At 33.8% G+C, this 72,089-nt stretch overlaps 6 protein-coding genes, 1 long non-coding RNA gene and 3 pseudogenes across 11 annotated transcripts; 3 read left to right on the forward strand and 7 right to left on the reverse strand.

Annotated features, from left to right (window-relative positions):
- The first annotated feature begins 396 nt into the window (after positions 1-396).
- Positions 397-1,522, forward strand: LOC140829713 (uncharacterized). The gene is made up of 2 exons (XR_012117500.1): positions 397-793; positions 1,004-1,522. It is a non-coding gene; the product is annotated as an uncharacterized lncRNA (long non-coding RNA).
- An 11,944-nt stretch (positions 1,523-13,466) lies between these two features.
- Positions 13,467-18,039, reverse strand: LOC140829626 (uncharacterized; annotated as a pseudogene).
- A 741-nt stretch (positions 18,040-18,780) lies between these two features.
- LOC140829627 (uncharacterized) lies at positions 18,781-21,427 on the reverse strand (annotated as a pseudogene).
- Positions 21,428-21,887: 460 nt separating this feature from the next.
- Positions 21,888-26,939, reverse strand: LOC140829628 (uncharacterized; annotated as a pseudogene).
- A 728-nt stretch (positions 26,940-27,667) lies between these two features.
- On the forward strand, positions 27,668-30,539 carry LOC140830706 (3-dehydrosphinganine reductase TSC10A). The gene is made up of 3 exons (XM_073194135.1): positions 27,668-28,292; positions 29,079-29,226; positions 29,918-30,539. Exons 1-3 carry the CDS (start codon positions 27,756-27,758, stop codon positions 30,205-30,207), a joined length of 975 nt encoding a protein of 324 aa, XP_073050236.1. The 5' UTR covers positions 27,668-27,755; the 3' UTR covers positions 30,208-30,539.
- Positions 30,224-33,869, reverse strand: LOC140829629 (E3 ubiquitin-protein ligase RHF1A-like). The gene is made up of 9 exons (XM_073192939.1): positions 33,734-33,869; positions 33,468-33,550; positions 32,823-32,869; positions 32,643-32,705; positions 32,412-32,499; positions 31,968-32,317; positions 31,656-31,808; positions 30,597-31,578; positions 30,224-30,517 (listed from the first exon to the last, which is right to left on the reverse strand). The coding sequence occupies exons 1-8, from the start codon at positions 33,867-33,869 to the stop codon at positions 31,308-31,310; spliced, it is 1,191 nt and encodes a 396-aa protein (XP_073049040.1). The 3' UTR covers positions 30,224-30,517; positions 30,597-31,307.
- Positions 33,870-34,794: 925 nt separating this feature from the next.
- LOC140830708 (DEAD-box ATP-dependent RNA helicase 58, chloroplastic) lies at positions 34,795-38,663 on the forward strand. 5 transcript variants are annotated; one of them, XM_073194141.1, is made up of 11 exons: positions 34,939-35,076; positions 35,215-35,319; positions 35,774-35,859; positions 35,963-36,076; positions 36,179-36,301; positions 36,723-36,827; positions 36,927-37,085; positions 37,188-37,256; positions 37,467-37,556; positions 38,084-38,224; positions 38,329-38,652. In XM_073194141.1, the coding sequence occupies exons 4-11, from the start codon at positions 36,071-36,073 to the stop codon at positions 38,590-38,592; spliced, it is 957 nt and encodes a 318-aa protein (XP_073050242.1). In that variant the 5' UTR covers positions 34,939-35,076; positions 35,215-35,319; positions 35,774-35,859; positions 35,963-36,070; the 3' UTR covers positions 38,593-38,652. The 5 variants fall into 5 exon arrangements, with proteins under 5 accessions (XP_073050239.1, XP_073050238.1, XP_073050242.1 ...); XM_073194142.1 differs by having other exon boundaries at positions 35,791-35,859; XM_073194137.1 differs by lacking the exon at positions 35,774-35,859 and having other exon boundaries at positions 34,797-35,076; positions 35,226-35,319; positions 38,329-38,653.
- A 442-nt stretch (positions 38,664-39,105) lies between these two features.
- LOC140830707 (glucose-1-phosphate adenylyltransferase large subunit 3, chloroplastic/amyloplastic) lies at positions 39,106-43,811 on the reverse strand. Its single transcript, XM_073194136.1, has 15 exons — positions 43,455-43,811; positions 43,159-43,272; positions 42,834-43,007; positions 42,627-42,719; positions 42,265-42,348; positions 42,115-42,170; positions 41,728-41,821; positions 41,533-41,645; positions 41,287-41,359; positions 41,016-41,096; positions 40,833-40,919; positions 40,588-40,692; positions 40,287-40,393; positions 40,138-40,198; positions 39,106-39,421 (listed from the first exon to the last, which is right to left on the reverse strand). The coding sequence occupies exons 1-15, from the start codon at positions 43,680-43,682 to the stop codon at positions 39,320-39,322; spliced, it is 1,572 nt and encodes a 523-aa protein (XP_073050237.1). The 5' UTR covers positions 43,683-43,811; the 3' UTR covers positions 39,106-39,319.
- Positions 43,812-45,084: 1,273 nt separating this feature from the next.
- Positions 45,085-48,300, reverse strand: LOC140830709 (peroxisomal adenine nucleotide carrier 1-like). The gene is made up of 6 exons (XM_073194143.1): positions 48,060-48,300; positions 47,181-47,412; positions 46,948-47,094; positions 46,684-46,847; positions 46,304-46,606; positions 45,085-45,565 (listed from the first exon to the last, which is right to left on the reverse strand). Exons 1-5 carry the CDS (start codon positions 48,188-48,190, stop codon positions 46,315-46,317), a joined length of 966 nt encoding a protein of 321 aa, XP_073050244.1. The 5' UTR covers positions 48,191-48,300; the 3' UTR covers positions 45,085-45,565; positions 46,304-46,314.
- Positions 48,301-60,851: 12,551 nt separating this feature from the next.
- Positions 60,852-62,025, reverse strand: LOC140829714 (protein FANTASTIC FOUR 3-like). Its single transcript, XM_073193017.1, has one exon. It carries the CDS (start codon positions 61,947-61,949, stop codon positions 61,047-61,049), a length of 903 nt encoding a protein of 300 aa, XP_073049118.1. The 5' UTR covers positions 61,950-62,025; the 3' UTR covers positions 60,852-61,046.
- Positions 62,026-72,089: the final 10,064 nt, after the last annotated feature.

Consider the following 72,089-nt stretch of genomic DNA (forward strand, 5'->3'; position numbering starts at 1 on the left):
TGATTGAATTCATGCATACACTTGCATACACTATGTGGGGTCGTAGAAATGATGAGATATTTTTAATAAGAATTTATATTTGTATATTAGGGATTATGATCTTCGTGTATGTCGACTATAAACTCTTAACGTTGAACTAAAAATTTGAGATGAAATCGAGGGATTATGACCCTCGTGTATGTCGACTATAAACTCTTAACGTCGAACTAAAAATTTGAGACGAAATCGAGAAACAATATAAAACTTTAAAGATATAATTAGCACACGTAAAAACCGAGAAATAGTACAGATTATAAAGATACAAGTATGAATTATCCCATAAAAACATAATATACATAAATGTTATGGTCTCGATTTTAGATTTTTTTAGAGAAAATTGCGATTTTCGTCATATATGTTGTCAAAATTTACGAGCAAGAACTTTGGGACATGACGACCAACTGAATTTCATGACCCCATCAACCCACATGCCCCGCCCCATACACTCCCTACTCTATTTTATTCTCATCTCTTAGCTTTTTCTTGTCTATTTAAAACACTTGAGCATCACATTCAATACAGAAAAACAGAAAGGGTATGGTACAGAATTCAAGTAAGATTCCTCATATATTATCTGCTCTTTTTGCAACTTCTTCCACCTTTTTAATTTTCAGTACAAAAAAACACACACATGGAAGCATCTTTCGAAGTAGAGGACGATGTGTTCTTTGCAGATTTGAGCAAGCAAATCTCTCTACTTATCATGGATGACGATGAAGAATCACTGGTTCACTGTCCTTCAGTAAATCTACAGGTAAGCACGTTTTGTCTACGTTCAAAACGTAGCGTTTGAGCTTGCTGATGTCGAAATCTCCTTAGGTATATTTTCTATATATTGTCGATATTCCACTACATAGCTTCATATTTTTCATTTCATATCTTTGCATATAGTATAGTACATGACTAACTTCGTTTGCGGGCACAAAATTCACATTCCCTTTTCAATTTTCTTGAAAATTTCCAGGCTTTTACCCGAGTAATTAGTCCCTCTACAGAAGCAACACTTCTTGGCCGTGATCAGCAGTCACAAATTAGAAGAGAAATTAGCAAAGGGACCGGAGTTTTCATCCCTCGTTCGACTACGAATCCGAGGAGGAACAATTCCAAGCAAGGAAGATTCAATGCCAATCACAAGTACCAAAGGCCTAATCTAGATTACCACAACGCAAGAGGGATAGTCCCTCATTTGAAGTACAACAATAACAACGTTAATCCATCTTATGATTCAATTAACCCAAGGAGATTTGGAGTATGATGTTGCAAGAGAGAGATTATTATGTGTTGTCTTAATTATTTATCGATTATTTACGATGAATAATTCAGGATATGTATGTACATAGATTATGTGCAAGGAATTGATGATTAAGATTCCGTGTGATAATTGCTTTGGCTAGAGGGGAGGGGTGTTTCACTTAAGGTGCATGATCAGTGCCTCTCTAATTAATTTGTGATATATATCGGAAGTTATGTTGTTTCCTATTAATTTTAGGGTTCATGTTGGTAGTATTGGCTAGCTTGTAATTTTTATTTAATACAAAAGATAGTTATTATATTTGTAGGACCGAACGCTTCCCGCTTTAATAAAAGATATAGTTAGTAGTAATTGTGCAACTCAAATCTTTTCAACCGCACAGCAGTTCAAGCACCACGATTCGATCACTCTACCAAGCAGGGACAATTATTGCACCCAACAATCCCCTCCCAATAATTACACTCCTTGCAATCAACGAGAATTGAACTCATGACATTGGCTCTGATGCCAATTGTAGGGCCGAGCGTTTGCCGCTTTATCAAAAGTTATAGCTAGTAGTAATTGTGCAACTCAGATTCTTTTGACTTGTTATAACATGTAAAATTAACGGTCTATATTAAGTCAAACTATTTCAATAGCAATTGACATGGATTTATATAGGTTTTTGACATTTACGTTTTGTGTAGATGTGAACTTGACAAGTATATCTCTTGTACGTTATAGTTTTTGTTTTTTGTAAGACTGGGAAATGTCAAATACAATAAATTTAGGAGTCGTACGTGTATTATTGTAAAATACTCAAAATATGTGTTATTTGAAACTTATCGTAAGTTATAGTTTTTGTCCTTGATAAGACTGAGAAATGTCAAATACAATAAATTTTTAGGAGTGGTACATGTATTATTATAAACTAGGTGCACCGACACACTCGTTGTGTGTTTGTATAATATTTGTTATAATTCATTTGATTTATATTTAAATAAAAATCAAAATATAATTATAGAAATAGTGATGAACTAAACTGTAATTTTGATATATAAATTAAAAAATAAAAGAGTAAAAAAATGATCTCCGTAAAAATTGAACATATAACCTAAACCTCAAGAAATAATGACTCTATCCGCTGAACTACATATAACTTGCATTAAAGTTTTAACATTTTATTAATATATATAATTATTAAAACAGACCATGACACCAAAGTTAGTTATTCTAAATATCTCAAACTTAATAAAATAGTATAAATATACTCAAAATAGGTGTTATTTCAAATTTGTTGTTCAAATCATTTTATAAATTATATCTTTTTTTCTTCTCTAAACCAAATTCATTGTCGAAAGACAATCTCAAATCTGATTTGATATTAGTTAAATGTAAATTACCCTATCAAATATTTAAAAATCAACTGAAAAAAGTAGTGTCTGGTCTGGTCTGGTCTGGTCTGGTCGTTTTGGGGGGCCATTTGGAGTTGGAAAGATAGTTATGCATCGGAGACACTTGATTGAGATTCACTTGATTGATTTTAATTCTATATAAAGTTATATAATTTTGTGTTCTTTATTGTTTAAATAAATAAATTAGGCCGGTGGAGTGAGAAAGTATTTGGGGTCACAAAGAACATAAATTATACTTACTACTATACATTACACATATCAAAATATATTATCAAGTAGTTTGGCCTGCTTTTTTATAAGTCTGAGAAATTATCAAATCAATTTATGCAGTCTGTCATTTTGACAGGTTGGAAAATTGACAATTCAACCTACTTATTTTATATGGAGAACGACTAATTCGACAGATCTAACTCGTTTTAATATTTTTTGATGTAGGTAGTTGAACATAGAATGAATTAAATGTTAAAAATAAATACAACCTTTGGTGTAACCAAAAACAAAGGAATTTATAGGAATTTTTGAACATGTAAGTCAATTATCGAAGATATTCGTTAGAAAACACCAAGCATCGAAAAATCAATCCAAGAGAACCAACGCTATAACCGACAATACAAACAACCAAGCTCACTACAAGAAAACATGGCGATTAGCTACGCAATTAAATGTTGTCGCAAATTAGTGATGGATAATGTCACCTGTGTTTAGCCCCAAAGAGAAACAAATTATAAATTAAACTTGGACTAAAAGGATAAATTAATAAGAGAATACGTCTTTTGGAGACCCTTGTTTATTATTTTTTAAGTTTGAAGGGAAATATAATTTTCATATTAAATTTATTTCTCTAATATTATTTTTTTCTTGTTGATTTGATTGAGTATAATATTTATTGTGGTATTGTCTTTCTAGATAATTATGTTAAGATTTTATTGTGATATAATTTCTTCCTTAAATTTAATATTGATAAGATTATGTGAAATATTTTGTTTTACTTTTCTAGATATTATCTTTATGATAAATATCTTCTAGATATAATAATTATGATAATGATTTAATGAGATATGGTATATTGATTTTGTTTCTAATATAATTCTTGTTTACCATATCTTATAGATTTCTTTATGGAAGATAAATTCTAGGAGAGATGAAAGCTATAAATAAGAGGTGATCAACGTGAGGTGAGGAGAGAGAATTGAGATAGACGAAGAGAAATTCAGAGAGTTTCAGTGAAGGAGTTTTAGTGGTGGATTTTTTCGTGGAGAGAGTTTTTCGTGGAGGTGTTTTTCGTGGGAGATTTTCGTGGTGCTCTCCTCTCTCAATCATACATACTTACACGCACTTGTGGACGCCGTGAAAAAGTCAGAGAAATAATCCTTCGAGGGACGTGCTGTTTTGAAGAGTGCAGATACCGGGCGTTGCTGTGAATGTTGAGAACATCTGTGGACAACATCTGGGAAGATGTTGGCCGAAGATTGCTTCTCTTGGATCTACTGTTTGGCAACACGTTTTTGCTTTCTTGTTTTAGTTTTATTCTGGTTGTTTGTTTTTAGAAAGCATTTGTTTTCTCAACTTGTTGAGGAAATTGATTTTTGTCATAATCACTAGTGTTAGGTTTTAGGTTTTTGTGTAAAATTGTGGTTTTCTAGTGATTAATTTTTGCCATAAGGCACCGCACAAGTATTTATACTTGTGCATATTTAATCTTGTCCATCTATTTATTTCAAGTCAATTTGTGTTATAAAAGTTAATTTTCCGCTGCGTGTAAATGTTGTCCGAGATGTTGTAACATCTGGCACAACATTTAATTCTGATAAAACACGAATTTACTGTTTTACATCATATTCTGATATTTTCATTATTTTCAATATCTGTCGGACAAAATAATCCTTACAAAGTTTTTTTTAATATAATTTTTATGACGTGGGAACTCGTGACCGTTACCTTTCGATTCGCACTGGATAAACTTTCGGACTAACGTAATAACAATTGTGACAAGAACGCCAAGAAAGATGTCGGTAGGAATATTGAATTTCTGATTATTGATCAAACAGTTACTTATTCCACCAACTCGGACACTCTTGAGAACCGGAGAGACTTGTTTAAGTGTCCAGACCAAGTAACAATCTTTTTAAACTACACAAAAATATCATTTTTTTTCTTAGAAAATGAATCTATCTTGCTTCAATTATTTTTAAAATTGAAGGGGTAATATTTTAAAAGACCCTAATGCGATTGTGTTTTAAAATAGTCACCCAGTAGGTTTTTTTTTTAAAAAAAAAAAAATTGTGTCCCTTTAATTTTAAAAAAGAAATAGATTGAAGGTGACTATTTTTTTTAAAAAAAAAACACATAATCGGGATTTTTAATTTTATATAAAAGTTGTATTGATATTTGTAGTTCTTTACAGGTCATATGACTCGTATGATTCAAAGTTGCATGTGTCATGATTCCATATATGATTAATTTTCTTCCGTGTGTTTTAGGCGTTAAAAATATCGAAATTTTGGTATATCAAATTTATTATATCGAAAAATAAAAATTTATTAAAATTTTCGATATATCGAAGATTTCGATACGATATGATATTGATATCAAAATTTTGGATACGATAACGATATGAAATTTGAAAAATTTCGATATATACCGAAATATCAAAATAATATTAAAAAATATATATAAATCTATAAATAACAAGGTATATATATTTTTCGATATAAAACAATATATAACGTTACCGTAACGAAATATCAGCGTACCGTAAAATTTCAAAATAATTGATGTGCTAGTTATACGTAGTGAAAACCGTATGCCGAAATTTAACAGAAATTCAGGATCTTAGTGTTATTAATTTATAAATTATATTAGAAAAAACAGAATTCAACATGCCCTATTATTAATCCCCTCTTTTTTTCGTCACATTGTAATTCAACCGAGCGTACTTTATTCCACGAATTTATAATTAAAAATAATGGACGATAATATCAATAAGTGTGTATTTATATATATCACTCACCTATTGAATGCACAATTTTTCTATATTTCATCACATCCAATAGGTAAGTGACACCGTGTGTGTGTGTATATATATATATATATATATATCAGTTTTGATATCCTGCATGTCTACCGTGCACACCTTTATGAACACCGATAATGTATCACTCCTTCATTTTAAATATACAATTTTTCTATATTTCATCATATAAATTTATATCTAAACTACTAAATCGATTTAAAAATTTCAATTTAATTCCACATGAACTATTTGATGCATGTGACAACCACTTGTTCCTGTTTTTTCTGCCAAAAAAAGATATTGATTTTAATGGAATAATGGTAAATGACCCCATCAAATATTAATTCATAGCTGACAATGCAGTATGCACCACGTTATGTCTCATCACCGAAAGCAAAAAATAATTCAAAAGATTTTTTCGGTACCAACGTTTATGGTTTGATAAAAAAATTAAGACAGGTCTTATGTTTCGATTGTTCTATCTAATAAAAATAATTGTATTCAATCTCCTTCGTAATAATTGAACTCTTTAAAATCAATGAAAATTAGACTCGTGATCTTGGCTCTAATACCTATTACAAGATCGAATTAATGTTGTTTTACAAAATATTATAGCTGATGATAACGATGTAATTCTAACATTTTAAACAACCACATTTCTATTGTTTTAATTCACGATAAACAATTATTACACCCATCATTCTTGTTATTATTTAATTAACCAAGCATAAATTTGGATCTAACACTTAGTAAATTAACTACGTTAAATACGTCTACTTTCCCAAGGTTTATCATATTATCAACGACAATCAACTATGTTTAATTATTACATACACCCCCTAATTATATTTAGAGTGAGTCTTATGTGAGACCGTCTCACAGATCTTAATTTGTGAGACGGGTCAACCCTACCCATATTCACAATAAAAAGTAATACTTTTAGCATAAAAAATAATATTTTTTCATGAATGACCCAATAAGAGATCCGTCTCACAAATACTACCGGTGAGACCGTCTCATGCAAGTTTTTTGCTTTATATTTATATTTATTTCATTTCTCTCCACCTATTCTTTTACATTATTAATTTTATTTTATTTTTCATATTTCTAAATTTTATTTTCTACAATTTCTTCAAATTATCAAGCAGAATATTAAAGTTCATTCAACAATGCAAGGGAATTAAAGATGACAATTTCCGATTTTGGTTTAAAGCCTCTAATGAACTCTAATTACGAGAATGAAACTTTCATATGCTATCAAAATATAAATATTGTGATACATATCGTATAATTTGAATTGAAACCTAAACATATAGATATTTGACAAAACATATAAAGAGAAAAAAGTTTAAATTTAATTTAGATTGATCGTTCTCAAACTCAAATTATTATAGAACAGTCATTTTCGATGATTTCGGTTCTTGCTTAATTAAATATACAAACATTTAAGAATATTGATATGTAGATGTAGATTCAATTAAATTATCAATATAAGAATATAAGTTTTAATTAGTCTATATGAATAAGTTTGGGAAAATGAGTGTATTTTGAGAGAAAAATGATAAAATCCATCCAAATTTCCCCAAAAACTCGAAAAGAAAATCCATAACACTCTTCAACTCTCCAAAATGCTATAGTAATAGGAGGTGTTGTAAAATCAAAAGCCAAAATCGTTCGGAAAATTCAAAAGTTTGAAGAAAACTTGTTGAAAATTTTCAGAAAGTCGGTGTAGAAGTAACATGCTGAATCTCTTTCATTTCATATTTCCCGAACAAATATATACTTGATTTTAGAACAAAAGTTGTTCATTATGATGTCTAGTTTATATAAATGTCAGCCATTTGTTTTTAGGTGACGGAAAACGCTGTTACTCCGTTGACGAAAGTACAATATTTACATATTTTTTATTTTAAAATTTTTAGTTAATTATTTATTTTATTAAATACAGTATGAGACGGAACCAGTCCTAGATAATTTCAAATCCTGGCTCCGCTCCTGCCACCACGGGTTTACCCTAGAAATACCGACTGCACATGGTGATCGAAGTGCCCCCCACGTACTGACAAGATTGTGTGGTACCCTTCACGCATCAGATCGTTTTATTTATTTAACTATGGCCGAAGGTTTTTGCACTAATTTCAAGCTTTGTGTCCGAATTTCACATTTTTCTGAATTGTATACGATTTAATATGAATTTTTAATGAAAAATATAATGATTTTATCATATGAATTTTACGTGATTTGAGAGTTGTTTTGATTCTTACATTTTACTTTCATGCACATTGTTTTTTGGACATAAATATAAAAGAAAAGTTGTAAATCTTATTACCTAGTATATCAAAGCACTGGCCAAAGTCCCGAAAAATCGTTGGTAACCACTCTTTTCTGGCAAATTAATAATCTTGAAAACCATTTTAAAAATATGCATTTTGGGTATCGACTTGGAATTTAGGAAAAAAATTTATACAGAAGTTTTAGTGCTCAACGAGACACAGCCATAGGAAAAAACTGGGCTGCGCGTAGTGGTCGGAGGCCGGCGTGTGCATTACACGTGCAACCCCAGGTCGAAAAATTTCGATTTCTATAGGTTTCTGGGGACATTTCCGACCTAATTTTTAAGTTTAATGATTTTTGGAAAAGATTCTGATTTGTTAGGAAATTTTGTTCAAATTCAAAGTAAAACGGGACTTTTTTTCAAGAAATAGAATTTGATAAGTCAAGTGTCAAAGTGCGAGACTAACAGATATAACACCATAAAAATTATAATTTTACGGATTATAATCGGCGTAAGAAAGCAAGCTGTCTAGTAAGTTAGAAAGATGATGTCTTACCGCCAGAATTATTTCTATATAGCTTTTGGCATTTGGCCTTATTTACGGTAAATCTGATATAAATTCGTCCTTAGATATTGCATCATATTGAAATTTCACATTCTTTTGGTCATATTGTATTGCACGATTTGATATTGTGAGAATTTTATTGATTCTGATTATTCTTGAACTATTGCAAATTATTGATAATAATTTGGAGTCACCTACAACAGTCATCGTACCAGAAATTGAGTTAACTGAACAACACGATTTTGGCCCAGAAAGTGAGCCCAATGAACAATGAGTTATCAACACTACTATATGGTTCATATTAACAACGTGACTTCGGTCCGGAAATGTGTCATATATAGCTTGTCCTAATATCAATTTATAGCTGACATAAATGATCTCTGATAACAAGATTTGCTACCTACGAGGCTAGTAAATGATCGATCGTATGGAATCTTAATTGAATAAGTGAGGAAAAATATTATATCAAATATTAGTGAAAGCCCGTTGGAACATTTCATATTCGCAATCTTCATTTTGATGTTAAAAAAAAACTTGTTATTATGTTTCTAACAATTTACCTAAGTGCACATAAAGTTGAAACTGATCAGACTTGAAATTGATCAGTTTCTGAGCCAAAATTGAAGTTATCGAGACGCAAGCTGAAAGTGCCAACTGTTTGTCCAAACCGAATCAGTCTAACTGATATATCGAAGATCAGTTCCAATGATTGTACATCTGATAGGTGATTAAGCAAAAGACTATCAGAAGTCCGGCCAACTGATGAAGAGTCCGGATGATCAGTTCAACTGAATCAGTGAAATCAGTCCAGCTGACGAGCCAACTGATTTAACCATTCAGTCGAAGACCAGTTCAGAGCAATATCTTGGAGCAAACTAGTTCAGAGATCACAACAAGCTTTTCAAGTGGAATCCAGCTTTGCACAAAGGTACAAGAAATTGTACAATCAAATGTACAAAAATGAACGTTGCAGCAGAGCTTAAAAGTAGAAAGTTTCTAGAATGGCTTTCAAAAAGTACATACACCATTTCGAGAAACAAATTCAAACTACAACAGACATAATTGATGAGTCTTGATGTACGATCAACTACATCTCTATAAATACAAGATGAAGACCATCAAAGAACGGGTGTGTATGAGAAAAGAGATACGAGGATGAACAAGAGAGGGCACACTCAAGTCATATCAGCTTATATTAGAAGCACAAATCTCTCGGTGTGTGAGAACACTTTCGTGTTGTTTCCATAGATCAGTTCTTACACTTGCACACACAAATCACTTACAATATATAGAGAGTTGAGGCTTAAAGTTCAGCTGAGTGAGTCTTGACACAAAGATGTTAAACAATATGTTTGTAGTCTTCGCACATAGATGTTAAACTGATGCGGGCTGATAGTGTTGCATTCAGTCTAATTGAGTGCTAGGAGTTCAGCTAGGTAGTAGGGTAAGTCCTAAGTTGAGTTTGTTTATACAAAGTGTTGTATAAATCAAAATATTATAGTGTAGCATACCCGCGAGATAGAAGGGGTTACGTAAGAGCAGTTGAAGTCTCCGAACATCCATAAACAAATTCTGTCTTTTGCTTTTTTGCATTGCATCTATTTTAAATATGATTTGATCTGTTTAGTTCTCACCATAACTGAATTGTTATAAGCTCAAACTGATCTTTGCACTATTTCAGTTTTCTTCATGAACGATTATTTTGAATATCTTTCACTTGGTGTAAAAACCAAACTCGATTTAATTAATCGGTGTTAATATTCTTAGAACACGAGCTATTGTAGCTCATTGAGAATATTGTGTTTGAAACACTCATGTGAAAACCCTTATGCAACTTTAATTTTAGGATTCTTATTATTAAATTTTTGGTGTACATATTTTAAATGGGAAAAGGTTGAGATACTTTTGGAAATACAATATTAAGTTAATAATTTATGCATAAGCATGCATATTTTTGAAATTGGGGAGAAGATTTGTAAGATTAGAATATCATACAAGGTGCAAGGAAATAAGATAAATTAATTCATGGATATTCCTAAAATTGAAGGAGCAACTTATATAATTATGCATGATGGGATCAAGAATCAAGGAAGGAAATGATGGTAAGATCACATATATTAGTAGGCTTGTATGTTTTGATTTTTTCTACTAGATTTATATGCCTAAATATTGTGATGCATAAATACAAGGATACTTACAAGGTTAATTGGAATCAAATCATCAAAGTTTGCTCAAAATCATTGGATCTAGCCACCCCATATTTTCGAACCAATTAAAGACAAATGATTAAGGAATAAATCTCACAATTTGGTAGCTAAATAAATCAATCATGGGGTGGGATTTTGGGAAGTAAAAAATGTGGGATTTGATGCAAATTTGGACATGATTTAGGCACCAAAGTTAGCATCCTCCCCTCACATATAAATAATCCCTCATTCCTATCCTTCCCTACACCCAAATTTTCGAAACCTAGTGCTGCAATTTTGAATTTCCACCTGCATTACCTAGCCGAAATATTGCTTAAAATCGTCCAAAATTTAGGCAAGAAAGTGAGTCGAAGTGTCTCCTGAGCAAGAAGCAAAAAGTCATCCGAGTTTAGTGCGATTCGGACCTTCGCGTTTCCTTCAAGAAACACTGTAAGTAGGTTTGTTTTAAAAATTAACTTTTGTTATGCCTTTTTTTCCTTCGTTTTTTAAAATGCGGTTGAGTACAAATTTTTCTTCTACTCCGTTCTTGTGTTGGTTGTCATATGGTTTTGAGCACTGTGAGGATTCGACTATATATGAGTGAGAATCCCAATATGACATGTTTATGGCCCTTACACGGTGAGATTATAATGTTATATGGCCTCGCCCCATTAGAGGAGTAAAAATTAAGGACTGATATCAGTAAACCATAAAAATTAGAGAAATCTCAGTGCATGGTCAATGTTATGCATCAGATATGAAATATGTTACAAATGTTGTGATTTTCAAAATTTATGCATGTTGTTATGTTGTGCTCGAACGACTTCCACTTGCTGAGTGAAGATCATATCACTCATCCCTTACAATCTTTTCTCAGATAAACCTGAGAAACAACTTGAGGAAGACGAGTTGGAATAGTTTTGGGGCTGGTAAATTTCGAGATTTTAGTTTAAGTTTAAGCGTTTATTTCAGTTGTAACGTTTTCGCATTAAATTTTGTCGTTTTTTGGTTATTGGGTTGTAAAGACATTGTTATCTCTTTGAAATTATGATATAAATTGATTTTGGTTTATACTGTGCTACGAGATTGGTTGTTTTCAATTGTGTTATTGCTAAACAATACATGTGTTGACTAAACCCGGTCCCGGGACTTGAAAACCCCTGTTGGTGTTAAAACGGATCCTATTAGAGTCACCTCTTTAACTCACGATATTCACTCAAGAAACTAGTACAATTACTGCACTATTATTGATTTCACTTGAATTATAGAATTTACCGATATACACCATCCCCACTAAGTCCTAAAAGACCTGACATTTATTATCTTTTCTATTATTGTAAATGCCTGATATGGAAGTACGGGAGTGAACATAAAAAGTGGAAAGTATTATAGATGAATTTTGTGTGCTATCATATCTAGTTGAATTTGTATTTTATGATTTTTAAGTTATGGTTTATCATGTTAAATATGTTTGCTTTTAATTCAATAAATTGTACAAACGCTTGCGCTATTAATAATAATTATTTTTAATATCATAAGTCGGGTGGCAACATGTGCTATCATAGCCCTCCAGGATTTTATCATAATTAAGAGTAAAACATGTAATGCCATATAATTTTGCTTTTTCATTAATTTCAGATGACTGCACCATATTAAAATTTTGTGTTTGGTTTGTCCATTTGCAAAATGAGGCGACTAATTTACAAGGAGAGATAAAGGCGATGACTGGGAGACTTTGGGCTTGTGAGCATGAACTAAGCCTGACATAGAGTGTGAGAGAAAATTTGAGGTTTTGATTGATTGATCTGCATGAGTTCTATGATACCCAATTGAGAAGCATGCTGAGAGGATTGCCTGGCAGTGTGATACATGATACCATAGTTTCAGGGTAGAATATGGTTGATAGCGTGTTGTAGAGAATTTTCCAGAGAGGATTCGAGCTAGTCAGTATATATGTGGTATGTAAGCCGAGTGTTCCAGTCACTTATACTATAGCACATATATGCATATTCCCCCTGTGACCTCGATTGCAGAGTCACCTTTCTCGAGTCTGTTTGGAGATGGCTTACTTACATACCCATATTATCAGTTTACGGGGATCATTGCAGTGTCATGTTTGATGTGCTAGAGTTAGCAGCAGAGGTTGGAGATATATTTGATGTACTACAAGGATCCGAGATATATTTCCAAATGGATCTACGCCAAGGAAACTATCAACTGAATATTAGGAAAGATGACATGCCAAAATGACTTTCAACACTCATTACAGACACTACAAGTTTGTGGTATTATCATTTGGTTTGATTAATGTTCCAACAACCTTCATGGACATGATGTATCGAGTGTGCCAACAATTTTAGATAAATTTGTTGTAATTTTCATCGATGATATCCTGGTGTACTCAAAGAGTCAAGAAGAACACATGTAACATTTACGACTTATTCTATAAATTTTAAAAGAAATTTAGCTCTATACAAAGTTGAGCAAGTCATTTTGGATAGAAAAAGGTAACATTTTTTGGACATATTATTTACAAGAATGGCCTTGAAGTAGATCCAACTAAAATCGAAGCCATTGCTCATTTTGGGTGTTTATCTTCAATTGTGTATTAGTGACCCATTTTTCCTAACTAGTATCTAACCTGTGCGATGCATGGAATGAAATTAATTACTATGCTAAATTATGTAGATTTTTAAAACACAAAAAAAATGATTATAAATCATACAATTAAGAAACAAATTTTCACATATTCTGAAAAATTTCTTTAAATACAACATTTGTCGTTGAATTTTTTTTGCTACTATCACTATCACATATCAAAATTTTTAGACCTTTAGAATTTGTCACTCTGGATACAGCGACATACAACTGACCATGAATAAAAACTGGTTTTTTCAAAAGAATTTCTACATGAGATAAAGATTGCCCCTGACTTTTGTTAATTGTCATTGCATATGATACAATCAAAGGAAATTGTCTTCGTTGAAATTTGAAAGGAAGTCTTGTATCAGAAGGAGTCAAGGACAATCTGGGAATAATAACTTTATGACCTGCATTATTTCCGGTTAGAATTTTTCCTTCGAAAACATGATTTCCAAGTCTTGTCAAAATCAACGTAGTTCCATTGAATAGTCCAAGAGAATGATCTATGTTCCGCAACAACATAACCGGAGTTCCTACCTTCAAGTTTAACTCGTGATTTGGTATTCCAGAACACCTGATTGCGTTTAAGAACTCAGAGGTAAGCACATCATTTAATAAATCAATATTTTTATCTGAATGACATGCTGTATCAGAACTTAGATAGAATTTTCCATCTAAATGGTTCATAAAAATCATGTATTCATTTACTGATTGAACGACATCAAGAGTCGGGGCCAATATAGCTCTTTGCTGGAAATATGTTGCATCACTGACAGTATTTCCAAACAACGGATATGTGCTTTCAACAATTGTTGCAATAGGATCATTGTAATCTTTCAGCAAAAGTTCGTTAGGAATAATAATTGTTGCATAACCATCATTTTCTTCTCCAATTTTTCCATCCCCTAAATTAGCAATTCAATCCGAAAATTTTTTCATTTCAGCATATTCTTGATCAGAACCAAATTCCGCAATCTCATGTTTTTCGTCAACTTCAAAACTTTGCAATGTCTCCAAAGGTACGATGAATTAATAGTGGCAAGAACAATATCATGTCTACTACCTTTTGGAATAACAGACAATATTTGTCGAAAATCACCGCCGAAAACAACTGTTTTTCCTCCAAAAGGCATATGAAGACTTATATCTTTCATACTTTTATCCAGAGCTTCAAAACAAAACTTGTGTGTCATTGGAGCCTCATACCAAATGATAAGTTTCGATTTTACTATAAGTTCTGCAAGAGGACTTCCTTGCTTGATATTACATGTTGATTCCTCAGTAGGAGCAGTTCTTCCACCAGGGAGCAGAAGAGATGCTATACCACTGGATGCCACATTCAAAACAATTTCTCCATTTGATCTCAAGCATGCAGACAGAGTTTTCCAAATAAATGTTTTTCCAGTACCTCCATATCCATATACAAAGAAAATCCCTCCCGTCTTCGAATCAACAACAGTCATAATCGTATTATATACTTGACGTTGTTGATAGTTCAAATTATTTAGGAGATTATGATGTTCTCTGAACAGAGCTCTTCTATCAAACTGCATTTCATCATGTATTAGGCTATTTCGCGAAGACTGGAAGTATTGATCACTTGGAAATGGCATTGATTGAAATCCACGTTTACTCTTTCCATAGCTTCGCAATAGTTTCTCAATTTCCACCAACGCCTGACTTTTAATTTGATCCTCATTCAATTCCAATTCTACAAAGAAATTAAATTAAAATATATAAATGCACATAGGATGCCAAAATTGGCTAAATCATAAAAATACAATAATCTATTGGTGCATACCTTGATGTTGTAGTAAGTTACGTTGTTTGTATAAAATATTATCCGATAAATATGTCCAACATGAATCCCAAACTACTTCAGGTCGACTGATACTGTCCGATGACAATAGAGTAGCAAATAAGACTCTCAAGGATTGTGCTGAAGCCCAATGACTTGCCTCAATGATGCCATCAATATACTCCTTGTCATCATTCAACAGGCCTAATGCATAGCAAGCATCACGAAATGAACGGTATTGAACACCGTTGACAATAGATATTTCATCATAGCACGTGGCACCACGAACTACATTGAGTAGACATCTCAAATAGTACATATCACCACAACCCGGAGGAACATAAAAAATACGTCCAATTGAAAATTTTTGTTTTCTAGGAACAAATTCTTGTGCATCTCTTTTCCGAACAAACTTCATTGGAAATTCAGCATATGTTAATTATCTTGCCTCTGGATATTTTTCATTAGCTTCCATCCATGCAAGAAACATGCTTTGATTAACAGTAGGTCGTCCAAGAATAGTATCAATTTCATCCATATCAGAAAAAATAATATTTTGTTCATTCGGAAGATGAAAGCTCAAACGCTCAACATGTGGGTCTCTGTATTGAATCTCAAATCAAAAAATTTTCCACGTCGCCTCACACGGGGAAATGTATCTGCAGTCGTAGTACATATTGACTTCATCGACAGTTTTCCAACATTCTCATTATCTGAGCTTTGATAAAATGATGCAGTCACACGATCATGTCCTTTATTTATATATTTGAACAAATATTTGATCGCTCGAGATTGGTTACACCATTCGACATTAATATGAGCTCCGTACCGAATGAACAATTAACGATTATGAGGAACAACGAACATGTTATCTAGATTAACAGCATTCTTTAGAATTGTTCATGCATTATCTCTGCGTCTATAGACTGGGTATCCATCCTCATCAATTGATGTCACTTCAACAAACTTTTTTGGAAAATTCTTTGTGTAACGACCATCAGACATGCATGGGGATTTCTTTCTTGCCTCTCCACACGGACCGTGCATCATGAGATCACGTACTGCATTGTGATAAACTGGATCATCTTTTTTGTCAAGTATTTCAGCAGAAATGATACCATTGATTGCCTATAGTGTTAGATATTTGTCTTCTTTAGAGAGGAAAAGCAAAATGTGGGCGTGCGGTAATCCCGCTTTTGAAATTCCACAGTATATATAACTACAACAATTTAAGATGAATAATTAGTTATATTCAGTAAAATATTTAAAATTTCTAATATTCATGTTAATAAAATATTTTATATAGTTGCCAAAATTAAAAAAATTTACCTACTTTAAAATTTCCAAAAATTTATTCTTTCGGAGATCTTTAATCGAGGCATTTAACTTTATTTTAAAAATTCTACAAACAATATCTGGACGGTCTTCATGCTTCAACCCACGTTCCTCGACAAATCTCACAATTTCTAGCCATTTTGGGTTGTATGTAAATGTTATAAACAAATCTGGATAACCGGCCCATTTGCATATAGCCATCGCATCTTGATAGTTCTGAATTATATATCTGGCCCCTCCAGTAAACGTAGAAGGCAATATAATACGTTTTCCTTGAGTGGAGGGATTTGTTTCACCATGCAGAAGTGCATCATGAAGACCTTTGTACATCTCACATCTCAACTGTTTTTTATTCATCCAGATATATGTCAGCCATGAAGATTCAATCATTGTGTATGCATCGACAACAAATTGCTGAAAAAGCCTTCTTGAAGACAAAATAGTTGAAGATTCGCCATCCTTATCTTGAAGTCGATATGCAAAAAATTCTCTTATACTCACTTTTTGTAATGCCCGGAAATTTAATCCTAGTAATCTGTAATTATTAAATTATAATTTGATATGATTATGAAAGGATTAAACGGGACACAGTAGTAAGATTACATATAAAGGGTGCAAGTGTTGGACAGAACTAATGGCGCCCGAGCGGTAAGAAATGACCGCCCGAGCGCCAAAGTTCCATAAAAACATGTCTTGGACAGAAGATGTGGCGCCCGAGCGGTAGTTTGTGACCGCTCGAGCGCCAATGTGCAATCCGGAAAAGATTTGGACAGAGGATGCCGCGCTCGAGCGGTAGTTTATTACCGTCCGAGCGCCGGCCGAAATCCATAAAAGATGACACGTATCAAGTGCATTTAATTTAGGATATATATATACATATATACGTTTGTTTCTGAAGAAAGAAAAGAAAAGAATCGAGAAAAGGGTTCTGTGAAAGAGTGAAAAATCCCTACGCCTTTTCTGAGAAATCCGTCCGTCTGATTTTGAATCCGACTTCGGTACCGAGTTCCTATCGACGTAGGCTACAATTTGACGTAAGTTTTGCTACGTTTTGACATGTCTTGAAATTATGATATTGTCAGAATTGAATGGAATTCATATATGATGTTCTTGATATGTTAGACATCATAGAATCGAAGTCAGATTAAGAAAAGGATTGATTTTGGAATTGTTATGAATTTTTAGGGTATATTGATTTATACCAGACAGATTTGAATTGTGATTGAATTACATATTGTAATGGATATGAGTTATGATTTGTAATTGATGTCTGTTGATTTGGTATTGACGGGGATACTGAGATTATACCGTTATGCCGTTGATTTTGAATTAAATCCAGATTGATCAGATTGTTATTGATTTGAAAGGTATATTGATATGAGATTATTGATATTACCATTGTCAGATTGAGTGATTGACAGAGTTTGGATTCCAGACCGAAACTGCAACGAAATGTATAAGTCAATGTGTATTGGGACATCGACTCAAATAGGATGTACTTGAGTTTCCCTAAATCACATACTTCTTATTTGTTATCATTGTGTTTAATGATTTGATTTAAATGCTTGTTCTATGGAGTTATAGGAGCATGCATTAGACAAGTAATCTTGTGACAGAAGTACCTGATAGTGGCAGGTAACCACGGATACATTGCACGATGTCACAAGATATGGTGATAGACCATAGTCTATGACGGATGCGTCTGGACACTGGATGTTTGGTTATATCGACTTGGATAGAACTGGAGTCTTTTCTATTACTGTTTGTCGATATAGGAATGCCACATCTGGACACCGGGATCCCTAGACTAGGATTGAGTCTAGTCTGAATCGTGGAGTCACGAGTATTGTCGACAGATTGATATTGTTTACATTTCTGATTTGGATATGTATTACTGTTATCTGTTTCATGCTTTGAATTGAACGTATGACTGCATGTTCTTTGATTTATACTGGGATTTATTCTCACCGGAGTTATCCGGCTGTTGTCTTGTTTGTATGTGTACTTGACAACAGGTGGGACAGGTTCAGGGTCCAGGAGATGAGGAGAGATCGTGATAGAGTGGAGACTACGGACTTGGATTGTATATAGGATTTGAACACTTAATAGTAGTTGTTGAACCTTAGTTTGTACTGATTTATAGATGGTACAGGACTTGTACTTTATTATATACTGAGTTGTATATTAGATTGTTGTCACTACGTTCCGCATTTAAAAAAAAAATATTTAGACCCTGTTTTATAACTGATTAATTAGTCCCAATGACGATTATGATTATGATTAGCGTCCGGGTCCCCACACTTTTTTTCTCCCTACAGAACTTGATTTAGATTCTGAAAATGAGATATCTTCTCTATAACCAACCTCGCCATATGGAAAAATTAGTGGATATTGGAGAGCAAGATATGCAGGATTTAGGTCATTGCTACGTTTAAGTTTTCCCGTTTGTGTTTCGACTAAAATATCTCTATCACCTAGAGACTCGTCGAAATATCCCACAATCAATGCTGCAACTTCAGAAGCAGAAGGAAGATTATATCTTCTTCCATCACCACATCTTCTACCAATCAGCTTTAATTTAACATCGGATCGTCTTTCTTCCGTCATTCTTTCTTTGGTCATCCTAAAAGACTTGACGCAAACATTGTTTTCATCTAACATGACCTTCAAATCTGAAATTATCTGGAGATGAAGATTATTTGTCTCGCTATTTTTTCTGAAAAAATATATTGATGAGGCGTAATTTAATTTAGTTTGTATGAACTAATTCATAAACACTATAAAGTAATATAAATATATATTCTAGATATACCTGACAGCAGAAATGCGATTTGAAATTTCATTTTCTGTGTCGTAAATGTATAGCTGAGCAAACTTAGGGGATACACCTTGACATGGAAGTAAGCTTCCGATTAAATGCTAATTTTGACCATGAAGTTTAAAAATGGAGGAGAGCCGCCTTGATTTAGACTTGAATCTATCCTTCCTCCGATCGACGTGAAGCAAAACATGTTATTGTATGATCGGATGTTTTCACAAAAGTGTTTGCTCTTATCGCTCGTTCAATACAATAAATCATGCCATATTTGAGGTGGTTTTTTTCAAAAATGGAAGTTGTATTTTTCCTTGGATACAACGTAAAGAGTAATTAGGACTCCGAGATTTTTTATTTGGACACAACTTCTCTTCATACCAGAACATCGCACCACAAAACTCACATTTGTACGTTGTATCACCTATATCACAATAATCTACGAATGCAGTGTAGGAATCAAATATATATTTGTAAAAGAAAAAATTTATATTTGAAAAATAAAATGAAAAATATATTTTAAAAAATTCTTTATAAATAATCTTACCGATTGATGACAATGATATATTTTTTAATTTCTTATGGCAATATTCTTGTCGATTCTCCGATATGCTTGTTAAGTTTATAGGCACTGGAGCAGATATGTGAGCTGCAAAAACAGTATAATTATTGGTATAACAATATTAAAATGCATAAAATTTTGCTCTTGCAATGCACGAGATGAAATTAATTACTATGCTAAATTTTATAGATATTTAAAATACAGAAAAAATTAACTACTATAAAAAATTGTATAGATTTTATAATGTGTAACATGGTTCTCGATGGAATCAACGATATCATACCATTTGTGATATCACATAAAGGAGATCTGGATGTTGTAAAAATCGGCTTATGAACTGAATCATCTAAACTACATCCTTCAGATATTCTTGGTCTGAAATCCAAATTTTCTATTTACAATACAACAAAATAAAGTTGTTAGAATAATGAATAATTGTTGTGAAGTTTATTTTACAAAAAAATAACAACTAAAATAATATTATAAAATAATACATCCATTTTGTGTTTATAAATATAGACTTATATTCTTGTTTTTTTATTTAAAACATAATAAAAAATGATACGAAGTAAAATTAAAAAAAGTTCAAAAAATACCTTTTTCGAAATTCAGTAACCTCATCCAAATCTCCGTTGACTACCAAGTTTGTGATATGATATACATTTGATACTCTGATTTCACCCCGGAATCATTTTGCTAGACACATTTGAAGAATAACAATAAAAGGTTCATTACCAACATTTTTCACATAGGCTGTGATTATATCCACAAAATCTCCCCATAAAGTACATGGTAACCTATTATTCCTGAATAAAATTGACATACATATGAAATCGTTAGTGAAAAAGGTCTAAATTTGAAAATTATTTTATTAATATTTACTCGGTGTCTTCTAAAACAATGTCAATGAGCTTTCGTGGACGTCCTTCGATTTCTTTGTTTTGTGGGGAATCTAGTGCCACCAATCGTCCAATGACATCTTCCAAAAAAATTCAATGTGTAAGAATATAATTTTATTTGAAATGAAGAAGAAAATGAAACTATAAATTCTCCTACCAAAAAGGGTTGTGTCATCCACTACATCTGGTGCAGTGGATAGTGCAGGAAAAGACTTGACTCATACATCAAATTGAAATGTATCTTCGAAAATTTCGCAGACATGAGTGTTTGCAATAAAAATAATCTTATATTTGTTCTTTGTGGTCTTGAATGTCATTCCATTTTCTGTCATCACATGTTTTTTATGGCAAAAATATGCCTTCTCTGAGAATTGGTTTCAACCTTCGCATCACCCCATCCTTTTTTATGTTACCATGTATGCGATCACCCTGTAATATATAAGAAACTTTCGTAATAGCTAATATATAATAATTTAAATTGATGGCGACTATAAAAATAAATATTCTTACTTCTCGATCACGGAAAACACATTCTAAACTAAATGTGTTCTTTTGAAATACAGGAACTTGATAGCACCGAACCAATCTGACTTTAAGGGACCATTGTGTTTTCGAATGGTTCACCTCAGAGATAGAGCTGAACAATGGAGGCATTTTTGAATTTGAGATTTTGGAATCGTCTGATTGATTTTGACAGAATATGTAAACATGAATTATGTGTAATATTGGATCAAATACTTATACCACGTTATTCAATTATTCCAATCTTTTGGGCTGCCTTATTTGAATTCAAATAAGGTAGCCCAAAAGTCTAAAATTACACTGACTTATTGATTTTTTTTTAAAACAGATATTGTCATTATTTAGGATTTAATATCACCTAATCTATTTAAGAATTTGACAGACAATTCATTTATTCTGAATCAGAAAGGCTCAAGTTTCGGTATTTTGAACAGTAATTGATAAATTAAAATCTACAGCTTGTATTTCTATTTTTAATTAGTAATTTTGGCGGGATATTTATATTTGGCAGAAACTGTGCTTTTATATATACATAGACTGTTGCATAACCATCATTTTCTTCTCCAATTTTTCTATCCCCTAAATTAGCAATCTAATCCGAAAATTTTTTCATTTCAGCATATTCTTGATCAGAACCCAAATTCCGCAGTCTCATGTTTTTCGTCAATCTCAAAACTTTGCAATGTCTCCAAAGGTACGATGAATTAATAGTGGCAAGAACAATATCCTGTCTACTACCTTTTGGAATAACAGGCAATATTTGTCGAAAATACCGCCGAAAACAACTGTTTTTTCCTCCAAAAGGCATATGAAGACTTGAAGGATTGACGAATCTCATTATATCTTTCATACTTTTATCCAGAGCTTCGAAACAAAACTTGTGTGTCATTGGAGCCTCATCCCAAATGATAAGTTTCGATTTTACTATAAGTTCTGCAAGAGGACTTCCTTGCTTGATATTACATGTTGATTCCTCAGTAGGAGCAGTTCTTCCACCAGGGAGCAGAAGAGATGCTATACCACTGGATGCCACATTCAAAACAATTTCTCCATTTGATCTCAAGCATGCAGACAGAGTTTTCCAAATAAATGTTTTTCCAGTACCTCCATATCCATATACAAAGAAAATCCCTCCCGTCTTCGAATCAACAGTAGTCATAATCGTATTATATACTTGACGTTGTTGATAGTTCAAATTATTTAGGAGATTATGATGTTCTCTGAACAGAGCTCTTCTATCAAACCGCATTTCATCATGTATTAGGCTATTTCGCGAAGACTGGAAGTATTGATCACTTGGAAATGGCATTGATTGAAATCCACGTTTACTCTTTCCATAGCTTCGCAATAGTTTCTCAATTTCCACCAACGCCTGACTTTTAATTTGATCCTCATTCAATTCCAATTCTACAAAGAAATTAAATTAAAATATATAAATGCACATATGATGCAAAAATTGGCTAAATCATAAAAATACAATAATTTATTGGTGCATACCTTGATGTTGTAGTAAGTTACGTTGTTTGTATAAAATATCATCCGATAAATATGTCCAACATGACTCCCAAATTACTTCAGGTCGACTGATACTGTCCGATGACAAAGAGTAGCAAATAAGACTCTCAAGGATTGTGCTGAAGCCCAATGACTTGCCTCAATGATGCCATCAATATACTCCTTGTCATCATTCAACAGGCCTAATGCATAGCAAGCATCACGAAATGAACGGTATTGAACACCGTTGACAATAGATATTTCATCATAGCACGTGGCACCAAGAACTACATTGAGTAGACATCTCAAATAGTACATATCACCACAACCCGGAGGAACATAAAAAATACGTCCAATTGAAAATCTTTGTTTTCTAGGAATAAATTCTCGTGTATCTCTTTTCAGAACAAACTTCATTGGAAATTCAGCATATGTTAATTATCTTGCCTCTGGATATTTTTCATTAGCTTCCATCCATGCAAGAAACATGCTTTGATTAACAGTAGGCCGTCCAAGAATAGTATCAATTTCATCCATATCAGAAAAAATAATATTTTGTTCATTCGGAAGATGAAAGCTCAAACGCTCAACAGGTGGGTCTCTGTATTGAATCTCAAATCCAAAAATTCTCCACGCCGCCTCACACGGGGAAATGTATCTGCAGTCGTAGTACATATTGACTTCATCGACAGTTTTTCCAATATTCTCATTATCTGAGCTTTGATAAAATGATGCAGTCACACGATCATGTCCTTTATTTATATATATTTGAACAAATATTTCATCGCTCGAGATTGGTTACACCATTCGACATTAATATGAGCTCCGTACCGAATCAAAAAATAACGATTATGAGGAACAACTAACATGTTGTCTAGATTAACAGCATTCTTTAGAATTGTTCGTGCATTATATCTGCGTCTATAGACTGGGTATCCATCCTCATCAATTGATGTCACTTCAACAAACTTTTTTGGAAAATTCTTTCTGCAACAACCATCAGACATGCATGGGGATTTCTTTCTTGCCTCTCCACACGGACCGTGCATCATGAGATCACGTACTGCATTGTGATAAACTGGATCATCTTTTTCGCCAAGTATTTCAGCAGAAATGATACCATTGATTGCCTCTGGTGTTGGATATTTGTCTTCTTTACAGAGGAAAAGCAAAATGTGGGCGTGCGGTAATCCCCGCTTTTGAAATTCCACAGTATATATAACTACAACAATTTAAGATGAATAATTAGTTATATTTAGTAAAATATTTAAAATTTCTAATATTCATGTTAATAAAATATTTTATATAGTTGCCAAAATTAAAAAAGTTTACCTACTTTAACATTTCCAAAAATTTATTCTTTCGGAGATCTTTAATCAAGGCATCTATTTATTTTAAAAATTCTGCAAACAATATCTGGACGGTCTTCATGCTTCAACCCACGTTCCTCGACAAATCTCACAATTTCTGGCCATTTTGGGTTGTATGTAAATGTTATAAACAAATCTGGATAACCGGCCCATTTGCATATAGCCATCGCATCTTGATAGTTCTGAATCATATATCTGGTCCCTCCAGTAAACGTAGAAGGCAATATAATACGTTTTCCTTGAGTGGAGGGATTTGTTTCACCATGCAGAAGTGCATCATGAAGACCTTTTTACATCTCACATCTCAACTGTTTTTGATTCATCCGGATATATGTCAGCCATGAAGATTAAATCATTGTGTATACGTCGACAACAAATTGCTGAAAAAGCCTTCTTGAAGACAAAATAGTTGAAGATTCGCCATCCTTATCTTGAAGTCGATATGCAAAAAATTCTCTTATACTCACTTTTTTTCTCCCTACAGAACTTGATTTAGATTCTGAAAATGAGATATCTTCTCTATAACCAACCTCGCCATATGGAAAAATTAGTGGATATTGGAGAGCAAGATATGCAGGATTTAGGTCATTGCTACGTTTAAGTTTCCCGTTTGTGTTTCGACTAAAATATCTCTATCACCTAGAGACTCGTCGAAATATCCCACAATCAATGCTGCAACTTCAGAAGCAGAAGGAAGATTATATCTTCTTCCATCACCACATCTTCTACCAATCAGCTTTAATTTAACATCGGATCGTCTTTCTTCCGTCATTCTTTCTTTGGTCATCCTAAAAGACTTGACGCAAACATTGTTTTCATCTAACATGACCTTCAAATCTGAAATTATCTGGAGATGAAGATTATTTGTCTCGCTATTTTTTCTGAAAAAATATATTGATGAGGCGTAATTTAATTTAGTTTGTATGAACTAATTCATAAACACTATAAAGTAATATAAATATATATTCTAGATATACCTGACAGCAGAAATGCGATTTGAAATTTCATTTTCTGTGTCGTAAATGTATAGCTGAGCAAACTTAGGGGATACACCTTGACATGGAAGTAAGCTTCCGATTAAATGCTAATTTTGACCATGAAGTTTAAAAATGGAGGAGAGCCGCCTTGATTTAGACTTGAATCTATCCTTCCTCCGATCGACGTGAAGCAAAACATGTTATTGTATGATCGGATGTTTTCACAAAAGTGTTTGCTCTTGTCGCTCGTTCCATACAATAAATCATGCCATATTTGAGGTGGTTTTTTTCAAAAATGGAAGTTGTATTTTTCCTTGGATACAACGTAAAGAGTAATAGGACTCCGAGATTTTTTATTTGGACACAACTTCTCTTCATACCAGAACATCGCACCACAAAACTCACATTTGTACGTTGTATCACCTATATCACAATAATCTACGAATGCAGTGTAGGAATCAAATATATATTTGTAAAAGAAAAAATTTATATTTGAAAAATAAAATGAAAAATATATTTTAAAAAATTCTTTATAAATAATCTTACCGATTGATGACAATGATATATTTTTTAATTGCTTATGGCAATATTCTTGTCGATTCTCCGATATGCTTGTTAAGTTTATAGGCACTGGAGCAGATATGTGAGCTGCAAAAACAGTATAATTATTGGTATAACAATATTAAAATGCATAAAATTTTGCTCTTGCAATGCACGAGATGAAATTAATTACTATGCTAAAATTTATAGATATTTAAAATACAGAAAAAATTAACTACTATAAAAAATTGTATAGATTTTTATAATGTGTAACATGATTCTCGATGGAATCAACGATATCATACCATTTGTGATATCACATAAAGGAGATCTGGATGTTGTAAAAATCGGCTTATGAACTGAATCATCTAAACTACATCTTTCAGATATTCTTGGTCTGAAATCCAAATTTTCTATTTACAATACAACAAAATAAAGTTGTTAGAATAATGAATAATTGTTGTGAAGTTTATTTTACAAAAAAATAACAACTAAAATAATATTATAAAATAATACATCCATTTTGTGTTTATAAATATAGACTTATATTCTTGTTTTTTTATTTAAAACATAATAAAAAATGATACGAAGTAAAATTAAAAAAAGTTCAAAAAATACCTTTTTCGAAATTCAGTAACCTCATCCAAATCTCCGTTGACTACCAAGTTTGTGATATGATATACATTTGATACTCTGATTTCACCCCGGAATCATTTTGCTCGACACATTTGAAGAATAACAATAAAAGGTTCATTACCAACATTTTTCACATAGGCTGTGATTATATCCACAAATCTCCCCATAAAGTACATGGTAACCTATTATTCCTGAATAAAATTGACATACATATGAAATCGTTAGTGAAAAAGGTCTAAATTTGAAAATTATTTTATTAATATTTACTCGGTGTCTTCTAAAACAATGTCAATGAGCTTTCGTGGACGTCCTTCGATTTATTTGTTTTGTGGGGAATCTAGTGCCACCAATCGTCCAATGACATCTTCCAAAAAAAAATTCAATGTGTAAGAATATAATTTGATTTGAAATGAAGAAGAAAATGAAACTATAAATTCTCCTACCAAAAATGGTTGTGTCATGCACCACTATATCTGATGCAGTGGATAGTGCAGGAAAAGACTTGAACTCATACATCAAATTGGGAAATGTATCTTCGAAAATTTCGCAGACATGAGTGTTTGCAATAAAAATAATCTTGTATTTGTTCTTTGTGGTCTTGAATGTCATTCCATTTTCTGCCACCATCATGTTTTTTATGGCAAAAATATGCCCTTATCTGATAATTGGTTTCAACGTTCGCATCACCCCATCCTTTTTTATGCTACCATGAATGCGATCACCCTATAATATATAAGAAACTTTCATAATAGCTAATACATAATAATTTAAATTGATGGCGACTATGAAAATAAATATTCTTACTTCTCGATCACGGAAAACACATTCTAAACTAAATGTGTTCTTTTGAAATACAGGAACTTGATAGTACCGAACCAATCTGACTTTAAGGGACCATTGTGTTTTCGAAGGGTTCACCTCAGAGATAGAGCTGAACAATGGAGGCATTTTTGAATTTGAGATTTTGGAATCGTCTTATTGATTTTGACAGAATATGTAAACATGAATTTGGGTAATATTGGATCAAATACTTATACCACGTTATTCAATTATTCCAGTCTTTTGGGCTGCCTTATTTGAATTCAAATAAGGTAGTCCAAAAATCTAAAATTACACTGCCTTATTGATTTTTTTTTTTTTGAAAACAGATATTGTCATTATTTAGAATTTAATATCACATAATCTATTTAAGAATTTGACAGACAATTCATTTATTCTGAATCAGAAAGGCTCAAGTTTCGGTATTTTGAACAGTAATTGATAAATTAAAATCTACAGCTTGTATTTCTATTTTTATATATACATAGATATTTTGTCATTGTTAAGCATAACATGAGATGCTATTTAATTGGACTAAATCGGAAAGCCACCAATCACGGGACTAAGCATTAACTCCTAACCGTATCACATCTCCGTCGCAGCTAGCTAGAGAGCTCTTCGTCAATGGCGGAAGTCTATTTCTCCTTCTTCTCTCTCTTCCTCATCATCCCCATCTGTCTCCTCCTCATCCTCTACCTCATATGCCGCCCCGTGCCCGTCCGCATCCCAATCAAGAACCGCCACGTCTTCATCACCGGAGGCTCCAGTGGCATCGGCCTCTCTCTAGCCCACCAATGCGCACAGGAGGGCGCTGACGTCACACTACTCGCCCGCAGCGTCTCGAAGCTCGAGGAAGCCAAGCAATCCATCAAGCTCGCGACGGGTCGCGACGTCAGCGTCTTCAGCGCTGACGTAAGGGACTACGAAGCTGTGAAGCGGGCGGTGGAGCAGGTGGGTCCAATCGACGTGCTTGTGTGTAACCATGGGGTGTATGTGCCGCAAGAATTGGAGGAACAGGAACTGGAGGAGATTAGGTTCATGATCGACGTGAATTTGATCGGTACATTTCATTTGATTAAAGCGGCTTTGCCCGGTATGAAGAAGAATAGGGCGGAGAAGGGACCCGGTTCGATTGCTATAATGTCGTCGCAGGCCGGTCAGGTATAACTTGGGACCGATATTCTATGAAATTTGGAATTATGATATGCTCATACGACCTCAAATATTAAATCGATTGACTGGTTTCTGTTTTCAATTCAAGGAAATGTAAGAAATATCAGCTATATTTAATCCTAGTTTTGAAGTCTGTCCTTTTATTTTCCAGTTTGTTAAATGTTGTCCGTGTCTCTGTATTATAAGGTTTTTCACCAACTTAATGCTGTGCCCATCTTCTTGTGCCACTGATTTATGTTATCCTTCGAAGGTTCAATTAATCTGGGAGGTTTAGTGGCATTCAAGTTTTTATAATTGCTTTTGATCATCATTTATATATGGCTGTGTGTTAGCTTTGGAGTGTGAAGGAATGTATGGACCAGCTGGTGCTCTTCCAGTAGGACAAATGAATAATGATTATGTTCAACATAATTGGGATTCTTGTATGCGTATGTAGGTTTTCTTAAGCAAGAAGTTCGATTTTGTTTTCGTGAACATCCAAGACACTTGCATTTTCAATACAGTTACCACGATCCTTGAAACAATATTGGCTCTGGCCAAAAGCATTGTTTTCCGGAAACCTTGCTGTATGTCATCATAAACACCAAAATACTGAAAAAAAGGTGCTAGAATTGATGTGGGTTCATATCTTCCAATGGCTTTTTGATACTGGTTTAAGTTAATTTTCTAAGACAATAAGGTGGATTTTACGGATGTTATTGCAAGTTCTTCTTCATGTTTCCTTTTTTTTTTTTAATCACCCCTTGTCTTATATTTTTTTAATTTATTTGTCAGGTTGGTATATACGGTTACACAGCCTATTCAGCCAGTAAGTTTGGCCTCAAGGGTTTGGCAGAAGCATTGCAACAAGAGGTTATTACAGACAACATTCATGTCTCTGTGATCTTCCCTCCAGACACCGAAACACCTGGTTTTGCCGAAGGTCCATATCTTTTTTAATGTTATTGCATACGATTTGTCGCTAGTAACTTGTAACAGGGAATTTAAGCATGATGATGATATCATGTATGTACGAGGAATTGCAGCTTTCAAATATGATTTTTTCCCACCTCTATGCTAACATCTAGATTAGCCCCTGCCAGGAAATAATGATGCCTTTGAGAGTTCTTTTGTATTAAAGTGTCTTTTCTGAGTTCCATGCTACACTCCCTCATATAATCGAAAAAGATTGCATCTTTTTCTTTGCCCTTATAGTAGGCATTACTATGTCAGCGGTTTTATATTGAAATTTTTATCTGCTAGTTGCAGAGACCAAAAGAATGCTACAACTTACAGAGTACAGTAGCTGCTTCTTCTGTCGCATATTTCATATGATGTGTTCTCAGTAACATGTAACAGGGAATTTCATGATGATTATATCATGTGTGTACGAGGAAATGCAGCCTTCAACTATCATTTTTTCCCCAACTCTATATTGAGATCTAGAATTAATCCTAGTCAGGATACAATGATACCTCTGAGAGTTCTTTTTATTACCCTTAAGTTTCTTTTCTGAGTTCTATGGTACACTTCTTTATAGAAGTGAAAAAGGGCATCTTTTTCTTCGCTCTTATGGTATGCATTTCTATGTCCTGTGTTGCGAAGGGTATTGAAATTTTATTTGCTAATTACAGAGACCAAAAGGAGGCCACAAATTGCGAGTATAATAGCTGCTTCATCTGGTGCGATGAAAGCTGATGAAGTTGCTAAAAAGTCTTTGAACGGGATTAAGTCGGGTACCTTCATCGTTCCCTGCAACTTAGAGGGACTCTTGCTTTCTATAGCAACCGCTGGTCTATCGCCTCAGAGATCGTATCTGATGGCGTTTGTGGAGATAATGACCGCTGGTATAGTCCACCTCGTTGGCCTATTTTTTCAATGGAATTGGTTTGAGAGCATCAAAAAATGGCATGCCAAGAAATAATGTTTATATGAAGATCGGTATCTTGCTTTGAATGTTCTCTTGAAGCAGTTATATTTGACGTTGTGTTGTGACCATCACGTGAATTTGGAACTTTGAGCTTCTTCGAGTTCAAGCACCATTAACATGCCCTCGTGTTTTACTTCTGTATTAAGTGGATGGAGTTAAACGGATGTAGTATAGCTAAGAAAAAATAAAGGATATAGTCGCATCTTGCTTGCAAGGAAATTCTCTCTTTTGCAGTACTGTCCGTACACAATTTGTGTCCCCGGCTGAAGAGTCACTTTGTATATATTCTTAGCTTAAATGTAACCTTATTTTTTTTGCTCATTGAATATATTTGTTCCTATTGGTTTTGACCAGATTGGTATCAGAAAAAAGGGGGAAATAACATGTCCTCGAAGGTTTACATGCCAAATGTTTCGTTTTACTTTGTGTATACTGTATATCTCATCTCATGTACTAAATGTGTATTGATCACTGTGCCTTGTAACGGAATAGCATTTATATCGGAGGAGCGAAATAGATAAAAGAAAAAGTTAAAAATCAGCATTGCATAAGTTGTCTTTATGATAGCATTCCTTGCACAAGAAATGTGCAGAGCATAAAAACTATGGAAAATGGAGAAATCAGTGGACAATATCAGTTTCCTTCTTATCACTTACAATAGAAGGAAAATAAGCAAAGTTAGTGCACGGTGAGGAAATGCCTTGTATAACTTTGTAACATGATGCTATGTCAACAATCTGAACTCCTAAACAGCCACCTCGCATGTATGTATTGCAGGATGCGAATCAATCATCCAAGAAATAGAAAAACTTTTTGATGTCGTCACTAGAAAAAAAATGCTTCTTTGGTTGAGATCCGGTTATGGATTTCATCTCTCACTAAGTCCTAACCTGAGAACATTAACAAAAATGAACATACACCATGAGATTATGAAGTTTGAACGTCAATGGATTCAAAATTTCTAAAGATTAAATATACATAAAAACTTTCAACAGTAAATACACACAGATTTGAGAAGCTTCACTGGTTACAGAACATTAAGAGTGACCTTTTCAAACCTTTGCACCGCAAACTTCTACACCTCCTGAGATGCGTTATATGTTGATTGAGGATGAATCTATGATCTTGTCATGCACAGTTCCTTTAATATTTTGGTTAGCCGACTGAACCATACTGTTGTCTCCCTTTGCTTCGTGTGGAGATTTCGAGTTTCTTTTCGTGCTAAAATCAAGATGTTCAATCATTCTAGCAATACCTGCACTTGTCTCACGCTGAACTTCTCTACTTAGTTCTTTAACAAAGCCCTTCCGAGCAATTAACTTTTCCTTTAAAACACGTGAGCTAGTAGATATTGATTCCTTATACCTGTTATTTTGTGTGTGATTTGCCCAGGTCAAGTGCATGTTGGAGCCAAAATAAAATGCATTTTAAATCTATCTTACCTGGTTGAAGCATTGGAAATTTTCGACTTAAGAGACTCTGAGAAGGCCACAAACTCAGATGAGCTTGATCTCCTTGGTGTATTGGGTGGTGATTCTGAGAAGGCCACACACTCAGATGAGCTTGATCTCCTTGGTGTATTGGGTGGTGATTCACTGACAATAACTCAAGCAGTAAGCATATCAAGGACCAGATGAAAATCAAGAATGTGTTGTACATTGCAAGTTGTAGCTTGAAAAAACAATGTTAAGAACAACCTTTAGAAATGTATTCAACCATTTTAATGTAAAAAATAGAAGGCCAACGAGTGCTACCTGAATTTATCAGAATAATGTACGTTCTCTGAAGTACGGGATGGTGAATCGCCGAAAGATGGAATATTTAATGAAGAAGTTTGATGAGTAACAGTTGGTGCTCCAATAGAGATGGCTGAATCAAAGTTTGAGAAACAAGAAGCTAGATTCTGGTTCACCTCCAAAGAGCTGTTGACACGTGTCTTGTTAGACATGTTTGGGATAGAAACTGAAGGGAGAATCTGCGAATGGCCCATATCTGGAATTGTCTGCCTCCTTCTTCTGCTGATGTTACGAGCTCTGCTGGCAACAGCAGTAAAATGCCTCATTATTCGCTGCTCAAAAGCAAGATCATCCTCTTGAGGGGAATCCTAAGAAATTTTGCATAACCATGTCAGGCAAAAATGAAATAACAACAGATATAAACAAAAAGTTCAGGTTAAATTGAAATTTTGAACCATTGACCTCATTATTGACATCACCGTCCTGATCAACGCAGCAAAAGTTATGCCTCAAGTTCCTGCCACTTTGCACTCCACCTAACAGTTCTTGGCTGTAAATAATATTCAAAAGGGAGGTAAAAGAAACAGTTTTAACATCTCATACACTATAGCCCACCCTTTGTGTAAAGAGTCTCCATTTTTTCAGAAAGTCACATAGGAGAATTTGGTTGACTTTTGTTGAGATATTAAATACCTTGCAGGGTCCTTCAAGACAAGATGCTGAGAACATATTGGGCACTCATAGCTTCTCTGGGACCTAAAAAGAAAGTGACTTTGTTCTAAGAATGACAAAGAAACTCCCAAAATCACAATTGTGCTGGGAACTACAAGAAAATATCGTACAAAAAATTCATGTTTCATCAGAAAAACATACCACCCAAGAATACACTGAAAATGATACTCATGCTTACACTTGGTGACCTGGAAAAGAAAAACATGTCTTAGATAACTTGAATGACTTTACAAGTGATAGAACTTAAATGAACTGACCACGAAAAAAGCAATGACAATATGCGATATAAAATGATCTGAAAAATGTTAAAAAAAGCATTTAGTAGATAATAGATCTTTATAGTTCGATTTCTCTTACTCTCTGTCGAAGCTTGTGACTGATTGGATCCATATGCATTAAACCAATTTAAATGTCCATGGGACTACCTATTGAACAATCTGTCTTTTGGTTGAATTCCCTTATTCACACCCATAACGACATCGAGAAAAACTGATAGATCAAATTATTCTAGTGAAATTCAGGTATAAAAGAAGCACAAAAACACAACTCTCACACATAAATGTAAAATGATACCACTACCAGCCATAATACACTTTAATACGTACACGTAAAAAACCATTTGCAGCCCATGAAACATAGAAATATTCCGTGATAACAAAATCTCAAACTGCATTCACTTATGTACCAAAAAGTACTCGTGCTATACAGCATACACCCACAGACAATCATTCAAACGCCTCTACTGCGTCACACGTATACACACACACACACACACACACATCTTACCATCGGAGGATCAAGAGAATTAAAGGGTTCAAGACAAATTATACATCCATCTTCGACACTGTCATCGCAGATGCAATCATCCCCTGAAACAGAATAAGACGCTGATTGCATATCGGCAGCCATTTCCCCTCGACTCATTAAAAAATCACAGCTTTAGATGAAAAAATCATGGTAAATGATCAATGAAGGAGAAGACGAAAGAGCAGAATACGCAGTAAACTTTTCCGTTACTTATCCAAACGGTTGGTGGAATGGGTCCAACTTACGTGTTTCCTCAAGAACAAATACCGCGTATGTTCCATGTCCGGGAGTTCGGAGACAACTGAACTGAAATGGAGTGTCTAGTCTTATTTCACACGTTTGGATTAAAAGTTTAGGATATAAATATGATCGTTGATGCATGTGAAAATTAAATTGCATAATAATAATAATAATAATTTATAAAAATTCAACTTTAAATAATTATGTGTGTCTTTTTATCGTCAAGAAAAAAAATTCTAACATATATGAAAAACGCAGAAAAAAAAGAAAAAAAAAGATCATCTAAAAAAGGCCATTATCTTTTTAGATTTTAAATGATTGATAGTAACTTGCCAAATGCCTTAGAACTCAAGTCCATAATAAATTATATAGTTATTCTTGAATTTATTATATTTAATCAATCACGAAACTCCATTGAGACCGTTCACATGTCAATTTTGTAAGATATATATTTTATTTGGATCATTCATGAAAAACTATTACTTTTATTATGAATATGGAGTTAGCTGACTCGTCTCACAAATAAAGAAGTCTGAGTGGGTCTCATGTGAGACCGTCTCACGGATTTTAATGTGTGAGACGGGTCAACCCTACCGATATTCACAATAAAAAGTAATACTCTTAGCATAAAAAGTAATACTTTTTCATGGATGACCCAAATAAGAGATCCGTCTCACAAATACGATCCGTGAGACCGTCTCACACAAGTTTTTGCCAAGAAATCTAATAGAAGACCTCTCTATCTATTAATTTGTTCGATATAATTGAAATTATAATAAAAACAAAAAATCCACATTTTTTATATCAAGATTAAGAATAATTATGCTAGATGATTTTCAAAATATCATATCTATAACTACACAAGATTTTACAAGTTATAAATTAGCCATAACCATTCACCACGGGGTAATTAAGACCATTTTTATATGTAATGAATTTAGTAAGAAACAATAAATTTACGTATATATTAATTAATCAAGGTTATGACCAAATAGATTAATATTTTAATTTAATTTAAATGGATTTTTTATTATATGAAACATAATTTCCAAGAAAGTTTTTAAATAGGATAATCTTATGATTTAAACAACCGGAGTGAACTCGAGAGCTCCACTCCCATGGCGTGTTCCCCTTTGCCGCACCTGCGTTTCTTTCCCTGGACCTCCCCAAAGAAACCCCTTTATCCTGTTTTCACGAATTCATTGTTTCTTGAATCCAAGAAACTTTCTTTATATGTTTCTCGAATTCCCACTTGTGTATCAACAAGCGATGAGGAGGCCAAGAACAAGACTGCTTCGACTCTGCGAGAACTATGTCAGTCCTACGTGCCCGATCACGTGCTTCGGAGGCAAGTGTTGGACTTCTTTCTGTGTTTGATGTTGCTTTGTTAATCAAAGTGGGCGGATCTAATCTCGAATTTGAAAGGAGAAATTATTAAATTGTGAATGCAAATATACCATGCAGTGGTTTCTAACATATTGGATAGGATTAGTGCAGGGCCGAGGAGCTTGGATATGTTGTGCCGACAGAAGCGCAGAGGCAAGCTCTACCGGTGTTATTTTCCGGTTGTGACTGCGTGCTTCATGCTCAGGTTGGTGTGGTTGATTTTCATTTTCTGATTAAGATTGAGACTTGTTGTTTTTGGTTGATTGGCATCAACAAAGTTGATCTATGCTGTGGAGTTGGTCGAAAATTTTGGGATGAACCAATGTAGGTGTATGTTTTGCAAAGTAGTGCTCTTTGACTTGTAAAAATAAGATATTGTTGCATCGTGTGCTTTATTCCTAAGAACTGTTCCTTCTCATGATGAAAGACTCATTCTTGCCTTTGGCGTATTTCATGTAAGTACCTGATAGTGTTTACATTGTTGCTTTGTTTCTAAGAGATTGGCCCTTCTCATGATGGATAAGTGTCATGGTGCTGCTTTTTAGCTGCTCAATCATGAGATAATTACCTGTTTTGGAAACCGTAACTCGTATGATCTGTTGCATTTTCGAAGTAAATATTTAGTGTAATCTGTTTAGATCATTGGACTCTATGTTCAGAGGGTGGGTCTTGACAGCCAGGTTTTGTGAAAATTCGCCCTTCCTGTTGCTAGCTACTTATGATTTGTTGTCGAGAAGAATGATAAGTAAGTTTCCATTGGATAATTTGAGCATGGATTTCATTGTTTCTGCAGCTTTAGATGAACGCTGACGATCTTTCCATCTTTTCATTTCTCTTTGGTTCTCCAGACAGGTTCAGGAAAAACCCTGGCATATTTGCTCTTGATATTTTCTGTTGTCAATGCACAGAGATCGGCTGTTCAGGCCCTAATTGTCCTGCCCACACGGGAGTTGGGTATGCAGGTCGGACATTGTCCCACTTTTCTAATTGCCGTATATTTCTAACAATCATTTTGTAAATCATTTATGCTATACAACATTATCTCGTGCCTTTCCACTAAATAGGTTGCAAAAGTTGCACGCATGTTGGCTGCAAGATCTTCTGAACTAGAGTCAGGACAAAATTCATGTACAGTCATGGCTCTTTTGGATGGAGGAACATTGAGAAGACATAAGAGTTGGTTAAAGGTACGTAGCTGCTTTAAGTAATGGTTCTCTAGGATGCAGTAAGACACATCGAGTAGCATAAAGCTACAATTGTGTTTCCGTTAAATATTTTCATTTTCCCTAAACATAACCAGACATTATATTATATTCCGCCACAATACTTATAATATTGAATTTGTAATAACCACATAATATATAAGAAAACTAAATAATTTAAAACATTCTGATATGACACAACATCTTGATCGTCAGATTCAATGGACGAGCAAGTGTACTAGGTTGATTGGTAATATAATTAAAAATTTGAGTCCAAATTTCTACAAAGGCTGTTATTTCATTAATTCTTAATCTAAGTTAGACCTAATTAATATAATTTTTGACTTTTTACTCAATGTTTCTTCTGATCATCTAACTGAACCTTTGAAAACCATTACTTTGACAGGTGGAGCCCCCTGCAATAGTAATTGCAACCTTGGGGAGTCTCTGTCAAATGCTTGATAAGCAGATTCTTAGGTTGGATGCCATGCGTGTGTTGGTAATTGATGAGGTAATCATTGTGAGTTTGATGCTTGGAGTTCATGATTAATTAATATTAATGTCCTTTTTTAACCCTTGGAGCACATGGAATATTTCCCCGAATGTGTAGGTTGATTTTTTGTTCAACTCTTCTAAGGAAGTGAGTTATTTACGGAGGCTTTTGACTACCTACTCTTCAATCAATAACCGGCAAACCATATTTGCTAGTGCATCAATTCCACAGCATAGACGATTTCTCTATGACTGTATACAGCAGAAATGGACCAAGGTTTGTTCATTTATTAACTATTAAGTCCATTTATATATCTTTTAAAATATTTTTCTATTTTTTGCTAATTATAGTATCTTGCTGTTTCAATTACTGCAACAGGCAAATGTTTCTCATGTCCATATAAATCCTGTTGAACCTATGCCTTCATGCCTACATCACAGATTTTTGGTGAGAAGATGCTACTTTCTTATCTGGGTCCTTTTTTTGCTTTTGTTACTATGCAGCTATTCATTTTCTGAATGATTGATAATCTTTGCCATGTTCCAATTCACTATCATACCTTTTATGCTTTTTTGTTGCAACCTACCCCTCTTAACATAGCTCTCTCTCTCTCTCTCTCTCTCTCTCTCTCTCTCTCTCTCTCTGTGTGTGTATCAGATATGTGGTAGAATGGAGAGGTTTTCAACACTGCTACATTTATTGCAGTCAGACGTACCCCGATCTGCCATAGTCTTTGTTGGGGAGCAAGTTAGTAAATGTTTGACGATTATCTGTATTTATGAATTGCATAACCTATGAATAGGATTAGTTTCCTATTATTATCTGTGACTAGTTTTTTAACCATTGAAATACTTAAGAGACTTGCAATTGCCAAATGTGGATATACATTATGATTAAGGGTATTGCTTATGAAAATAAACTGCATCTACAAACCTTAAATAAGAATTGCAGTATTGCGCCATCCAAAATTAGTTCTATAACATTTGGGGCTCCAATATTGTTATTACCATGAGCTGTTAACCCATTATGTTGTCATGAGCAATGATGTAGTAGACATCAAGCAATGTCACAAGTGGGTTACTTTGAAAAGATCCATCTAGTTTGAATAAAATTAATCATCTTCCCATTCAATAGATTATATTTCTCAATTATGGAGAAGCTTTGGATAATCAAATTCAGAAAAATATTTGATGTATTTGATTAATTGATTTCTAGCAGAAAAATATAATATGGGACGTCCTTATGCTAACATTGTCTCTCACTTAACTCTGCAGTCCGAGAAGTCAAAAAAATCTGGAGATTCTCCTCCCACGACTCTTTTAGTTGAATTTCTGAGGACTTCACACAGGGAATGCCCAGAAATAGTTATGTTGGAGGCAGAAATGAACTTTAACCAACGAGCAGCGTCCATCATTGTTCGTACCTCTAGGCCCTGTGATCAATTTATCAACTGCTTATAGAGATATGTTTTGATGTATCAGCGCCAGTATACTTTCTAATAACTCTTTCTCCAATACAGGAAGTTAAACAAGCAGGTGGTTATCTTCTTGTTGCAACAGATATAGCTGCTAGAGGGGTTGACCTGCCTGAGACAACCCACATCTACAACTTTAATCTTCCAAAAGATGCTACAAGTTATCTCCATCGAGCTGGAAGAACCGGTAGAAAGCCATTCTCAGATAGTAAATGTTATGTTACCAGTATATTAACATCAGAAGAACGCTTTGTATTGCAGAGATTTGAGAACGAATTATTCTTTCAATGTGAAGAATTATTCATATAGTTACTATTGTGTTTTTTTTATTGGAAATATATCTAGTTGTTTAGTGTCCTCTGTTTCTAGTTTCTCATATATGTCCTCTTTATTACTGTGTTTTTATGAATTTACGTCTGTTTGATAACTGAAGCATTAACTCAAAGGATCAAACTGAATGAACTAATGTTTTGTTTAGCTGACTTTGGCCGAGGCGTAGAAAACTTTACCAAGTATCATTTTTTGAGGATTACCGGTTACTACGTGAACTTTCATTGTTAATTCCCATGGTAAATTGATTTTACTTGATATCTGCACTATTTTTTGTTTTCTGGCATTTCAGATTAATTTTCTGAAACAGGTCAACACTATAGACCTTGCCTGTGAGGTTTAGTATCTGATCAGCGACTAGCATGGTAGTAATTGAGCAACTTGGTTACCATAGGTTGGTCATAAACTATTTTAGCTTCTCGAAGTCATATAACTAAGGAGATATGCAACATTTCCATGCCAGTTAACACTTGAGAATAGAGGGAGAGAATCAACAGAAACGTCTGGAAATCTGGACTTTCATTACATGTTTTGGAAATAAGAGGTTACATATTGCGAAAATGTCAACTTCATGAAAATGCGTATGGATGTTGGAAAATTCCGAGCCATGAATATCATCCTACTTCTGCATACTTATGCAGAAGCTCACACTTCTCAGGATTTTGCATATTCACCAAACTCGATATCAGAGAGACAAAAGAAAATGCTATATCACAGTTCCATCTTTAATTGTTGAATTTTTCATGATTACTGTAACACCTGATCGGATGTGAAATCCTTCTGAAGTTCTATCAGCCTCTTGTATGCCCTGAAATAACAACATAAATAATTCTACCTCAGATCCTTATCATTTGTTGAAAGTTGCCTGGGGAATAAGCATCAGTAACCAATCACAAGCTTTTAGCTCGGATAAGCTACTTTTTGTAAGGGTGTCAATTCGAGTGGGTCGAGTTGGGTCGGTTTGAGCATTAATACTATTAAAAAATTACTCAACCCGAACCCGAATCAATCACATCAACCAACCCGATTTTGAATTTTTTAAATTTTTTTAAAGAAAATTAAAAAAAAATTAATTTAAACACATAATAACAAAATCTCACATATGTATGATTTAAATTTGAAAATCTAATTGTAGAAAAATAAAGTATATTTACTAAATCAAATAAACAATTGTTTAAAAAATAAAAAATGTTCAAAATAAATATTATATTATGAAAATTTATGGTATAAATATACAATAAATATTTTTTTAGACATATAATATATAAAAATGTAAGCAATATTTATTAATTATATTTTTTTTTAAAAAAATTATATTTTCGGGTCAATCCGAACCCAACCCAATCCGGTCATTTTTTTCGGGTCAGCGATCGGATCCAGCCCGATCTGACCCGAATCCGAACACCCCAAACCCAAACATTTTTTTCGGATTGAACCGTATCGAGTTGATGGGTCGTATCTGATTTTGACACTCCTGACTTTTTGTTAAATATTTTTCATTATATTTTAGTTGGAGAAACCTACCTCTGAATTTGCAATGATCACATTTTTACCAATTCTGGCATTCTTGTCGATAATGCATTCCCTGCATAAAATGAATGTAAAGATATTACATGTGAGTAAAGTAAAATGAGAGAACTGCATGTGAAGATTTACTAGGAAGATTCCTGTACTTGATTTTAGTATTTTCTCCAATTCCCATTGGAACTTTTCCCTTTCCAAGAATATAAGAAACTTCAGAATCCGTTTCGTAAGAGTCGGCCCCCAGCATCACTGTGTCCTGAAATGGTTAAAAAATGTGGGGGCAATGGACAGAAACCCCAAACCTAAAACATATGCTGTGTATTTGGCTAATTTCATGTGCATGTATTATAGGTAATTAATATGGTCCTTGGTGTCTTTGTTTGATGATCCAAGATAATATAGCACTAAAAATATTACCAAAATTTCTAGGTAATAGAATCAGAAACAAACCTTTAGGTGAGCATTGGAGTTTATGCGTGATCGTATTCCAATAACACTGTGCTCGATTAAGCAATTAGTCAAGAAACTACCATGTGATATAATTGAATCGACGATCTGTAAAAGAATAAGCTTCATTATGATGTGCATGGAAAAATTGAGGCTTGAATTTTGATGCGGTGAGTTTATAAGCGCTATGGTATGGTGAAGAATTTGCTACACCGTAAAGAAACTAGGTTGTGTAGATATTTAATAACCTTGCTGTCATCTATCTTTGATGGTGGTAAGTTTCTTCTAGATGTGTAGATAGGCTTTGCTGCATCATAGAAACTAAATCGTGGTGGCTGAATGACAAAATATGTACATAACAAATAAAAAAGAATAAGAATATGATGGTGAAATCATAATAGATGGTGAACTGTGTGATCTAGAATGCTTACATGTTCGGTAAGAGCAAGGTTTGCTTCAAAAAAGGACCGGATTGTACCAATGTCTTCCCAGTAATCATTGAATAGATAGGCCTGCAGAATATATATTTTTTTGTTAGAAATTCAACCTGCAGGTCTGCGGACCTAAATGTATCTGCGTTGTTAGATTGGTAAGACGACAGAGATTTTTATTAAACTATGCTGTTGCTAGGGACAAAAAAGATTAATGAATAAATTATCTATAACTTAATAGAAATGCAATAGGAAAATGTTTTCTAGATACCTTGATAATGAATTCTTTAGCTGAGGCTGGAATTATTTCTGACCCAAAGTCGTTCGCAGTCGGAAAACGCCATCTGAATCAACAGGAAAACAAACGATACTTAATTTTCTCTCATGTTCCATGAGTTGTGATTAGGCACTGGTATTGCCACAGAGTAACACAGATCCTAGTTTCACTTGTTCTCTGAAGGGCCCTGAAACTTCATGCTGCAATTTGCTATTTATAGTTTAGGTTGTACAGAATCACCTTAAAAGATTCAGAAGTATTTCCTTCTTAAAGACATAAACTCCCATTGAAGCAATATAGGGTTTCTTTTTCGCCTCTTCTTGTGAGAGTCCCAAAATGGTAGTGTCTACTGCCTGTAACATATAACAAATTAAATGTGCCCCCTTAAAACCTGAGGCAACACTAGATCAAATTTGTTGATTTGTTTGCAATTACCATCGCTTTCAATTCATTCCCTTTAGGCTTTTCACTGAACGAAATGACCCTTCCTTCATTGTCAATCTTCATCAAACCAAAATCTGATGCACGGCTGTCATGAAAATATGGATAAATGATTTTAAAACGTTGATGTGTTTGAATGCCAAGGGATCCACAATGTCTGCTGACATGTGTTCGATACTTGGTTATCAAGTTTTGTTTTCTTCACAGTTTCCAGAATGTATTCTAGTCTCAGCAAACGATCCAAGAAAGTTTTCATTCGTGCATGTTTACAATCGTATTCTGCAAACTTTGCCTTCCTTCTTACTTTTCTTGTAATTTTTCATACAACTTTGCTGAGATAAGCCTGTGAGTGGAATTAATTACAATGAAACAAAGGTCTACCTGTTATCTATGGGTAAAGATGAAATTGTAATATCTGCACCACTTTGCCTGTGACTCTGCAGATCATGGAGTGTTATTTGATGTAGTTTCATTAACCTACACACTTTAATTGCAAATATTTATATATTCTGCATGTAATTTCTAGATTACCTGTACAAAATCCATGTAGTCCATCCTATACAAGTGATCGCCTGATAAAATAAGAACATCTTCAATATCCTTACTTCTTGGATCCTATGGTGCATGGAGCAAACATCTTCATGTTAATGTCACACATTCATGAATCTCAAATTCTTTATGGTTTTTTTAACATACTAGTTTTAGATCGTTGTCATAATAACCGTGACCGGATGAACATTAGCTGGTCATTTAGCATGACAAATGTAGTTTAGAGCATCAGGATTTGGCATTATGGGAACTGAATCCCTGTGCTTTGTCTTAGAAGTTTCATATTTTGAGTAGTATTTGTGCATTATAGTTTTCCCATTCCTTACAAAAGCGTATCTTTATACCTCAAAAAGCCAGTGAAATTGCCGCACTGCATCTGCAGTACCCTGAAACCAACTTTTACCAGCATCGCCTGGAGTTTGAGTTGCAGCTAAAACCTGTGTATAACTACTCAGTTGCATCTACACGGACAAATTTACATCCATTTTCTATCTGGACAACTTTGTTTCTTGCATCATATGAGGCTGAAGAGTCAAAGTTGAACAGTTTACCTCGACATAGCCATCCCCAAATGTGACACCGCTTCCAAAGTTGTAAGCTCGTGAAAGATGCCTGTTGAGCGATGCCGAGTTGAACTGAGTCAAAATGTAGACTTTGTTGATGCCACTATTTATGCAGTTACTCATAGGCACGTCGATTAGCCTATATGATCCTCCAATGGGAACCTGAAATATAAATACACGGAAAGAATATTTGATGTAGTTCGAGTCTAGTAAACCAGATTAAGTTGGGATCTTTAGATCAAGATCAGCATTATATTAAGTTAGCTAGAATGGCTCTGAAATTCATATGTGGGAAGTAGGAATGCTGACTCACAGCAGGCTTGGCACGTCGTTTTGTTAGCGGGAACAGACGAGTGCCGGCTCCCCCACCGAGTATGATTGCCACAACGGTCCTCGGGTCCCTCTTCTCCATCTCCAGGTCCCTCAACTGCAGATGCAAAAATAATTCAGAAGCAGTTCTGTTTTCATCGACCTTAATCCATACTTATCATTTTGTAGGTCATATCCCACTTGAAAATTCCTGAATCTGTTGATCAATATTTCAAGTTTTGCAAATGCTTGAAGCCTTGAATTAATTTTCGTATTACTCGAATTTACCAAGAAACTCACCTTAGTCTCAACTGCAACTTCTGCAGTAAGAGACATGCGGACAGTAGTCCTAACACCATTGTCATTTTTCCTTTTTTGAATCGATGAATCAGTAAACTTCAGCTTCGTTCCCATCAACTGTCCGTTACAAAACTTAACATGCTTCCCATTTACGCCGGACAATCGAGCCATGCTGCGCTGCACTCCGGCATCCGATAGGGCGATGCGTCCATCGGCGGCGATGGCCATTTGTACAGGTCAGTTAAACGGAAAGTAAGACGAAAGTTTTTCAGGTATATAAACTTATGGTTTTCATTTGGATGAATTTTTGTGTGAACCAGTGTGTTCTTTCATGGAATGCATGGAATTTGAGATTTTAGCCACGTTATCCAAATTTAACTATGTCCACTAATTTCTTTTCATTTTCATATGAAATTTGGAAGTGGAAAATAGCTGCATTATGGTATTCTTACTAAAATGCCCTTAAAGACGACATTTTGTGCTAGAATATCCTATTGGTTTCAACCGCTTATGGGGATATTATTTTTCCATGAGAGGACAAATGAAAATGTCAAATATATCTCTGAATCAATTCGGATTTATTTATGTTTCTTTAATATCTTATTATTGTTTTGAACGATGAAGTCTCACTTGAGCTCATGAATCAGGTGAAATGGAGCCCAAATCCGAGTAGAAGAATAATTAATATAAATAAATATGCATATTGTAAAGTGTAAATGCTACATATATTTGTAAGAACTGCTGAAGTGGTCCATTCAAAGAAATCCTTGTGGACGAGACTATTTGTGTGATTTCAAATTCTTGAAACCGTAAGGCTACCAACTATGGACCCGTTTGTACCTATCGGACTGGAATGTGAAACAGGTAGTGGTGCATTTCGAAACCAGCACCCAAAACAGTGCAGAAAATGCAGAAAGAGCTTCCGGAGATGGTGGTGCTAGTTCTTTAATAGTCTGCTTAGTTGATCATTTCTTTACAAAAAGCGAGTTCATAGAAAAGCCAAGCTCACTTGTCAGGGCGTTAAGCTGGATCTGGTCTGTGGCAACACTAATTATAATTATAAAAAAAACAATGATAATCACATCTAAAATATGTTCCATAAAATTGAACACAAAACGCACAGCTATAGCATTGAAACAAGTGACGACAAACATGAACGAAAAACGACTAAAATTTGGCATTGGATTTTTAGAGATATGAAAGATGAAACAATATAAAATGATTTGAAAGCAGATATATCACCGAGAAATAAAACCATAAGGAGAACTTGGATACATAATGTAAAAATGAGTCAAATTTGGTACAAAATATTAAAAAAATGGACAGTAAGACAGCTAAACATTAATAAAACACGACCTACACCATAATCAAAAAAAATTGGCCATGTAGTCAAGCACACGGGCAGCTTGCTCCGCCCGTGATAACTATGAAGTGATTTGAAGAAGAGAAAGCCTAGACCACAGCCACAGGTCCTCGGAAGATTTTCACAGTGATTCCCAGAATCACTTGTTTGCATTCTTGATGATGCTGTATCAAGAGGCTGAATAATATAGTACCCAAGGGCCAAGTCAGGCCACTGCCATGGACTAATTAACTAGGCTGCATGATTCTGACTTACCAGAAGTCAATGTTAAGTAATACAACCACTTGCACATCACCGTTTGATCTATCACCCATACACACGACTGACAATGTGGTTTATTTTCAATATTATAACTCCTACATAAACGTGCTAACCGTGCATGCATCAAACATAAGAGAATGTAAACTATCTCGAACCGATGATTCAACAGCAATTATAAGACAATGGATATTTAACATGCAGCAAACAATCACCATGCAGCCCTAAACTGACCAGCAACCACAGTTGAAACTGATATATCAGGGGAAACACGACTTCCTGTGAGATGCAGCTGCAGCAGCAACAGCATTAATGACCAGATCCCCTGTAGTTCGTACAGATTTAGATCTGCTCTCTCAATTAGTGTCTCTCGAAGAAGCTATATCCATGGAAATATCTAAACTTTGAAATGAAAGATAAAAATTCTTCATCTCCATGCCGTGATACAATGAAAGTACTTGATGCCTGGATATCGATCCCCAGAGGACATCTGAAATGTCGTGTTAAAAATATGAGAAGTCAGTTTCCAACCTTCCATCAACTTACAAGCTGAAAGTTCAGATAGAGTGTATTTGAGTTCAAAATCTTTGTCCATTTTTCAGTAATTTTTTTATCATATTCTATTTCCCATTCTTCAACTCATTTCAAAATCTAGTTTTTTTCCCCTGAGATATATTAAATTACTTGATTGGAAGGTAATTGACAATCAGCAAGAATATCTATTGCTTTTTCTAAAGAGAACTAATTTCTGCTCTTATATATGTTTGGAAAAATGGTAATTCGGACTCAGATGTTATTATGTTACATTTGTTTACACGACTTTGATGACAGGGCATGTTATTTGACCTCATCAATCAATGCTTTTGAGATTCAAACAAGTGTGATGTTTGCAATATTTGTATAGGTTCTAATTAACAAAATATCGATACACTCAAAAATTTATGAGTAAAAAATTTAGTCCAGGAAAATGTCAGCCATAATTTCAAGACACAAGAATTTATGCCTATTGCAATTGACTATCCATTTCCCTCCCCCTGCTCTGCCTGCTATTGAAGAAAAAAAGGAGGGAAATTTTTATCCAGTTCTACTCCTTAGAACAACAGATCCCGCTGACACCCTGTCCTGCACCAGTTGAGGATCAAACTAGCACACCTACTAGTTTCATTCATCGTCTTAATTGCATTTTACTGTGTCCCATAAATACAATTCGGCACGTCCCTTTACTTACATGGGATATCTTCAGAGACTTTTTCGAGAACTCTTTAACCTGGTTGTTGTCAAGAACAGAAACCTCCTCAGTCCTATCATTAGTACCCATGTCGTTCTTGTGATCTTCTCTTTTACCATTAAAAGCAGCGCTGAGCTAAGAACGGTCTTCAAGATTTGGGCCTGCAACCCTTTGTAAAAACCAAGTAAACCTTCATTTTCCCAAATGGAAAGCATTGCCCCAGACACTGTTCTATGGGATTTTGATTGGGATATTTCTGTCTCGTGTTCATCTGAGTCAGCTGATTGAATCACCACCTTGCACCTGTTCAAAAGGTCAACATCAAGCTTCACAAAAAAATATAGATGGAACTTAATTAGTTAAAGACAAAAAACTTTTACCTTATGGCTGGATATGTTAAACAGGTAGCGATGCATTTTGAGATGGCACCTAATACAAAAGCAGAAAATGCCGAAAGAGCTTCCGGAGATGGTACACTGTTGTCGCCCTTTTTATTTGTTTTCTTCTTTAATAATCTTTGTTTTAACTGATCAAATGCTGTAAACTGCCAAAATTACATTAGAAGTCAGAAAACTTCCAAGTGACCTACTTGAGTGACAAAGTTTTGAAACTTAACAAGTATTTTCCTTGATATCCGTGACAACCTGAATGGAAGGATTTGAAGTAAGAAGAAGCGAGATGCCTAGGCCATCAAATGCCTCGCTCCACGAGCACTCTGAAAGAGATTCCCAAAGCCCATTGGATTTTCCAAAATCACTCGTTTGCATCTTAGAAGATGCTGTATCTAAAGGCTGAATTACCCAATTATTCATCGTTAAATGGATAGTGCTGAAATTCACGGTATGGAATCAAAAGATGATTCGAACATCGAATTTACCTGTGTCACTATGACTGTGCCTGCCGCGGCCGCGGCCGCAATAATCAAGTTTGCTTTAGTTCCAATAGATTTGTTTGCAGTTTGTCGTAAGTACAGTCTCTTCAAGAAACTGTAACCGTAGAAATAGATAAACTGAGAAATAAATGCCTGAAAGTTCTTTGTTCCTAGGCCCTGGTACAATGAGAGCACTTGGCGGGTCGATATAGCTTCCCAAAGGACATCCGAGATGTTCCTGTTCAAGAATCAAGATAGAGCAATCCATTGTGATAGCCCACATTGTTTTTAATATTTTCGGACAATAAGATAAAAAAACGGACTCAACTTCAATGCACACCCTCAAAGTTTTTACGCCATCCTCAGACTATGCATAAACTATCGAACGTATGCAAATGGATGCTTGATTTTGTTGAACTTCCAGAGCCTACACCAGTCAAGCTCTAAAGGATCTTGAAAAAACCCTTCTACCCCTTGTAGTCTTAATTGTGATATGTATCGTATCTTAAGGTCATTACTCATTACATGCTCCAACAAGCAACTATTTCAAGAACATAGTTAAGGAAGAACATTTAGACATTTTTTTTTCATTCTGAAAGTATTTTAACAATCTTTCAATAATCCACAACGTTAGAAGTCCCAGGTTCACTTCAACTCCAAAATACACCAATATCCAGCAAAAATCATGGAATCAAGCACGCCACCAAGTATGTAATCCAGTATCAAACAAAACATATCAGAATTCAAGAAAAAGGAGGCCTAAATAAAGAGAAAATCGCATTCAAAACCAGAACACATCCCACCATCACATAAATCACGATAAGCTAGGTCTTAATTTCAACAATACAAAAATACCTAAAAAGAAAAAAGTAAAGGGGAAGAAACCTGTATTTTTGCTGGTGATGAGCTCGATTCTCCGCTTGATATTTGGTCTTGCAAGTGTCTAAAGGATACAAAATGGTAGTGCTCACCAGTGCACCCACCGCACCGGAGCTCGCCTCCACCAAAGATTCCATTCAGAAAACCTTCCAAATTCCTCGTGATTGATTAATCAAGAAAAACGACGAGCTATTGAAGTTGGCCGGTGGCGGTGAGTTGCACGTGAGACAATATCGATTGGACGACGGTTTCGGTCTTTCGGAATTGGGTAAACTAGGAAGAAAGGGGCTTTACCCTATGTGGGCCGATATGAGATATTTGGGCCATACACAACCCATTTTCCTTTCAAATTCAGCCCACTAAAAACTTATACACTAAGCATTAATCCGAGCTTTTGCCAACCTAAAATTCCTTTACCTCGTTACTTGGGAGACATTTTCTTTTCAATTTCTTTAAAATATCTACAAAAATTTTAAAAAAATTTGTTAGAAAATATTTTAAAATTTTTATGTATGTTCAATTTATTTTTTGGAATATATTTTTCGTGTGTGAATGTTTTTTTACATAAGAATGTATTGAGGTGGTAAAATCTAGGGGTGGACGTCTGTCGGTTCGGTCCGGTTTTTTCTATAACGATTCGGTTTTCGATTTTGAATATATCTTGTCTCAAACCAAACCATTTTATTACGGTTTGGTCCGATTTTTTTGTAATACGGTTCGGTTTTATAATATTTTGTTAAGAAATAAAATTATACATCACTTGAAGCTTGATGGATGCAACACATATAAAAGAAACAATGATAGTAGATGAATAGAACATATATGTTTACAATGCACTTATACTTAACAATCTAAGCTTCAATAACAATTTGAAATAAAATTTCAAATAGTAGTTGTTTAATAAAAAGATACACAGTCATTGATTTCCAATTCTCAGACTCCAAAATGCACATAGATTTTGCATCTCAAATATCAATACATTTAACAACAAGAGCTTAATAACAATTTGAACTTCCAATTGTCAATATTGGACTTGTCACATGACTAAGGCTCATTTATTAGTCCACTATACAAAAAGTCATATATTTAAATATAATATGACCGATTTGATTATTTCGATTTTCTGAGGATCAGAACTGTAAACCGAACCGAATACCGAATTTCTTTAATTTTGAAACCGTAACCGGCAGAAAAACTGAACCATTTAAACCGAATTTTTCGGTTCAGTCGGTTATTTCAATTTTAACCAAACTATGCGTACCCCTATAAAATAATATTAGACATATATAATATTTAAATGGTACAATATGACATTTTCGAAATTTCTCAAGTGAAAAAGAGACTTAATATATATATATATGTGTGTGTGTGTGTGTGTGTGTGTGTGTGTGTGTTGGAGTTGGAGAACCAAATCGTGACCTTCTCATGGGATTCCATTTCCAAATCAAAATATTTTATTGGAGAATAATTTGTGTTTTTTAAGTCAAAGAATCATTATTTTGGCAGGTATATTGGGAGGAACATGGTGCTATGAAAGTGTGAAACCTATTGTTTCCCAATCAATATACATAGATGATCATGAAAACTTGCGTGACTCATTTTCAATGAAAATGATGGAAAAAATCTTCAAGTTTCTACAATGCAATCTAAAACTATGATTTTTTTAGTTATTGGTTGATCTAGTCAAAGGATGTGTTAGTTTCAATTTACTATATTCTTAATTTGAATATGAACAGAGACTAATTATATATCGTATAGATCATTAATATTAACAAACTAGGCGTTTGATGAGAATTGATTACACATTTTGATTTCATACGATGTTTGACTTAAAGTTCTACAAAATGATGTCTTACACAACTTTCATCATCTCATCATTCGAACGAAACGATGCCTTACAGCTCATATGTGAAAAGAGGGTCCACCTCATTCGATGGTTATGCCAATATCAAATATAGATCACTCAGTGTAGTATGGATCGACAAAAAAAATCATTATAGGTAGATATTGATATAGCATAATAGTAATAGTTAGATGTAATTATACAAATTAATTGAAAAGTTTATAGACAAATTAATTGTATGAGCAAATCTCAAATTGTTTTATCCCTTCTTCCAACAATATATTCCCCATCAAAAGCAAATATTACTAAATCTATTTCAAATCCAGCAATGAGTAAGGAGTCATTTTCTTTTGTCATTCTCAAAGAATTGTCAAGGTAAAAGGGTGCCTTAGGAGAAACAAGTGATGCATGTTTATCTTGACCTATACATACATATTATTGAATCAAATGGATAACGTAATAGCAATCTGGTAGACGGTCTCACGAATCTTTATCTGTGAGACAGATCAACTCTACCGATATTCACAATAAAAAGTAATATTCTTACCATAAAAATTAATATTTTTTCATGGATGACCCAAATAAGATATATGTATCACAAAATACGACCCGTGAGACTGTCTCACACAATTTTTTGTCAATATATATTATTTCCATGAAATAATTCTTCCATTTGTTTAATAAATAATGGAAAAAAGTGCCCATTGCAATAATTTTCCACCCTTGTATTGTCGTCTTTCTCAATTTTTCCACTTTTCTTATAAACATGAAATAATAAATATATCATTATTTACATGACGAATAAGGGTATAATATTGTGGTATGAATAAAAAAACAAAATGTAAAATTTTGAAATATAGCGTTTGCAAAATATAATGCTTTCAGAGAAATGATTAAAATTATAGATTGTGAAGAACTTTAAAAAAAATAGAAATGGATAGTGTTTGAAAATAAAAGTGAAAGTTTTTGTTTTTGTTTTTTAAATAAGGTAGAGTGTTAAGTAATTAATTGATTATAATATCAGTTTTTTTTAATAAAATACTAAAAATACCTTTATCGGAGTGTTTGGAAAAGAGGGTTCGTTCGATTCTGGGTGTGGGGGCAGTGCCCACACCTCATATGAATGGTTGGGATTCCACTTCATGGGAAAAAGAAAATTTTAAAAAAAAATTGGGTGGATGTATCCCTGCAGGTGTTTGATGATGATGTATCTTAAATATAAGCAAAATTTGGTGTTACAAAAACAAAAAAAAATGATTTTTTTCATAATGAAATCACTTTTCCAAACACTTCCTTAGCAATTCTCATTCTCCCAAAATTCAAGGAAATTATTTGTCTCCCAAGTGAATCACCCCTAGCTAGCATAATTATTGGATTAAATATCATAGGATATTTATTTTATGCTGCCGGTACTATATATATATAATCATGTTAGAAAAAAGTGAAGTGGGAGCTTCATGCATCATCATTTGTTTGTTTATATTCAGTGTGCGTATATTTTCTTTGAAATGGGCGAAGATTTTGTTTTCTGCCATAAAATTATACGCAATAAAGCATAATCTTTTTTGCTGGTCCAAGCCCTAATGCTTGTCAACTCATAAGATCCGCTATATATGTCCATTCACTAAAAAACACCTCATTTTTGTCAGTTTTCTACGTCGATTGTAGGAGTGTCAATTCATGTGAGTAGAGTCGGATTTAACAATAGTAATATTCAAAAATTTCTCAACCCGAACTCGAGTCAACCCGAAAATTCTCAACCCGAACCTGAACCCGAATCAACCCGTATAATCAGATTTTGAATTTTTGTAAAAAAAATTTAAAATAAAATTAAATAAAATTCAAATAATAATAATATTTTATTTAAACACATAATAACAAAATATCCCTCATATATATGATTTAAATTTGAAGTCTAATTGTAGAAAAACAAAGTATATTTACTAAATCAAATAAACAATTATTTAAAAAATAAAAAAATATTCAAAATAAATATTAAATTATGAAAATTTATGATATAAAATATAAAATAAATATTTTTTCAGTAATACAATATATAAAAATGTAGGCAATATTTATTAATTATATTTTAAAAATAATTAAAAATTTTGGGTCAAAACCCAACCCAACCCAACCCAACCCGATTGTGTTTTTCGGATCAGTTATCGGATCCAACTCGAACTGAACCAAACCCAAAAACCCCAAACCCAAACCCAAACCCAAACCCAAACTCAAACCTGATTTTTTTGGGTTGAACTGTGGGTCATGCCTGAATTTGACACCTCTAATCGATTGAATATAATCTATGTGAAATTGCATATATAGACTTTGATAATCCTCTTCTCTTGAGCTAAATTTTGTGGTTGAATTAGGTTCAAGTCTCAATCTTAACATGGTATCAGAGCTCAGGCTCCACCGTTATGTGTTGAATTGCCAATAGTTGAGACACTCATTCTGCACATACTTAGATCATTTGTAAATTTCACGCTCCAGATATTCATTCATGGGCGTGAGAGGATGTCTAATTAGTTGTCTCACATCGGTTGGATAAAATTCTCGAGAGTTGCATATATGAACTTGGACAATCCTCATCTCTTGAGCTAGCTTTTGAGATTAAGTTAAGTCCAAATTTCAATCTTAATAATTTCCATTCTAATTAATACCAAGAAAATAAAATAATCAGCAAGGATGATATATATACACACACTAGGAACGATGGAGTCATCTCTTGAGTACCAAAGTGACAAAAAAATTCAAATTTTTTATATACAAAATAATTCAAATATCAAAACAAAAAGTTTATCTAAAATTATCCCACCAATTTTTTTGGTGTAATTTTTCTAATAAATATATTACTACTCTCATATGTAAAAAGTCCCAAACATGATATTTAAAAATTTTGAGTTGCATCGTTTATATTAACAATAGTTTTTTGACGAAAGGCAAACGCTAAATTCTACAAATATTATATGATTTAAAATATTAAAGCTGAACCGAGTTTCAAAGAGATGATAATGGAACATGGAATCCATTCATCTAAATAACCCTACAAAATCTTGCATGAAAGGATTTTTGCATGTTATGCATATACGTACATTATATAACGTGTTGAACCCCAGCCCCACGGGGTAGGGGCCTCCCGAATTTAACAGCCCCGATGGACCACCTTACTCAGCCATGGGACCCTATCTACTGTGAAGTCAGGATAAATATGGAATCATTTATTTATTATTTTATTATATTTCATCTTTCAATAATAGATGTATTAGAAAAATACTTGGACGTGATTTATATAATATATTGTAATGAATTTTTTTAAGTAAATTATAAATTGTTTTGAAGTCACAAAATTATAAATTGTCGTATGATTTATTTTGAAATTTTGAAATAAATTTCGATATGAATTATTAAAAAAATCCACAATAGAAATATGTTACGGGTGTAAGAAATACCGTACATTATTGAATATAACGTGTGTGTTTTATTGCTAGTTATTATAATAATCAATCCTAATAAGCTAAAAGAATTCTCAGCTTGTCATTTATTGAGATGTATGTCCTGATGAAAATTTGTGACTAAGACAAGTGTTTTCCAAATTATGCGGAACAAAGCTTAAATTGTAATATAGTGTTTGGTGGAAATGTTAGAGTATATGTTCAACGAGTCAATTTATGGATTGAATTTTATTGATTTTTATGTAAAAATAATCTTTATTTTAATGATATTTTAATGTTTTATCAATTATGACATTTATTTTATCTGTACATTCATACAAGTTGCATATATAAAGTCCTTGGATATATAAAAGATACCATGAGGTATGCTAAGATCGTCACTCATTAAGAAGCATATTATATATTCTAAACATTTTCTTAGTCAATTTAGCATCCTAATATAAGGATAAAGATCGCTCGAGCTTGAGACTACAATCTTATCTCGGACATTTTAAGTAGTTATCACTTATCGAGTAGAATAGTCTGGGTTATGGTTTATAACATTAGTCATTTGATCCGAGACAAAATGGAGCTAGGCTCTGTATACTAGCAATGCACTTTAATCTGTTTACTGACTCCATTTAGGGTCATCAGGTGTTGAGGTTGGGTGTACTTTGAAATAAGTAGGATTCAATGCATTATAATCAAGGATTCGTCACTTTCCTACGTAAAGAGATATCTTATGTGATCTGATGAGTTAATAGTACGAGGAATCTATTGCTAGAGTAAGACATGTGTATTTTAGAAATGTGTTTCTTCAGTTGCACATATCATCTCACTATTGTTACTCAAATATATATCACATGGTTATCGAATTAATTTGTAACTTTCGATATACCAATGGTTGTAAATTCGATCGGTATATATGAGTTGAAGGTACCGTTCTGAATGCTAGCCATAACTTAAGGTTCTTGCAGACACAATTAGTGATACCTACGGGATCATAGTGCGATGCTACTAGACGATCTTACCATGATTCGATGGGTGCAATCATAGTTGAGTTCTTACGTTTTTTATCAAGTGGTTAATGAAAAGAATGTGACTAATTAGGGTAAGCCCAAATAAAAATGGATATTATTTTGAATCACATGAAATTGTGAATTCACGGTTAGCTGTATCCATAAACTATTGGGAGTCACCACAAGTATCATATTATGTGCTCCCATTGAATGGACCTATTTTTAAGCTTGTTAGGCTTAAATAAAATCTTTAAACATTAATTAACCAATAATGACCCATTAGTCAAATTGTTAACCATTTAAATACTACTTAATTTTCTCCTTAACCTAAACCTAATTGTCCCTCATAGCCGACACCTCCCTTCAGCTGCAGAACCTCTCGTTTTCAGCAATTATAGCTAGAGACCCCATCAGCTTTCCCACTTGTTCTTGCAAAGTATTTCTTCCGGCCTTCATCTCGGTCCCTCGTGGGTGTGTACATCAATTAAGGCACGTCTTGCACCATTTTTTCTGCATCATAACCGTGTACCTTACTGATGATGTTGTTCATGCATAAAACGTTTCGATCTAAACATTTACATGTATCATATTTTTCGGTTTTCAGTATGATTCGCTTCCTTGGGTGTGACTCAAGTTTTTTTTTTATGATATGTGTGCAAGGGGCTGCTGTATGAGTGGTCCAGAGGCTGGACGGTCCATCGTTGGAGGGGTTAAGTGCTGGTGTGTAAGGATCGCTCAGATCTGTGTTGCTGAGGTAGGGGAGTCGATCGGGAGCAAGGGTGTGGGCATGGTTCGATCTTCGCTCCTGGTACACTAGCTGTGTGAAGGCTTCCTCCAGCCTTATACCAGACCCTGGTGGGTCTGAGATGAGGTCCGGAAGGGCTCGAACCACGCTGGAGTCGGCAGATCAAGCGAGCGAGCCACATCGGGTAGAGTAGTCGCGTAGGAGCTTCATGTGGTTGTTGGGTTCTTAGCGAGTCGGTCGCATGCATGGGGCTGGGGGCTTGGTTCAGGGGCGCTCCTTGGAGTCTTGTCTAGGCCCACAGTAGGCTGGATCACGTTGGGCACGATGGGTTAGCTCGAGGCGTAAGATTTTGGGAAAAAATTGGGCTTGAAGTGGTGGAATAGGATAGGACCGAGAAGTTGACAAGTCCTGAATAGTTCAGCGTGTGTTTAAGGGGCATAATGAAATGGTTTTATTATATTTTATCGTCTGTATGATGTGGAGAAAAATTGGGAAGAGTTTGGTAGAGTTTCGAGTCGATTCGGGTTAAAACCGGGACCCCAGTCCAAGTTTTAAAACGAATCATTTAAGTTTTTAAACGAGCTCAAGTTTACGTCTAAGAACGCTTTTAAGTTTGGTAAGTTTCGGGTCAATTTTAGAGGTTCAGGGGTGAAACAATAATTTTTGGGTTCTAGGGGCAAAATGGTCATTTTGCGTCCGGGGTGAGAATTTGGTCCTGGCAGCGCCCTGAGCACAAATCATGATATTTTAAATGTTTATGCATCATGTTTATGATTTTTACGCTATTATGATAATTATGGTGCATGCTTGGTTTAAAGGAAAAATTATGTATACGCATTCTTTTTATTAAGTGATGGACATGATGACACGTTTTGAAGGAAGTGATTTAGTTGTGACTAACACGATGACATGTAAGGTCCGGGCTCAGTGGGCGGGTAATGTCGTCGCTGATGTCCCTCGCCGCCGGGTACCGCGGTTACACGTAGATGGATCCATCGACTGACATGATGACACGATGATACGAAAGTCACAGCTAATGAACGGAATTCAAATTAAGAAATTTAACACGTATATGCTGATACGATTATACATGCTATGATTTTTACCATGCTTTGACAGGACACGTTTATGTATACGATTTTACTGCTGACATGAAATGTATGTTCATTATGTTATTTTTCACTGTTGTGTGCTACGTATATGTATTCGTTATTACTGGTACAGGCGTGTTGAGTCTATAGACTCACTAGGCGTGTGTGATGCAGGTGAGCATGTTGAGCAGGAGACAGGAGGTGCTGAACTCTGAGTAGGCAGTCCTGGTGCGGTGACATAACCCGAGGACCGCACGTTTTTCCGCATTTTGAGTGATGGTTTTTGGGAGAGGAGTTAAACATTTTATTTACGTTGAGGATTTTCATGATTTTTACTAATTTACATTTACATTGATATTCGTTATTTTAATTGCGATATTTTCATTGCTAAATAAATATGATCCTTTTAAATGTTATTTTTAAAATGATAGCTCAAAAAAAAAAAAAATAGTTCCGCATTTTAAAACGAGCAGACGTTACAATATATATATATATATATATATATATATATATATATATATATATGTTTGTGTGTGTGTGTGTGTGTGTGTGTGTGTGTGTGGATGTATCGATACACACATATAATGCATTATTAAAAGTTGACTTTATATGGTATTTTTGAAAATACAACATGAGAATTTTAAATAATGAAAATAAATAATTTTGAAAAGATCAAAATCATATAAGGATTGAGAAATATTATTTATAAATATGTTATCAAAGAGTGATAATACACAAAAGTTTTTGTCCACCAAATTTTTTTTCTCTCTCCCCTCACAAAATTCGACCACCTTCCAGCAATCACAGTCGCCATCTCGCAGGATTTATGAAATTTCGACGATAGAATCTCGATATAAATTTCGTTTATATCTCTAGTGTAATCTATATGATGAATCAAGATTTTGATCTTTTATCTAATTAGCTAGACGATTGGAGAAGCAGGAAGATCTGTTCGTATGGATTTACAATAAAGACTATCTCCATTTAAAATCCAAAATAGTTAGAGTCAACATTATATACGCATATGTAAAATATTCTAGAACACACTATGAATGTTTAAATTATATGACGCTCAAGAAACGTTTGAATGTCAAAACAAAAAAAAAATTTAAACTTCTGCTGCTCATTAGGTGAAAAAAGATTACTCCAACATGCATGAAATGTGGAGATTATAAAATGATAAATTATGTCAAGATTATTAAAAAGTTATTTGGCAATGAAAAACAATGATGGTGCAAACGAATAAATTTATGATCATATATGGTTAATGCGACTGAAAGTTAAATTACTATTTCTTGCGACAAATATTGTCGGAAAATTGCAATTTTAGTCTTCTATGTCGTAAAATTTCGGTCTTAGTTTGATTTTTTATTTTATTTTTGATAATTTAGTCATTTATCATCGGGAGCGTTGTTTTGGATCTATAATCGCAAAAAAAAAAAAGATAGCAGACTAAGATTGTAAATTGACAACATAGAGTTATAACAAAGTGGAACTGAAAATCTCACCAAGAACGTTGTTATGGAACTATATACGTCAAAGTAATATCGAAAAAAAAATTAAATTGAAAAAAAAAAAACAAATATATAGCATACTAAGACTTCAAATTGACAACATATATTTATAACAAAAATAGAATTGAAAGTAATTTTTTTCCAATAATTTTAGAACTCTTAGTTTTGGTGATAACAAACAATAATTTATTGTACTAGATCAAATTGCCTTTAGATGTAATTACAGGTACTCGACCGCCATACTGAAGATTCAAATGAAATCATTCAACTGGTCACAGGATGCAAAGCTATCCAACTGTTTCAGTCTTAACAGCTTATCAAATCTCCTCGACCGCTCAAGCATACAAGTCTATGGCATAAGCACTACTCAACCATTCACTTTGTCGAAGTACATTTGAAAACAGTTGAATAGTGTATCATCATATTCAAGCCACACATCTTACAACGATCTCACCACCTTTATCAGGAAAATTGAATATCTAATCGTACGCTGGAAACAAGAAATCAGAAGATCAGGATGTTTTACGAAAGTCATAGATCAAAGCTGATTACTTTTTGTTGTCAGCTACCATTTCTTTCATATTTGGAAAATGTCAAATTGCTCATTAATTGAAGTATATACTATAATTCAAGAAAGGACAACCAATAATGCTTTTGCATTAATGCTCATTTATTGAGTTACAATCACACGTTTAACGAAAAAATTCAAAAGAGTACTGTAAATAGAGAATTCCAAAAAGAACCGAAGTTACGGAAATTACAAGAACATGCATGCGAAGCAATTTTTTAAACTAGCATTCTCCAAAAGATTTCTGAGTACTCTTCTGTGATACTCATTACTTCTCAACAGCCCTCGCTCCAAATATCATCTATCAAATCATTAAGAATCATCAAGGACTCCTGTCAAACTACTCGACCGTTTCTTGTTAAGATCGTTAGAGGAGTTGTTCGACAGTTTGAATATGAGGATTCATTATTTTATTTCATTTGTGTTGTGTTGGTTGTTTGACTGTGTGTCTCAACCTTTTGTAAGAGTCAACTAGGAGTTTCGACTTAGACAGTGAATAAGTCATAAGGTTGAATCAGTAAAACCAAAGTTTTATAGCAAAAATATGCCCTCTGTGGAAGAAAGAGATACATAAGAGCTAGAGTCTCCGAACATCCATGAAATGCTTGTGTTATTTCTTTAATGCACGTATTTACTTTGTTGACTTGCTATATTTGAGTATAATAGTTTCATATAATAATAAGACATAATTTATTTATGAAATATCTTATCAAAAGTATTTAAACATGTATTAATTAATTAATTAACCTAGTTTTTAGTTGAAATATTTAATAAATAACACATTCCACTAGGCAAATGGATTAAGTAAAAAGTTACTCGCAATTTAGAGGCGGCTCGTTGATTGTTAAAAACGATTTACTTAGTAAAGAATGCACTCGAAATTTCCCCTTTTAAAAAGATAAATTGAAAGTCGGCATAAATAATTAAATATTTATGGAACCATGGGAATACACTGTGATGTCAAGCATTTAGATGAGAGTCTTTTTTACTTTTATTTCTGACCAAAAATAATAAATTGTAATTTTTTTTATTTAAAATATATAAAAGTCATGGTGCAAGACACACAATCACCATTATCTTCTTCAGAACTGAGGTTAAAACATTATTGGGTAATGTTTTATTGCAAAAAATTACGATCTTGACCTCTACTTGCTATTTTATTTTTCTTAGAATATAAAAATAGTAATGTTATAATTTGATTACATCATGCACAATTAAGTGGTTTATGTTCTATATATGATCTTTGAGTGCGTCTCATGTGAGACCGTCTCACGGGTCATAATCCGTGAGACGGGTCAACCCTATCTATATTCACAATAAAAAGTAATACTCTCAGCATAAAAAGTGATATTTTTTCATGGGTGACCCAAATAAGAGACCCGTCTCACAAAAACGACCCGTGAGACCGTCTCACACAAGTTTTTGCCATGATCTTTAATATAATAATTATGTCCCATTCTTTTGTAATTAAGATTTGATGATACATTAAACTAAATGATAAAATAACAATGTTCCATTATGGTGTACGAATGCAAGATATGCGCCACCAATGCGGTCGGAGACTCGAGGAATACATAAAAAAGTCTTAGGCATGCTCCAAGTTGGTCCGGAGATCGGAAACTGAATTAGGAGGTTGGACTCGTAAAGATGTATACGAATCGAGTCGGTTAGCGAGTTTTTCGAGTCGGCTCGATAAATATTTGATTTGCATTCTATTTTGTCGATCGAACTCGAACATGTCCGAATTTTTCGAGTCAAAAATATTTTGTTCGATATCTCACGAGCATTAATATTTTATTAATAAAACATAATTATATATTGAATATATATACATTTTGAGTTCACATATTTCGAACTTTTGAACTTTCATTCTCGAACCGCACTGTCCGAACAATAGTTCGAATAAAAAAAATAATAAAATATATCGAGCTCGAACTCGAATATACTTGATTCAAGCCTTAAATTTTTTATTAATATTTTGTTCGATTCGATTCATTACACCCTTGATTAGGTTGGAGTGGGGACTCTAGGAAGAGTGAGTAGAGAAAAAAACTTGTGTGAGACGGTCTCATGGGTCGTATTTGTGAGACGGATCTCTTATTTGGGTCACTCATGAAAAAGTATTACTTTTTATGCTAAGAGTATTACTTTTTATTGTGAATATGAATAGGGTTGATCCGTCTCACACATTATGATCCGTGAGACGGTCTCACGTAAGTCCCGCTCGTGAGTAGATAACCTAGACGTCTCTTCAAAAAGTTAGATGGGGTATTTCAATCCGTCATTTGATGGATATATAGTTGAATGAGTTCATCTACTATGCCTATACTTGAAGGGTTCTATTCATCTACTATGCCTATATTTGATCGCTTTTGCAAATGCACGTATGGATTTTAATTTGTAGCTTATGGGGGTTTAATGTCAAGATTCAAGAACCTGAAAACACTGCCAAGGTTAGCCAGATCCATGTGTAGAATAACCAATTCAAAATGAGATATAAAAAACAAGAACAAGAATTTATGTATTTTGGACATCTTGGTCGAACTTTTTAAAGTGATAATTAATAATCGAATGATTGCACAAACCAAATGGAAATGGTGCAATAGTGTTACATCGTGGGAAGATCCCAAGTTCTGCTTCGGACTTCCAAGTCTTGATAAATCTCAATCCCATGAAAATTAATTAATACCTAAAATACTCAAACAGACCCTAAAAGGAGAAATAGTAGAATTTTTAAAGATAGGGAAAATAGAGAGAAATATTCAAGAAAAATAAAATATTAAGTGGCGACACAAAAGGCAGGCTTCCACACGCTGCACAACCCTTTGCTTCCATGCCCACCTTCCTTGCACCTACCAAACATCTGAAATTTCTCCAATCCCATTTCATAATTCATCTCGCCTTCGAATTCTTCCTTTCCTGATTCAATTTCACTTTGGATTTCGTCGGATTCCTCCTGCTCGCCACCGCATTCGTGTTCATTTTGTTGTTGCTTTTGTTGTTGTTGTTCTTCTTCTTCTGTGGCAGAGCTGGCGGAGGTGGTGGTGACCGCCGTGTCGGAGCCAGTCAAGAAACAGAGTCTAAGTCTGCCATCACTTCTCTCGGCATGCAGATAAGAATTTCTGAACGGTGCCTCCACCACATCGATTATCAGCCTTCCGCCTTCCCAACGGCGGCGCATTTGCAGAGACCTCGTCCCGGACATTGAATTCAGAGGCGGCGGGAAATTATTTGGCCTCTTGGTTGTATTCCTCCCTGCCTGACGTGGGCTATCCGATGATTTCGTTTCCCGTTCCGGCTTCTCGAGTTCAACCCTTGAATAGGACAACGTATCTTCGATCAAATCTGAGTGACTGAATGAAGAGGATCCAGAGAAAATGCTGACGTTGCTGCTGCAGTCAGTGATGACATCACTGACCGATTCACTTCCCAGACTTTCGGTGCACAATTCCAGCGATTTAGCGCTCAGCCGTGAAAATGATGATTGGTACCGTGTGCAGAAGCTGGTTCTTTCGACTGCTTCTTTAGGGTATGTTTGAAGCAAACCCCAGTTGCCATTATCAAGACTTGTGTTCGTATCTGCCAAGCTCGAAGGCGGCGCCGGCGCCGCCGCGAACTTGAGCTTGATGGTGGTGGTTGTTTCTTTACACGAGACAAGATTTTGGTAAACTATAGTTGACATGGTGGAAACTTGGAGGAAAATTGTTTAAAGGAAAAACTTGTGGACAGATTAGAGTTCAGAAGGTATAGAACGAAGAATAAGTAAAAATATGGATGTTAATTTATAGTGCTAAATCTTTGGGCGGTGGGGGTTCTTTTTGCCCCACTTGAATCAGAAGAAGGGGTATAACGGGAAATTCATTGGTTTGGAACAAAAGAGATACTTTCATTTTTGCACAATATTTTCAATTTAGAGGGAAGAAGCATCCTACAACTTCCCACCTGGGATGACAATGAGACGAGGGCGGGTTTGCCACCCCATCCCCATCCCTTAGTTATATTTTTGCGCTCATCTTTGCACTCATCTCCGAATCTACCTAATCAGGAAATCCTCGTCCCCGAACCCGTGGGGATAAATTCCTCATCTCCGTTCCCGAACTCGTTTGAAATACCCGAATTTTTAAAGAAACCTCAAGTACACAAATTAAATCATAACAGAATTTATAAAATATATGATAAAGAGTTTATATAAGCATTATCTTTTTTTATATATAATATATATATATATTATCGGGGAGGGTTTGGTATGGGGATAGGATTCCCAAACCCGTCCCAATATATTTCAGGGATTTTTAAAAACCCATGAACCCGAAACCAACTCAATAACATATCCCCGAACCCGTCCTGTTTCGGGTTTTCCCCGCGGAGCCCCAAATAAGGCTGCAAACGAACCGAACATGTTCGCGAGTTTTTCGAGCCGGCTCGATAAATATTCGATTCGTATTCGAACTTATCGAATTTGAGCCGAACTCGAACACGTTCGAACTTTTTTTCGAGCCGAACTCGAGCCCAAATTATTTTGTTCGATAGCTCGCGAATAGTTCGCGAGCCTTAATATTTTATTAATATAATATAATTATATATATATATATATATATATATACATATATATATATATATACATTTCGAATATTTCGAGCATTTCGAGCTTTCAAACCTTAATATCCGAGCAATAATTCGAATAGTTCACGAATATATTCGAATATTTCGGGGATTTTTAAAAACCCATGAAACCTCGAAACCAACTCAATAACATATCCCCGAAACCCGTCCTGTTTCGGGTTTTTCCCCGCGGAGCACCCGAAACCCGCGGGGAAAATTGCCATCCCTACTTCCCACCATTTATGTGTAATTTTATCTCTAAGAGTAAAGCTATCTTGTCATACGATTTCACATATTTTTTTTCATGAGACAGATCAATCATGTGTATATTTACAAAAAAATAAAGTAATAATTTTTCATGAGTGACCTAAATAGAAAATCAGTCTCACAAAATTTACTCATGATACCGTCTCACAAAAGTTTTTTGTGTAGCTCCCACATATAAATATAATATTGATGAAACTTTATATATTATCTTTTTTGTTCATTAATAGACAAATGCTCTCGTATATTTCTAGTATTTTTTTGGGGGAGAAGCATATACTTTTTAAAGAAAGAACTACATACTTCTTTATTTTAATTATATTTTGACCCATTTTTTTTGTTTAATATCGGTTCATTGCATACAAAACCGACAAAAAAGGATTCCAATATTTTCTAATAATTTAAAATATCATATTGTTAAAGCTAGCATCATCTAATTGAAACAAGAAAACACTTTACACCATTAATCATCGAATCTTTTAATTATTTAGTGTCAAAATATCCTAATATTTTTAGAATTACGCATGATCTCATTAACGTTTATGTTCATCAAATAAATTATTTCATCAATTTTAATCATATATTATTTCGATCGTATTTTTGAGACTATGTCGGTCAAATTGTTCGAGATATACTTTGATTTATCTAACGATAATCAAACTGAAGTAAATGAGTATTTCCAATAGCTTATAGTACTTTCAATTAGCTTTACAAATTATAATTAAATAGAGAAAAATCCGAAGTGGGTAGTGTTTAAAAAAAAAATTGAAAAATTCAAAATCAGAAGTGAGTAATGTTTGATAAAGAATCGATTCTAATACTAACTTGTTAGTAATATAAAAGCAGAATCAACTTTGCATCAGCTTCTAAATTTCAACTAATTAAGTTCATCGCTAATTCGTTATGTGTAGCTTTCGAGGTGTGGAGAACCCTAGCATAAATTAATACATGTAAAATATGAATTTGGAGTCGATCGGAAGTCGCTAATGATGTAATAGAAAGTGAGGCGTGAGCACTAAAATGGCTACGAAAAAGATCCTACGCTTGTGTAAGCACATGAATGAATGAACTATGGTGATTATTCTTTTGTTTACATTAATCAAAAAGTTTCCAACTTTTTGAGTCCCAATCAAGAACGATTAAAAGGGGAAAAAAGGATCTTTAATCGAAAACTTTCTGAATCCCAATCAAGGACGAGGGGAGATGACGTTTTGTTTATATATATATATATATAGATCTCTGGTGAGACAGTCTCACGAGTTTTTATCTGTAAGACAGATCAACCCTATCGATATTCACAATAAAAAGTAATAGTCTTAGCACAAAAAGTAATACATTTTCATGAATGACCTAAATAAGTCATCCATCACCTCATAAAATGCGACCCGTGAGACCGTCTCACACAAGTTTTTACCTATATATATTATAGAGTTAAACAAAGATGGATTGTGCCGATGCAAATTGTTGATCCTGTGTGCATGCACATTAGAGATTAGGGATAGGATAAAAAAATCTTAATATAGAAAATCACAAGGGAGCAAGTGGACATTCGACACGTACGAGAAAATAGATAGAAATTTCCAAAACAAGGAAAGGAGCTCTCTGTTTTCCATTGGAAAACAGTGGTTCAATCTCGTGTCATGATATTCCAAGTTGCTCCAACTATCCAGGCCAGCTCTTATCTTATGAAAGCTATTTACGTTGTGAGTGATGGTAAGCTGTACCGAACATGAACATTCGAAAACACCAAGACTCGTAAATATTAAAAAGTTATATTGAGATTTCATGTCCACCGGAAATCAAATTTCAGCGATACGAAGAAAATAAATATAACAACAGTGAAATAAAATAAAAACAAAAGACAGACACTAGTGCCGATATTAAAACATTTTAATAAGAATCACATAAAACCTCATATGAAAAATACCATGTGACTGATAGATAATAAAGGTGTAAGCGAGTCAAGCTACTCGTGAGTAGCTCGTGAGCGACTTGGTCAAAACTTAACTGAATCTTGATTTAACCAAGATCAAGTCGAGTTCGAGTTTTAATTGTTTCAAACTTCTCCGGCAGTATCTATTATTATCCTTTTAACTTAAAGGTCATTTTTGTCCGTATAAATTACAAATTTTAAACATTAAAATTATGTTACGAAAACTATCGAGCGGATAACTTGATGTTTTCACGAGTCGAACTCGACTTCGAGTTTGAAAAATAAGTAGTATGCCCTAACGTGCTGAGCCTAAGTAGTATTTACAATTATTCATTATCAAATAATTTTTTTACAATGATAAAAAATTTATAAATTCTAATGTGCTTAGCCTAAGTTTCACAAGCTTAATCCAAATTTCACTTTACACTTGATTGGATAAACGATATATAATATATAAATAAACTAAAAAGGTAAAGAAAGCATTCCTCGAACCTATTTATGTCGCTCTCTTTTTTTCTTTTTAAAGAATTTATATAGTTAAATTAAGATAAATGGTATTTTGATGCTAAACTGGTGTCGTCTAGCTGTAATTAGTGGCTGACCAAATATCTCAAAAGAAGCTTTTTTGTACTTTGGTTGATAAAGCATGCACGTTTAGAGTCACCAAAGGTCAAATTAATTAAGTTATTTTAATGCTGCGGGGATACCACATTTCTATTATTCCAAGACAAAAACTTGTGTGCGACGGTTTTTTAAAAACCGTCGCTACTTTTGCGACGGTTTTAGTAAACCTGTCGCCGATGGGGATCGGCGACAGTTTTATCAAAAAACCCTCGCAAATATTAGCGACGGTTATTGCTAAAACCGTGGCAAAATTATTAAAAAAAAAAAAAAAAGTGGATTGACGGTTTTAATTAGCGACGGTTTATTCAATAGAACATCATTACCACTTTGATGTTTTTAATGCAGCAATAGATTTCATTTTGATGGAGTTAAATACTCGGTTCAATGAGTCATCGGTGAAACTTCTTTCTCTTAGTATAGCTTTAGATCCTAAAAATTCATTTGACTCATTTAACAGTGATGATATTTGCAAGCTTGCGAAGAAGTTTTATCCTGGAGATTTCACAGATCAAGAAATTGTTGTTTTGAAGTATGAATTGATACATTTATAAACTCGATGTGATGCAGAATTTAAAGGTTTCTACACTTGTTGAGTTGTGTCAGCAATTGACCGAGTGAGATGGGTATGACGGGTCGTATTTGTGAAACAGATATCTTATTTGAAAATCCATGAAAAAATATTACTTTTTATGCCAAGAGTATTACTTTTGATTGTGAATATCGGTAAGGTTGACCCGTCTCACAGATTAAGATCCGTAAAAACGGTATCACATGAGACTCATTCTTATTCCAATATCCATCCATTCTAGCTAATAATTTTTACTTATTTGATTCCAAATATTTTCCGATATAAATTCAGGGGAAGTTACAAAATCAGCCATGTATTTTTACCTTTTTATCATCCATGTTTTCGACATTTTCTTCTATTTTAAATTTAATTTTTGTCGTTTTCGTGACGTGACGCTTAACATATCAGCAATAATTGACATCATATCATCACTACATTACCGGCACGTCAAAAAAGAAAGAAAATTACAAAAAAATAGAAAAGAAAAAATATATATAGGACTAAGATTGGAATTTGAATAATTAAAAATATCAAAATTGTGATTTCCTATATATATTATTATAACTAAAAATATGAGTTATCACACACGTATGTATAATATTGATATGTAATTAGAATTAAATTAAATACCTAAAATTGATGGAGTAGTGTCCGTCTTTCTCAGTAATATGTATTACTTTTCCAACGCTTTTCGAGCGAGCAAAGTTCGCTTTCAACAACCAATTGCCCAAAAGTAATTACAATTTAATAAAATATTGAGCAGTATTCTCTCTGGCTTTTTTTAATGAGTGAGTCTCATGTGAGACCGTCTCACAGATCATAATCTGTGAGATGGATCAACACTACCGATATTCACAATAAAAAGTAATACACTTAGCATAAAAAGTAATATTTTTTCATGGATGACCCAAATAAGAGATCCATATCACAAATACGATCTGTGAGACCGTCTCACATAAGTTTTTACCTTTTTTAATATAAAAAAGTATTTTTATTTACACTCTTATTTATCCAAACTTTTTAATTGTTTCTAATTAAATTTCTTTCAAATTTTATGAGTACATATATATAGGTAGATAAGATAATCCTATCATGCATAAGTCCTAATTAAATATATCTAAATCCACTTTCATGCATAAATTTATACTTAAAAATCAGTAACTCTATTGTTAGCTGGATCCATCAAATAAAAAATATTGATAGTTTGCTAGCTATTTCCATTTCTCCATCCTAGATAAACTAAAAAAACTAGACGTTTCTTGTCAGGCTATAAACTCACGAGGGATGTCATCCCAAAAAACCTTTTTTACTAATGTATTCTTCTTGAATTTATAAGTTACTCTTTGTTAGTTTAATATGACATATTTGTAACATTGATCACTCTAAACAGTTTTCACTCACCTTTAAATATTCAATCCTTGCAACAAACACTTTACTTCAGCTTATAATTTTGAGTAGGTCTCTTGTGAGACGGTTTCACGAATCTTTATATGTGAGACTGGATAAACCCTATCGATATTCACGACAAAAATCAATACTCTTAACATAAAAAGTAATATTTTTCTATGGATGACCCAAATAAAAGATCTGTCTCACAAAATACGACCCGTGAGACCGTCTCACACAAGTTTTTGCCTATAATTTTTATTATCAATATTGACCCGATAGTAGCCATTTTCAAAGTTATTCCTTCCGCTATACCGACTATCAACAAGAACACCAATATTATGTCATAGTCATAATATGGGTATCATCCCAAAAAGTTCACCTATTGGATGATGTAACCTGCTTTTTGAGTTTATAAGTCACTATTTATTATATCGTTTAATATATATATCAATGTTTAACATTGGTAACATTTTCATACTTAGAAATTTAATACCTAGCTCAATTGTTAATTAGTTCATCCTCCTTGCTATGGTCACACTTATTTTTTTGCTTAATAAAGTCCAAATTCCAACATATATATTATTTTATATTTTTCAAATAAAGACTAAACATGTAATATAATTAAAATATACGTACGACAAATATATATCTATTCCAACAGACTTATTGTTAGGGTAGGTCATTCTACTTGTTGTGGTCTCCTCACATGGATTCCAATGAAATCAAGCGGGTGCGTCACGTAAAGTTACTCTCATGGGAACTTTTTTTATTAAAAAAAAGAGCAAAAAAAATCCACAGGGCAACACTTAGCCGACAAAACTATAAATTTATGCTTAGTGGATGGTGATTTCATTAGGGTTTTGTATGGGGAAAATTATGCTTTTTTTAGCAAAATCTTGCAGTAGGTGTCCGTACGACAACAGGCTGACGTTAAAGCTACAACAAAGGTTAATTTTAAATCTTAAACCTTGCTAATAATCATCCTCATTAAGGCTGTGTTAGAAATGCTTCGTATCGAATATATATTAAACTAAAAAAATTGTCTTATGAATTACATCATCTAAGAGTACCTGCATTGGTGAGTGTTATAACATCCACCACCTCATCAAAATCGTAGGGTTCACATGCCACATACACATTACATTAACGAATCTATTCTCTCACATTCATTTTAACATTCACACTCATTATTTGTAGGTCCCGCTGTCCACTCATTCATCTTATTCTTACTTTAAATTAAATAAATTCAATTTCAAATTTTTTAAGAAATTTAAATTATTATTATTTTATATTAATAATAATATGTTTTTATATATTTAGTACGTAAAATAATTTAATTTTATGAGTGTCATTTATTTAAAATTAAAAATTTATTATAAACCTAAAATAAAAGGGTACAACATATAATAATAAATAACACTTGCATAAAAATAAAAGAAAATAAATTAAACTTAAGAGAAGATGCAAAATATTAATTCAAGGATTGTTGTTGTATTGTGACCAAATATATTCAACTAAGTAGGCACGAAGCTGGTGATGCACATGAAGTTGGTGATGCAAAATATTAATTCAAGGTTTGTGGAAATCCGTCGCAAATAGCGACGGTTTTTTCAAAAACGTCGTTAAATGTCCAATTTTATTAAAAAAATAACCGGACAGAGGGTCGTTCATAAATATAAATATAATTAAAATAATTCAAAACACGTGGAGCCCGCGTGTCAGCAAATCAGCTACGGTTTCTAAAAAAAACCGTCACGAATTGTCCAATTTTTTTTAAAAAAATAAACTGACACAGGGACGTTCAAAGAATTGAACGCCCCATACCCTCTCTCCTGTGATGTGCCCTAATAGGTAAGCTTTTTGGGATGATATACCTTAATATTAGTGCTCTCGTTGATAGTCGATATTGTAGAATGAGCGAACTAGAAAAATGACTACTATCATATCAGTGTCGATAAAAAAATTATAGGTTTGATTAAGGTGTATGATAAATGTACTTAATACTGAAAAGTGAGTGAAAGTTGTCTAGAGTAGACCGCCGTGGATGTCGGCTTTTCATGGGGTCGATAATGTTACAAATGTCTCATATTAATATATTAAATTAAGTTAAACTAATAAAGATTGTCTTATAAATTCAAGAGAAGTACTATCCTAAAAATCTTTTCTATTGGATGTTGTAACTTCTACACTTTTATTAGTTTAATTAATATATCGATGTGAGATATTTGTAACATAATGTTACTTAAATTGCAGAAATTTAAATAGATGGTAATTATTTCAAAAATTAATTTCAATTATAAAATAATATGGGTTATAGATAAGATCCCAAGAGTATATAAAAATGTAGGATATTTTAATTTGAATCACTGATTTGTTTGTTGTAATAAAAATGTACACCAACATTGTCTTTGTTAAGTGACAGAGGTTAGAGCCCACTTCTTGGGCATTAAGCACTTTCTTATATGTTAGGTTTTTTTTTTTTTTTTTTATTTATTTATTTTTTTTTTTAAAAGATTTGACCCCCACAAGGGATTTATGAAGGCCAAGGTCTTATATTTCAGTATTTATATAATATCTCAGGCAGTTTATACTCATGTCGGTAAGGAGTTAGATCCCATATATTTTAGACTCATGATGGTCCGGAGTCCCTTTAGATTATACTCGTGATGGGCCACGAGATTTCGAACTCCTACATCATGGGCTTTCCGGATCGAGAGGGCCCATTGGGCCCAATATTTTCTTTCCGGCCCACTTCAGGCGTTTGATAAATTATTTTCTGCCCCTACCTCATGGGATAGTTAGAGCGGTGGGGCCCAGAGGGCCCAATTGTCAACTAACCCACTTCAGGGACTGAAATCCAGGGTTACAATTAATTCGTCCTCGCTGAGAATTGAACCCTGGTCTCCCCACTATGAAGTGAGTACATAACCATTGAGCTAAAGGCTACTTGGTTAAAAAAGATTTGACCCCCACAAGGTATTTATGGAGGCCAAGGTCTTGTATTTCAGTATTTTATATAATATCCCAGGCAGTTTATACTCATGTCGGTAAGGAGTTAGATCCCATATATTTTAGACTCATGATGGTCCGGAGTCCCATTAGATTATACTCGTGATGGGCCACGAGATTTCGAACTCCTACATCATGGGCCTTCCGGATCAAGAGGGCGGGCCCAGAGGGCCCAATCGTCCACTAACCCACTTCAAGGACTGAAATCCAGGGTTACAATTAATTCGTCCTCGCTGAGAATTGAACCCTGGTCTCCCCACTATGAAGTGAGTACATAACCATTGAGCCAAAAGTGAGGATGTTATATTAATTTCACTTTTCATATATATATATATATATACACACACACACACACACACAAATAGCTAGATCTAAAAAAAAAATTTAGATGTGATCATCGCCAAATTTGTATACCCAAAATTTTATGGCGTTCATTGAAGAATTAAGTATAACGGGGCGATGGATCCCAACTTGATCGTGAATCTCGTTTTTTTAATGTTATATTGAATGATCTTCACTTGGTATAGTTGGGATCATCGAGTCGTTTGTGACGACAAGTACAAAACATGTTGGTCACTTCTCATGCTCTAATGTCCCAATGACTAGTATTGTTTGCGTCGGTATACTAGTATATATTTAAATTTCTAGGATATACAAAAGTGTTATTTGTATTTAAGAAGTGTTAATAACATTCGTTTGAGAAATACTTATAAAACATTTTTATAAAGTGTTTTTTACAAAATATTTATAAAAAAATTTAAAAATTGTTATAAAAATAATTATGTACTGGGACGGCTATTTATACAAAAGTTTTTACAGTTAAAAAGGTTTTAAAAGTTATAAAAATCAAAAGACAACTCTCAATTTTTTTAAAAAAAATTATATTTGGAGAACATCATTACTCTTTAAGTTAATTCTAAAGTAGTACTTGTCCAAACAAAGTCTCCTTTTTCTTTTAAATCTTTTGAATTACATCATTACCCCATAAATTTTTGTATAAATATGAAAACGTGAATCATATATAATTGAACCAGCATTTAACTTTATTCTTTTATTTAGCTTCATATAATTGATTAAGAATACGCAAAAGTTCGATTATATCAGATTAACTAACTAAACCAATATAATAATATACTTTAGTTTGATTATTTGATAAATCAAATATATTTTTTAAACGTATATTTCAAAAAAAAAATTAATAGGGAACTTAACCACTCTACGTACAAAATTTAAAAAAAAAATTCTAATATTTTATGATATAAATTTATGTAAAGCAAGTGAAAACAGAACAAGTTGACAGTTAGCAATGTACTAGGTTAGAGCTACTTTTACAGTTAAGACAGCTTTAATGTGTAATCGCACTTTTGCAAGAGAATAATCATGATTATTATCGGATGACAATAAATAATTAAAAAAAGTAGGTCTAATGTGAA

The sequence above is a fragment of the Primulina eburnea genome, chromosome 4 (assembly GCF_022965805.1).
Source record: "Primulina eburnea isolate SZY01 chromosome 4, ASM2296580v1, whole genome shotgun sequence".
Classification (NCBI taxonomy): domain Eukaryota; kingdom Viridiplantae; phylum Streptophyta; class Magnoliopsida; order Lamiales; family Gesneriaceae; genus Primulina; species Primulina eburnea.

Coding starts and splice junctions, on each gene's coding strand:
- LOC140830706 (XM_073194135.1), top strand. CDS start 27,756: ATGGCGGAAGTCTATTTCTCCTTCTTCTCTCTCTTCCTCATCATCCCC. Junction 28,293..29,078: donor TGTCGTCGCAGGCCGGTCAG/GTATAACTTGGG, acceptor TTTATTTGTCAG/GTTGGTATATACGGTTACAC. Junction 29,227..29,917: donor AACACCTGGTTTTGCCGAAG/GTCCATATCTTT, acceptor TGCTAATTACAG/AGACCAAAAGGAGGCCACAA.
- LOC140829629 (XM_073192939.1), bottom strand. CDS start 33,869: ATGCATCAACGATCATATTTATATCCTAAACTTTTAATCCAAACGTGT. Junction 32,870..33,467: donor ATTCTCTTGATCCTCCGATG/GTAAGATGTGTG, acceptor TTTCTTTTCCAG/GTCACCAAGTGTAAGCATGA. Junction 31,809..31,967: donor CATTATTCTGATAAATTCAG/GTAGCACTCGTT, acceptor AGTTATTGTCAG/TGAATCACCACCCAATACAC.
- LOC140830708 (XM_073194137.1), top strand. CDS start 34,847: ATGGCGTGTTCCCCTTTGCCGCACCTGCGTTTCTTTCCCTGGACCTCC. Junction 36,077..36,178: donor CACGGGAGTTGGGTATGCAG/GTCGGACATTGT, acceptor TCCACTAAATAG/GTTGCAAAAGTTGCACGCAT. Junction 37,257..37,466: donor GCCTACATCACAGATTTTTG/GTGAGAAGATGC, acceptor TGTGTGTATCAG/ATATGTGGTAGAATGGAGAG.
- LOC140830707 (XM_073194136.1), bottom strand. CDS start 43,682: ATGGCCATCGCCGCCGATGGACGCATCGCCCTATCGGATGCCGGAGTG. Junction 41,097..41,286: donor CTAAAGAATTCATTATCAAG/GTATCTAGAAAA, acceptor TATATTCTGCAG/GCCTATCTATTCAATGATTA. Junction 40,693..40,832: donor CAAAGATAGATGACAGCAAG/GTTATTAAATAT, acceptor ATTCTTTTACAG/ATCGTCGATTCAATTATATC.
- LOC140830709 (XM_073194143.1), bottom strand. CDS start 48,190: ATGGAATCTTTGGTGGAGGCGAGCTCCGGTGCGGTGGGTGCACTGGTG. Junction 46,848..46,947: donor CTTCAAATCCTTCCATTCAG/GTTGTCACGGAT, acceptor TAATTTTGGCAG/TTTACAGCATTTGATCAGTT. Junction 46,607..46,683: donor TTAACATATCCAGCCATAAG/GTAAAAGTTTTT, acceptor CCTTTTGAACAG/GTGCAAGGTGGTGATTCAAT.
- LOC140829714 (XM_073193017.1), bottom strand. CDS start 61,949: ATGTCAACTATAGTTTACCAAAATCTTGTCTCGTGTAAAGAAACAACC.